Here is a 72,089-nt window from a genome sequence, read left to right on the forward strand (position 1 = left end):
TCTTGATTACATACTAAAGGTGGTCCTCGATTTATAAAGTTTTTCCTCTATCCTTTCTCTTTTCTAGAAGCCCCTCGCAATTTTTATTTCTTCACTTCACATTGTTAATTCATCTTCATTTCTCTCTTCCATAGCCTCTAAGTCTCTTCTTTAATCAAACACTAAGAATGGTCTTTTGAAGTAGTGTTTCTCATCTTTTCCTTTCTTTATTACCCTAAAACATCTCCAGTCTCTCTATTTCCCTCTATCTCCCCCTTAACATGGCTTTGCCCCACTCCTTCAAATTTTAAAATGGATTTTAAAAATTATAGGTCGCACTTACTCCCCTTTCTTTTAAGTTTTCATTTATTGGCTCAAAGTCTCACACTTTCTTTCTTTCTCCTATCCTATCCATGTTCCATCCTCTAAAAAGCTTTGAAAAATATAGGCCACACTTGCTCCTTTTTTCCTTTTTTCGTTGGCCCATTTCTCTCTCTCTCTCTCTTTTCCCCTCGGCCCCTATCTTTTTCGGCTTCACTCTATCTCCATCTTTCTTAATTATGACCTCCCTCTCTCGCTTTCTTTCTTTCATGGCCTTTCTATCTCTTCCTTTCCCCCTTTCTCTCTCTCGATCGACCCCTTTTCTTTCCTTTCTTTGATTATGATTATAATCTTAAAAAAAAAATAGTCTATTTTAAATTAAAGTGCTTTTCATCTCTTTCTCCTTTCTTGAATCCCCTCCTTGTTTTTCTTTCTTCATTTTCACATTCCTAATTTCTATCATTTATCTCCTTTGTCGCGGTTGTGTCTCTCTACAATTAGTACGCAATCCCCCAATTTGGCAATTTCTAATTTTGTTATATATTAGATGATATCATGTGTTTTGATTATTAATAATGTATTAGTGCGCAGTCCCAATTATTAGTGAAATTTAATTATAATTACATAAATTGATTATTATTACTAAATTGATGGAAAGATTTAAGTTGTTGTTTCTTATGCTCTAATTATAATAACTATATTAATAATGATAATAATAAAGTTATTTCTGTTATTATTGTTAAATTGAGTTTTAAGAGACTATTAGCATTTTAATAGTATGATGATTATATAAAAAGTGTTTAGTATTCTTTAATTTGGGCTTTTGTTGAAGAGCAATGGTTTATAAAAAAAAATGGTACAAAAAAAAAAAAAAAACTTACATAGTAAAATTTTTATAGCTATAATTATCTAAGTGTTAATATTAAGATTAAGATATCGTGTCTATTTATTTAGATACTTTGTAACTTCACTTTTTGTATAAAGAAAACGAAAGAGATTGCAAATATCTTTGAAAGGTTTAGGGGTAAAAGATATTATAAATAACCATTATCACTTTCCTTAGTTTGCTTTCTCCCACCTTCCTTATATAATGATATACGAAGTACTAAGTTTACAAAGCTTATCCATACTTGCCACCCCCCTCTTCTGAGTTCCCCTCCTTTCCCTTTTCCATCTTCCTTTACATATAACACTTGACTTGTATGGATTTATAATAATTAGAATCTTTTCGAAAAGTTACAATTTACCAAATCTTTGATTAGATACCAAATAGATGGTCTCGAACTCTAAAGAGTTATGCATCTATCGATTTCTCTTTCTTAGAAGTCCGATCCCTCATGACTTTATTTTTTCATTTCACATTCCTAATTTCTCTCCATTTCCCTCCGTCGTAGCTTTTAAGTCTCTTTCATAATTAAGCACTAAGAATGGTCTCTTGAACTACTTTCTCATGATTGATGAACACATGATCTATTCAAACCTGATCAAATTTTTGACATAATGGAAGCTAGAGAATTGAAGTATCAACTGGACAAAGTAAACATCCCTTAGCTAAAAAATCGGAGAGAACACTTTCCTGCACTTATTTAAATTATCCCACTTCATCCTGAATAAAAACTCTTCCCGTTGTTATTCTCACTGCTCATAGCACCTCAATCGATATTACAATATCAATTCGATAACTTCACATTCATTCTATTCAATATTGAATCCCTAAACGCTTCCCCCAATAATCCCCATGCCTATCACAATTCATGCTGCTCGTCAAGATATTACAGATTAACTATTCTTTATATATACTACTTGCATCACTGTAAAAGAACTCCTAATCCAAATAAGAAAATTTAATTACTGTACTAATTTATTTATCATAATGTCTTCATTATTATATAAAAAAAAATTAAAAAAAAAACTAACAAAAAAAATACAGCTCAATTATCAAAATTTCAAACAAAAACCCAATAATGACCATTACAACCAAAGCTTCAAAATTCCTTAACCTCCTCAATAATTTGATTTTCTAAAAATTAAATAACAATAATCGCAAAAACAATAATTATAATTCAGCAAACAATAATGCAACAACATTAAAATAAAATAAAAAACAATCAAATAATACAGGTTAATATGAAGGTGAGCAGTAGTGGACTGGCGATCAAAGGAGTAGAGAGGGAGAGTCGTCTTGATTGCTGATGGCATGTAAAGCACGTAATTGATCCGATTGTATACAATATAACTGTAATTGAACAAAATATTTACAATTTTTTTAAAGAGGAAATATACAAAGTTCACAAATGAGTGATTATTAGAATATTTGATTTTAACTGATCAAATAGTAGCCAAACCTTAAAATATACAAAATAAATCATTTCCACTTGGAATAATCTAAAAACCACGTTCAATGGTAGAAGATAAAGGAATCTGCAGTATCACACTATCACATGCTCATATTCTCAAGTCTTAATAGTCACTTAGATGAGAACTCTATAATATCAATTGACCACCAGAGATAAAACAGACAATCAGAATCTATATTCAGAACAATGCACCTAAGGTTCCAATGTAGCTAAATATAAAAAACTAACATCTCATTCAAATCAAGACATCAATCAAGTAAATGTTTTAGCAAAGGCAAAAAGAGGATTCGTCTAGCTTGAGTATATTATTAACTAATTACCAAGATAGAGAAGTCATGCCTTGATAGAGCTCGCCAAGGGGAGAATGGCTAACATTGCTTTTGACAAAGGTCTTCCTGTGTGCATCCAAAGACTGATGCTAGGTGATCCTCACTCTCAGACCAGATTCGTGTTCATGCTAGGTGATCCTCACTGCATATATCTGTTGGGTGGTTCAGTCATTCGGATTGATCTCCTCCATGAATTTCTACTTCAGACGAAGCAGCTTGTCTGTGAGGTTAATAACCTTAAATAAATGACACCAAAGAATACAACTTATAGTGTTAAATGCTAATTATCATGTAACTATTGTCGAGATCAATTGGGATAGCCGTACATGGTTCTGTTTTGGGATATTCCGACTCAAAGTGATAGCCGTTTAAATAAAATCATATCCAATAATTCATCATCCAAGTTCAATGCAACATGCATGTCAATGGCCACATGAGAATCTAATTGATTAGTTTGCTAATAGAATTGACGAACAATATAACAGGTTAGAAATAGAAATATAGAGAATGAAACATGTAAGAAGAAAAATATCAAATATTAACCTAGACAGAAATTCCCTTGGCTCTCCCTCTGCAAATCTGCAATGGCAAACTTGAGTTCGCATTGTAATAGAACTATGTTGTGCCTTGATTTTCCTTAATAAAAATAACCCTCCAATTTTCCATGGGAACTTAAAAGCTCACTAAGGTCCTTCTTAATGCCATTCTTAAGATCAAACTTGGTGACTTGGGCATCTTCTTTTTTTCCCACAAAGTTAGACTCCTATCAAAAACCAACATTGTACTGTATCCTAGTGTATATTGACTCAAAACTGGAGTAGCTACTGGAGAATTAGTTAGATAAAATACTTAATAGATGTAAAGTAAGCATAGCTAAAAGAGAAGAAAAATACATTTTTGGATGGCAACCGATTTTTTTTGCCAGAATAGATAGCTAATGCAAAATAGTTCTTTTCTCAAATTCTTTCTCCCTCGCTAATTCACTCTCCAAGCGCCTCAATTTCATGAATTCTGCAATGTATCAATGATAAAGAAGTGAAAATCACAAGCTCCTTTACCACCATTACGTCCATTCATCACCTCATTAAAGAAAGAATAAAAAGATAAAATATGTTTGGGCAGCTTCCAAGAACATTTCTTCTTGAGACATTCATTTCCCTTTATACAGGCTGATAATTTATGTTTCAATTGTTAATGACTTCATTCGAATTATAAGTGGATCAGAAAAAGAGTAGTAGGGATAGTTACCGGTAGTCTTATAGTAAATCTTATTGCGGCAAGGCTACATGTAAGGGCAAGACATGATGTACCCTAGTCTAAAGTAAAGGAAACTTTACGCTAATCCAATGGTTCTTCTGTTGGACTTACAGCTTCAGAGTATGAAGCTAAGACACTTACATTTGGTGCTATGATATCAGACTGCAGAGCCACAAGAACAATTACTTCTTTGACTCTTTGATATGGGTATGAATATTGAATGCTCAACACTTCCATTTATATCAAAAAACATGGAATATTCATTCATATCAAGTGTAGTATGATACTAAAAACTCGTGTCATGGTTAGACATTATACCCGAGTCCAAGTAAAATAAAAACTTAGGACAAATTATTATTCATATGTCCAACTTCAATCAGACTAAAGTTTTTCAACAATGATGAGATGAAAGAAAGACAATAAGTTACATGACTATTTTTGTTTTTTGATGGATTTTCTTCAAAGGTATCAAACAGAGCCTCAAAGCCCTAGGAATCATGCACCAGCAAGTACAATTAGATCATTCATCAATGAGCACAAAAGACCATTCCTTCTATCAACTTAAATATAATTGGGTTAATCCTACTTACAATGCCTTTCATGTTAGTGCATTTTTCCAAATCCCTGACAAGTCTCCTAGTATCACATGGGCGAGAAATTGACCACTTCCCAGCGCTCTATCTTTAATGGTTGAAAAGTTGCTGCAAAAAAACAAGATATTAAACCGCAAAAGTACAGACAAACGTAAGTTATCAAACGAACTTTGCATAATATGTACCTAATGATCCTTTATTCAACCCTATTTTGAGCAAGTTATACTTGCTCAGTGTTACTTTTGCAAAAGAAACATACGCACTGCACTATCAGGATCAGCAAGCATGGCAAATATTACATCACAAGGCACAACTACTTCTTCTAGAGAGGCTTTAAACCTGCATTAGTGAACTTTTCAAGGAAGTTACCGAGGATAGAGGAGCTTCTTAAACACTTCAATTTCAATTTTGTTTGTTATATATATATTCAATATTATGATGTAAAGGCCCATGGTCATCGTTAGAGTTTAGACTACAACATGAATCTCAGATCAATCGATCATCTAGTTCTGTATGTAACAAAAAGTATATCAAATAGACCATCTAGGCATCTATGTTCTGCCAGTTTGAAGGTTAATAAGCACGAGGGAATATTGAAGTTATAGTATAAGCATACAGGAACTTATGTAGCACCTAGGCTGACTTGTATCCTTGAGGACCTCGATCTTTCTATATCATCTTAGCCATCACCTAGTAACCCCTCCCTCTCCCTCTCCCTCTCCCTCTCCCTCTCTCCTCCTTATACCCCTCTCATTCATTCATTCTCTCCGCTTTCCTCTTTCTCTTGCTTATTATGCTTCTCTACACGGCACCCCCTCTCTCTCTTTAATGGTTTTAATAATTTTAGTAATCGTAATCTTACGTCCCCCCCCCCCTCCCTCTCCCCCTCAATGAAATGGAAACCCCTATTATGATATGGAAATTGAGCTGAATTCACGTTAAATATTAAGAAATTAAAAGAAAACCTTGGACATAGATATGGAGTATGGAGTATGTTATAGACTTATAGTATGAAATATCAAAACATGGGAAATCAGTTGTATTAATGCTCACATTTACTGCATTAAAGCTGAATTGTTTTGATATTATATTTCATACTATGAGTCTATAACATACTGCAACGTAAAAGGGCACCTTTCACAGTGATAAGCTTGTGGGTGATCACATCACTATAGCACAAGGAAGACAAAACTAAGAAAATTTTCCTAATTAATAGAAATTTAGCCTCCAAATTTATACCTCCAGGTGTTCTATAAAGAACATCAAACACAACTAACAAAATGAAATTTATCAACACAAATATGAAATTATAAGGATTGTAGATGCAAGCACAATCTCATGTTCATGTACTCGAAAAGACAATAAAGTGTTTGATTATCAAATCAAATATTTTCACAATATTCTGACAATTGTATGTTATTACTATGTACATTGTTTAATATAAGTATATTTTCATTCGTATCAAATCTAAAAAAGATTACATAGTAATTAAGGTTGCGTCACGACTCTACCTCCTCCATGTAACAGGCTACATATCTACATTTTGTATAGGAAAGAAACAGCAGCCTGATCACAACTCTCAGCCACCTACTAATATAGGAAAGAAGATAAAGGCCATAAAGCTCAACTATCTTTCGTACTCCTCTATCCATTCTAATACAAGACTTATAAGGCATTTTTACTCACTTCAAGCTAGCATTTGTTACAAGAACGTTCCATACAGCAAGCTTTTCCTTAGATAAAGATACAAGATATATAGTGTCGATAATTCCAGCAATATCAATTCATGGATAAGCCCTATCTTACAAATTATAATGTAGCAGAATGCAAAAACCCATTAAAATTATCGTAAAAACAAAATGAAACTCCATATACTATTTCCACACGCAAACAACTTTTCTCCTCGTCCATGTAAACCTATGAAAAATAAAGAGGTATTACTACAATGGGAGCAAGAGCTTATTACCCAAAACAAATGCCCCCTTCCCCTACCTTTTCAATTGTGTTATTAAGTTCATAGAATCACCAATTAGCCAAGAACTTTCCTTTATATCAGCTAAAATGCCTGGTGTTACTCCATAGTATATATCAATATGAAGTACTCCATAGTATATATATTCCTACAAAAAACCAAAAACAATTAATCTATACTCTCTATCTCTATCAGCCTATCTATCTTAGCCAAATTACTTTAATTTAATAAATCATATATTTTACGTTACATTTCTCATACCAATCACATTGGCTTCATTTCCAAAGGAAGCTAAAGATCAATCTGATATAACAATCTTTAAAGAAAGAACAAATCTCATATTTCCTCAAAAATTACAAAAGGAATCATTCACCAAACACTTACTATTTCTTCTACTTCCCTAAACTCACTCTCATAATGTTGCACTCAAAATCTCAAAAATATCAATCAAATTCAAACACCTTCATCACTAATTTTCCCATTATTAACAACACAAGGTCCACTAAGTATGATTGCAAATAAATGTTCAAACACCCAAAAGCACTACCGCCTCATTCCCCTTCTAAAAGCTCAAGCTAAACCAACCCACATTAAAAAATAAAAAAAAAAATCCATCAAATCACCCAACTTAAACAATGAACAACCACATTTCACAAAAACAACAAGCACCCAAAAACAAAAATCACACAAAAAAAACGAATTAATACAAAGTACTTTTTTATAATTTAATAAAAATTAAGAACAGAAATTACCTTGAAAAAAAAAAGCAATCGCAAAAATAGCCGCATCAACACAAACAAGGGCAACATAAACAACAACAACAACAACTAAAGGTGGTGGGGGTAGGTTGGGGAGGGAGTATGGGTTTGTTGGTCAGTTGGTTGTGAACGCAATTGAGCATTCAAAGAAGGCAAATCCTTTATCCCTTTTGTAGAACTATGTACTGTCACAAAAGAACTAAATATAATTAAAGAAAATTCTAACGTTTGTCTAACTCTATCCCGCAACTATCTGAAAAGTTCTATAGTATCAAACTACTACAAGTATACTGATAATTTAGTACTCACTTGTTTTAAAATAGGAAACAAAATGACCCAACAAATTATCATGAAAATCAAAGCAAAACCATCATAATTATAAAAATAAAAAAAAAAAAAACAAACAAAATGACCCAGAAATTTAAAATGTCAGATCAATATAATAATAATAATAAAAAAAAAATAAAAATAAAAACAATCATACCCACATAAACCCCAATTAAATCCAAAAATCCCACCAAAATCAGCAAAGAAAAAGCATAAAATTCAACCTAACAGTAAATGTGAGCATTAATACATCTGATTCCCAATTTTATTTTCTTATATAAACTCCAAACATTGTTTTCAGAATTCAAAATGACCCATTCAGGCTTGATCTCAAAACGACAAGCTCCAATTAACTACACACACAGATCATCAACACACAATCAACCTCAAATCTGAGAATTCATCTACCAAATGTCAGATCATTTCCTACTAACTCAACAGAAAAACAGACATTTTTTAACAATAAAAAAATCAAAATAAAAAAGGTAATAGAATTCATACGATCGTGTAAAGATGGCCATAGATCGCCACCAAGAGGTGAGATAAGAAGACTTATTTCTGGAAGCTTGTTCAACAATGGCGGAAGTAGATGAGGTAGGAGAAAGAAAAGCTCGACAGGCGTTGGAGTATCAATGGATTTGCTGAGAAGAAGAAGAAGGAAGTAGTCGTGTGTAATTAAGGTCTTGCATAGTTATTGATGCCATTTTTGGCGATTTGAGGAAGAAGATAGGGAATTAAATTGAGATAAGCATGAGAGAGAAAATGGGGCAAAGAGGCAAATGACGGTGGAAAGCAGGAACAAGCCACAACGATGGAAAAAAAAGACAATACTACCCCTGGAATTTTGGTGCTTTAGCAAGAGAGGCAAAGGGCAGGGGCGGTATTTCCTTGTTCCTAATGAACAGTAAATTTGGAGCATTTTTGGTGCAACTGTAAGTTGCTTCGGGACTTTTATAAGAGCTAAGGATTGGCATTTGGCAATATGTTATTCTTTACAAGATAATCATAATAGAAACATCGATTATCACGCTGGCACATACCAAGCCAAACTAGTAGGCATTGAGTCAAATTCAAATCAAATTACTATTTTAAGTACGTAAAGTTTAAAATTTAAATCAACTAATCAGGAATTGATCAATTTTGTTGAGCTCAACTGTTCAAGAATACTTGGTCTTTGTTGACCTCAGTCCCCTTATTTCATGTTGTCATATTTTATTTGCTACTAGCCACACTCCTACAAATACATCATACATGTTCAACTCTTTTCCAAAAAGAAAAACACAATAGAATTAATTGAGATTAAGATGGGCTCTTCAAAAGCAATTAATCTTCTTTGCATCGTTTTCGCCTTGACTCTTCTCGTCTCCTCTGAGGTCTCAGCAGCTCGACTGCTGCTTGAGTCCGACTCAACTCAACAGACCGATTAGTTCTCAACCTTGTAAATATTCATGCTTTAAAGTTTAAACCCTTCTATACTTATTTTTTAACTATGCACACAGTACGTATTCTACGTAACATAAATCAAACTAACCTTTAAGAGGTTTGTTCACTTGACACATAATCATTACACAAACCTCTTCCCAAACAAACCTTTCATCAACAATTGAAAAACCTATTTACAGGTTTATGTAGGGTACCCATTATCAATACAACTCATTAAATTCATCCAAACCAAAAGTAAAGAAAAATAATATTTAAAAATAATAATTATTATTTTGATAAAAAAAAAAAAGGTTTGTTCAAACCAGTTTGTGTAGACAAACTTTTAGAAAACAAACTTCAACCCACAACAAAATTGTTCCCACAAACCTCTTCACAAACCTCTTATTGCTGTTTTCAAAAAAAAAAAAAAAAAAAAAAAAAAAAAAAAAAAAAAAACCTCTTATTGCTATTGCCCTTAGTAGTAGTTGTTGTTAGGGGTGTACATAAACAGGACCGGACCTGAAAACCGACCTGATCCGGACTTGTTGGGACCGGACCTGACCCGGACCTGTAGATTCAAGTCCGGTCCCGGTCCTTGGAATTCAAGGTTTCCGGTTCCGGTCCGGATCAGGTCCAAAACCGGGGTTTTCAAGTCTGGACCTGAAACCCGGTAAAATCGAGTTTTTTTAAAAAAAATAATTTTTTTTTTTCAAAATTCAAAACAAATATCAGTTTCATTTCTAACCCTACGTCGTCACTCTCTAACTCTCTCAGCCGACACCCTCAAGGCCTTAATCCCGCATGTTGCACACCCTGCCTCGGCTGCACGCTTCCCTCAGGCGACCACCAGACACTAGGCCACCGCAAAAAACCCCCTTGCATATTGCATCAGCCACCGCGCCGAACTCCTTGGCAATCAGATCGCGCGATTGCAGAAACCTTGGCCACCGCGGCTCCACGCAACCACCAGATCGAATGCGTGGCTCTAGCGAATAGCGATTGCGAGATTCGCGACCACGAGATGCGTGATTTTGGCGACCCAACGATACCATATCTGGGCTTAAAGTCTGGTGCGGTAATTCTTGCTGCGATGCTGCCTGCTAAGAGTGCTTCATATTGTTTTTTTCCTTTTATTTTTAATTTGTTTTAATTTTCAGGTTGAATTTGAATTTTTTTTTTTTTTAAGAAGAATCTGAAACTGTAATTATTATTAAACATCAATATAAAGCTGTTGAATTTGGTTAACATGTATTTTTTTTATTTTCAAATTGATTTTTTAAAGTTAAAAAAAAAAAAACAGGTCCAATCAAGTCCAAAACCGGACCGGACCTGTTTTTTCAGGTCTGGTCCGGAACCGGACCTGTTGATTCAGGTCAGGTCCCCGGTCCTCGAAAAATAGAGATTCAGGTCCCGGTCCCAACAGGTCCGGTCCAGGTCCGGTCCGGTTTTGGACCGGTGTACAGCCCTAGTTGTTGTATCGTTTAGTATAAAAAAAAGTTTTGCAATAATAAAAAAAAAAAAAATATAGCAAATGTCTTAAACTATGTTAATAAATTCTATATTTTGTTCAGCAGAGTCCAAGGAAGGGTCTGAATCTACAAGACGTCCCCACTTAGTTCCTACAGAATCTCCTCCGTACTATTTTCCATCTCAGTCAAAATTTCCACCTGGTGTAAAAACGGCTCCATGAGAAATGGTCAATCATTTTTACTGTATGAATTAGTTAGCAATAATTGAAATTTGAAAGTAAAATATTCAAATTTATCTCTTTGTAAATTAAGAGGTGGATACATAATTGTATGGGATGATATCTGGGTATGACCGATATCTTGTGAAAGCACGTGACCAAACTCTGAACAATTGTGAGAGGATGCCGATATGTTCCAGAAAGAAGACATGTTGGCTTGTCAGAATTCAGCACGTGGCAACAAAAGCTCGACACTTGGCACAGGAGGCTCTGCATGGATGAGAGCCACCTGTCAAGGTAGATCATTATAAATAGTAGGTAAGACCTCATTAATGAGGGCATTAATTACACACACACACACACACTCTCTCTCTCTCTCTCTCTCTCTACTTTCTCTCTCTTACTTATCTATTTCTCTTAAACACTTTCTGACTTTGTCATCGGAGTGGTTATCCCCGGACCACCCCGGGGTTAGCTAACTTCTTCTCATTGTGTAGGTTCTCAGCTTGCCGATAGGAGTATCAGAATCTCAGGTCCGAATTCTTGGGGAAGTCAGGTTCAGACAGAAACAATTTGGCGCTAGAAGGAGGGGAGTTTGATCACTTCTGTCGCCTAAGAACCTCACATAAAACATACATACAACAACGATAATCATGGTCGGAAACAATGGAATACCAGTAGAACAACCACGGGTGGAAATAGTGGATAAAACCCATACCCTAGAAGGTAATCAGTTTCATATGCCGATAACTCCCCCTGCAGGAGGAGGGGAGGCAGAGGATCCTATGGCAGCATTCACTCCAGATGAATTGGAAACGGGCGCAAGGGTGATGAGTGCAATGAGTAGGAAGAGAAAGGAGGCTGAGGCGGCACAGGCTAAAAGGGGGGCCGCTCAGGCCGATAGAGGAACACCGCACCATAACCAGGAGGAGCAACATAATCAGTTGATGAACTCGCCGAGGAGACCCCGACATGAGTCGCCGATAAGATCGCATACAACGTCACGGCGGGATGAACAATCCTCAAGTCGCACTGTGAGTACCAGAACTCGGCAGCAGAGAAGTTCGTAGGTAGAGGGGCAGGCAGTGCGAACAATGGTGTAGTTAAGGGCGTCCCCATTTGCCCAGCATATCTTGGATCAACCAATGGAAAAGATGAAAATGCCGACTTGTAGGTATGATGGAAGAGGGGATCCGGCAAGATACATAACGTCCTATGAGGGGCACATGATGTTGTACACCAACTCGGACGCAGTCTGGTGTAAAGTCTTCCCGACTACTTTGATTGGGGCTGCAGCCGATTGGTTTAACAACCTTGAAGTTGGGTCAGTAGATAGCTTTGAAAGATTGACCGAGATGTTTGTGGGTCAGTATGTCAGTAACAGTGTGAGGCAGAGAACCTCTGGAGAATTGATGGCCGTGGAGCAGAAACCGGATGAATTTTTGAGGGATTATATCAGGCGATTTAACAATGAGGCAAACACCATTCCAAAACTGCAACAAGAAATAGCTGTGATGGCTTCAATGAATGGATTGGTTGATTCTGACTTTAAACGGTACCTTACAAGGAAAAACCTGCCGACATTGGCAGCGGCGTTTAGCAAAACTCATGACTACATAAAGAGTAAAGAATTAATGAAGACAAGTAGCAGACATGTCATTGCCGGAAAGGGGCAAAGTCAGTATGAAGGGACATCGTCTGGAGGAAGTAGGCCGAGAGCTCCTGCCCCAGGAAGGGGAGGAGGAAGCCGGCAAGATACCAGGCCGACAAGGCTGCCAATGAGATATAGCACCTACACTCCCTTGAATACACCAAGGGCAGCAATTCACTCAGTAAACCAAAACAGAGAAGATTGGTCAAGGCCGATTCCCATGAAGGCAAGGCCAAGGGATGTGAAGAAGTATTGTATGTTCCATAGGGATGTAGGACATTATACGGAGGAGTGTACACAATTGAAGGACAACATTGAGGAATTGATCAGAAAAGGGCACTTAACACAGTACCGGTTGAATGCAGGCAAGAATCAGCAGCCGGCACAAGCAGTTGAGAGGCAACGGATAGAAACAAGACCTGAAAGGACACAAGGAAGAATAGTCCGACAAGGGGATGCAGGAATACCACCATTATCTACTGGAAGGGTAGATGTGATAACGGGAGGACCAATTCATGGAGGGACAATTAGTGGGGTAAAAAAGCATTTGGCGGAGCACCGTCATCTAGTTTGTGCTTTGGACGTAGACAACCGTCCTCGGCCAGCGTCAATACCCCAAGTAGTGTTCGCGGAAGAAGATGCACGGGGTGTAGTGTTCCCGCACGATGATCCGTTAGTCCTGATAACCAAGATAAATGGGGCTGACATCAAAAGAGTGCTGGTGGATGGAGGAAGTTCAGCAAATGTGTTGTTTTTGCAAGCTTTTCAATGAGATGAATATAGGAAGGCAATACCTGAAGCCGGTATCGTATCCTCTAATCGGGTTTAATGGGTCGACTGTAAGGCCAGAAGGGAGTATTGTGTTACCGGTAAGGATGGGTGATGGGCCACAGGCAAGAGATGTGATGGCAGAGTTTCTGGTGGTGGATGTTAAATCGGCTTACAACGCAATTATCGGCAGACCGATAATACATGATATGCAGGCTGTTGTATCAACTTACCATCTGGCAATAGCCTATGTATCGAATTTGGGAGCTGTAGAGAAGGTATATGGGGGTCAGGTTATGTCAAAATCCTGCTATGTAACAGCCTTGAAGAATCCAGTTGGTAATGTTACGGTACCATGTAATCCAATAAGGGAAGGTGAGCCGACAGTTCAGGATTTAACCATGACAAACTTTGATGCAAGGCCTGAGGAAACGTTAAGGCCGTTACTAGGGGGAGAAACTGTCCAAATTGAATTCAACCAGGTGACCCGAGTAGAACAGTGAAGGTTGGGGCTGATATGGATGTGGATACGAGGTGTAATCTAATAAGCTTGTTGCGTGAGAACGCAGACGTCTTTGTGTTCTCAGCAAGTGAGATGCCGGGAATACATCCAGAGGTGATGGAGCATAAGTTGAATGTTGACAGAAAATTCAGACCGATAAGGCAAAAGAAACGCAATTTCTCAACTGAGAAAATAGAAGCAATTCAGGCTGAGGTAAATAAGCTCTTAGCGGCAGGGTTCATTGAGCCTTGCACATATCCAGAGTGGTTGGCGAATGTAGTAATGGTGAGAAAGCCGACAGGGAAGTGGCGAATGTGTGTGGAATTTATAGATCTCAATAAGGCTTGCCCTAAGGATTGCTACCCATTACCCCGGATAGACAGGCTGGTAGACTCAACCTCTGGTCATGCTATGCTTAGTTTTCTGGATGCGTTTTCAGGATATCATCAAGTCAGCATGCATAAGGCTAATAGGAATAAAAAGGCTTTTTATAACAGATGTTGGTGTATATTGTTATAAGGCAATGTCGTTTGGGTTGAAAAATGCCGGGGCAACCTATCAGAAGTTAGTGGACAAGATTTTTGAGAAGCAGAAAGGACGGAATGTTGAGGTGTATGTGGATGATACGATAGTGAAGAGTAAGGAAAAAGGAGACCATATAGCAGATCTGAGAGAAACATTTGAGACTTTAAGGAAATATCAAATGAAGTTAAATCCAAAGAAGTGCATGTTTGGGGTTAGATCAGGGAAGTTTTTAGGCTTCATGGTCAGTGAACGGGGAATAGATGCGAATCCAGATAAGGTGAATGCGGTACTTCAAATGAAACAACCAAAAACCATTCGTGATATACAGAGAATGACTGGCAAGATGGCAGGGTTAACCAGATTTATCAGCAAGTCAGCTGATAAGGCACTTTCGTTTTTTATGGTATTAAGAAAGAATAAGGCATTCGAGTGGGGAAAGGAGCAAAGTGATGCCCTGGAAGTAGTAAGGAATCACCTAAGATCTCTTCCCACAATTGCCAGGCCCGAGAAGGGAGAAGTGTTGCAATTATATATCTCGGCATCGCCTAAAACGGTGGCAGCCGTTTTGTTAGTAGAAAGGAAGAAGCGACAGCAGCCGATATACTTTGTCAGTCATGTATTGAATGCGGCACAGCGCAGATACCCAGTAATAGATAAAATGGCATTAGCAGTAGTAGTGACAGCTAGGAAGTTGAGGCCTTACTTCGATGCACATCCAATAGAGGTGCTGACCAACCACCCCTTAGAGAAATCACTGCATAAAATGGATACATCTGGTAGATTGCTAGCATGGGCAGTTGAGTTATCGGAGTATGAAATAAGCTACAAACCTAGAACATCAAATAAGGCACAAGCATTATCGGATTTCATTGTTGAAACCACATACACTGATGAAGAGGAAGAATTGGGAACATGGCAGGTATCAGTTGATGGATCAGCTACAACAACGGGGGCAGGGGCTGGAATTGTGATAACGGCTCCAGATGGGAAAATGTTTGAATATGCCATGAAGTTTAAGTTCAAGGAAACAAATAATGAAGCCGAGTACGAAGCAGCAGTGGCTGGGATGCAGTTGTCAATAGCAGCAAAGGCAAAACGGCTAGTTTTAACAACTAACTCTCAGCTGGTATCAAGTCAATTCAGTGGGGAGTATGAAACCCGAGAGCCGGCAATGGTGAAATATTTGGAGAAGATGAAGCAGTTAGCAGCTCAGTTGCAATACTTTGAGATCAAATTAGTTTCGAGATTGAAAAATGCTCAAGCAGATGCGCTGGCAAGATTGGCAAGTTCAAGTTTTAACGACTTGGAAAGGACAGTCATGGTGGAGGTTCTAAAGCAGAGAAGCATAGATGAGATGTCGGCAGAGGTATTGTGTGTTGATATTGGGAATCAGTGGTATGATAAAATACTGGCATACATCGTTCATGGTGTAGGGCCGACAGATAAGGGGGAGTTGAAAAGATTGCGGAAGGATAGTGTATGGTTCGTCATGTACCAAGGCCAGCTATACAAAAGGGGGTTTTCACTACCGTTGCAAAGATGTATAACGGATTTTGAGTCAGCAAGATTGATAGAAGAATTGCATGAGGGAAGTTGTGGCAACCATCTCGGAGCAAGAGCCCTGTCCAGAGAAGCAATGAGAAGGGGGTATTACTGGCCTACGATGAATGCAGATGCAATGGCTTACGTTAAAAAATGTGAGAAGTGTCAAAAGTTTGCCCCAGTTATCAACTTGCCCCCTAATGACCTGACTCCGATATTAAATCCAATCCCTTTCGCCCAATGGGGAATGGATATAGTAGGCCCGTTCCCATCGGCCACGGGTGGAAGAAAATTTCTGATAGTGGGGATTGACTACTTCACAAAGTGGATTGAGGCAGAACCGGTAGTGAAGATAACGACATCGGAAGTGAAGAAGTTTATATGGAAAAACATCTTCACAAGGTTTGGGCTGCCAATGGCGATGGTTTTTGACCATGGAACCCAATTTGATTGTAAGCTAGTCAAAGATCTCTTAACAATGTACAAGGTGAAATTTGCTTATGCAGCAATATGCCATCCACAGTCTAACGGCCAGGCAGAAGCAGTAAATAAGCAAATAGTAACGGCAATTAAGAAGAAGATCGAAGATGCAAAGGGTTTGTGGGCAGATTTGATACCAGAGATATTCTGGGCAAACAGGACAACAGTAAGAGAAGCCACAGGTGAATCACCTTATACTCTAGTTTTTGGAACAGAGGCAGTCATACCAGCAGAAGTCGGGTTGCCGACATTTAGGATTCAGCATTACTGTGAAGACCAAAATGATTTACTCCTACGACAACAGTTAGATTTTTTGCCAGAGCTAAGAGAAAAAGCAGCAGTTAAGTCAGCTGCATTTAAGGAAAGAATGTCAAGAGCCTACAATAGAAGAGTATCTCATCGGCCGTTAAGTGTGGGAGATCTGGTACTACGAAGAACAGCAGCAACCGGTAAGGGAAATGCCGATGGAAAGCTGACTGCAAGTTGGGAAGGGCCTTATCGGATTAGAGATGTCGTCATCCAAGGGTCGTTTTATCTGGAAACTTTGGATGGGACACCCCTAAAAAATATATGGAACTCAGCTGTATTGAAGAAATACTATGTGTAATGTACAATTTTTATGTGAAGCTGATATCAAGAAGGATATCAGTGATGAATGAAGAAGTATTCAGACAACGTGTGTTGGAATAGGCATCCTCCATTTAACAGAACATCGTTAAATGGGACGGACAGCTCAAAACCGCTTCCGTGAAGTTAATAGATATACAATTTGATCAGTTGTATACGTTAACTCACGAGGTTGCTGGTTCAAAATATAATACCGGCCAAATCAATTCGAGTATACGCCGATATGAGGCATAGCTCAGAAAGTGATCGCCGAGAGGGTACCTAACTGGCTGAAACAGCAAAGCAGTAGGTGACCGATGTTATAATCTGAACCAACAACGAACGATTACTGCTCAGTGTACATAGCTCTAACACGAATTATGTACAATGGGGGGAGTAAGGAATGATATGATATTTATGATATCCATAGTACATTGATTTGTGATATCCATAGTACATTGGTAATTTTTAAATGTAATTTTTTATGTCATCAGGTAATGATCTGATATCTTCAAAAGATCTTCGAAAGTTGACGATTGTTGAAAGTTGTCGGATATCAGACAAATCATCAGGTAAATCTTTATTTTTTGCAAATTGTCTTTTATATGTTGAAATTTGCAAGGCAATATAGTTATCATAACGTTGTTAAAACAAGCACATTAGAAAGTGATAAGCAAAGACAACACAGTTACGATAAGGGGTGCAAAAATATGCAGACAGTTAGCAAACAACGAAAATAAAAATAAGTTTACACAACAGGTAAAGTTGACAATTGACAGGAATCACAACAAAAAAGGGGTATATGCCGATAGAACAGCATGGTCAAAATAAGTGTTTAACACATACAAAATACAAATAAAAGAGAGTCACAGCTGATAAGGCCCAATAATACAAGACCCACAAGAAGATGTCGGTGATGACTGCCCGCCCCTTCAGGCTTGTGCATTATCAGGTACTGGGGAGTTTAAAATGCTGGGATCTCGAGGGCCGTCATCAGCACTGGGCGCCAAATTATACAAGTCCTCTTCAGAGAATTGCTGTGTCTCTAAGCCGGAAGGGATCTTGTAAGCCTCCTCATTGAAAGCTTTTTCAACTTTTTCCCAGTCTTCCTTCTTCCAACCGGCAGCTTGAGCCACACATCTCTGAGCAGCAGTCCAACCTCCATCGAAACGATCTTGGAGCTTGGAGCAGAACTCATTTGAAGTTAAATAACGGCCCACGGCTCTCTGACGAATCCCAGGCTTATCGGCTTCCATTTGCATAACCTTCTCCTCAAGGTTTTTTATTTTAGCCCTGGCATCGCTGAGATCCTTCTCAACTGAAGGAAGGCACTCAATGGCTTTATCTTTTTCAACAATCTGAGTCTTCAGACTCTGCAATTCCAACTCCAAGCCAGCAACCTTCTCAGCCTTAATCCTCAACTCCGACATCTCCTTGTCATCTTTTTCTTTTATCTTCTTTAAGTCGTCCAAGGCCCTCTCAGCATTGCTGATGATTTCTTGCATAGCGTTCTGACTGGAGGAGGCTTGATGGTGCTTCTCTTGATAATAGCGGTACATCTCCATAAGCTCCGTACCAGACATGACAGCCTGTGAACAGGAAAAATATTCTCGAATAAGGATAAACAAAAACCAAGAAATAAGCAATAAAAGTGCATAAAATGCATAACGGTATGCAAAAAATAAAACAGAACAGTTAAGGAAAAATAGTAGAGTAAACATACCTTCATTATGTTGTGCATATGAGTAGCGGCGAGGGGACCGATTGGACCAGCAGGTCTGTCCATTAGAAGAGTAAGGTTACTTAGAAGCCGGTAACCAAGGGTCCCACCCTGCATTGGATCGTCGGTAATCATTGACTCATTCCGACCGACATCCATGTTGGGCTGCCAACGGTCCCCAGAATGGCCGGCAGGAACAGCAAAGCCTTTTAGGACTTCATCCGGAAACTGGCCGGAAACCCTTTCTATCCACTGGTTGGACCGGTAGGTTAAAGCCGGAATGCTTGAAGCAGACCCAACAGTGGTAGGGGCGATTATGGTGGTTGGTTGAGGCTGACGAGGAGACTCAACGGCAGTGAGGTCCTCGATTTCGATCCCTTGAATAACCTTCTTAACAATGGCTTCAGGGCTTTTTGTTGTTTTGGTGAGAGGAGACTTCTCGGTCTCCGGTTTGTCCTTCTTCTTCTCACCACGCCCTTCAACTTGCCTAGGGCTCGAAATCACCACACCACCGCCGCGCCAATTGGCGAGAGATGTCAGCTTTCTCTTCTTGGCGTTGTCGTCAGCCATTAATTCAGCTCTCCTCTTAGCGCTAACAGCCGGTGCACGACCACAAATTGAAGCTAAGGTGTCGTAAGAGGCTGTAGCTTTGGGACAACGCCTGAGAACTCTCTTTCCATCAGCTGATAGGCCCAACAACTTGTTGTCCAACTTGTCAGTACCTAAAAAACAAAGGATAGGAAAAAAATAGTAAGTTACGAGTAAACAACATCAGAAGTAAGATGAAAAACACACAAAAAAAAAAAAAAAAAAAAAAAAAAAAAAAAAAAACTTAGTAAGATAAGTAATACCGTGTTGGTCAGTCCAACATAGACCGACACGAGATAACGGTGCGTTGCCTAGAATGTAACTCACATTCGGCACCCACACCGCAGGAACTAGACGGACCTTGCCGTCACCTTCATCAAATTCAGAGATTTCAAAGTGATTGACAGCCCTTTCTTCATGTTTACCGAGATCTCTCTCGGGAATTGAGTCGAAATGGGGATGAGGCCTGAAAAAAGTTCTCTTCAAAAGAAAGTCCTCTGGGACCGACATAAAGAAAAACCTATCTTTCCAACCCTTGCAGCTGGATAGTTTAGGATGAACGGTGTACTTGTGGGGTTGAGTGTATAACGACCACCACCCATCTGACTGACCATCCCTATTCAGGGTAATTAACCGTCTAAATACGTTAAGGGTTAGAGGGAAATTCCGATATAGCATGACCCAGACCGTAGCAATAACGGCACGGATTGTTTGTGGAGTTAACTGAACCAGGCAAACATTCCAAGCCTTCAAAATTTTAGCAACGAAAGGATGTAGAGGAAAACGGAGGCCAAAATCAAAATGCTTCATATAAACGGCCACAGAACCAACCGGGAAATCCAACACTGAAGCCCCAGACGGAGGAAGAGATAACTCATACCCATCAGGTAAGTTAAAGAACCTTTTTGCGCGACGGCAGTAATCTTTTTCAATTGTCGTTTTCCTAAAGGCCTCACTTATTTTTGCCTTCGCGACTTTCCCATCGTTAGCAAGGACAATGGGTTGTCGGAACTCAGCTCTATCAGTCTCGGAGTTATAACCCTCATCCAGACTTTCTTCCTGGATAACTTCTGCCGTCATATCAACAATATCTTCCCTACTCTCATTATTGATACTATCTTCTTGAGTATCTTCATCTCCTAAAACCGAGTTAACTGCTGATTCGTGAACAGGAGATGACGGGCCTTCCTGGGTATTTACAGGGATCTCAGCTCTTTGTTCTTCTTCGGAAGAACTCACAACTTGTCCTTGACCGGGCCTTTTACTGGACTCAGCCGCCTTTGCGGCTTCGGCAGCCCTAGCAGCTTTTGCAACCTCAGCGGCTTCACGGGCAGCGGCTCGAGGCTGATAACTGGTACTCTTTACCCTTGGCATGGTGTTTATACCTATATTGCCAACGTTAGTGCCGTATTGATTAAAATACCGTCTCCCAGCAAAGCTGCGTAAGTGATAACGGACACTAACAGGCTCAACGTCAAGAATTTCGGTATCAGCAGGGATATCAGGGTTAGTAGGATGATAAGCACTTTCACAATGAGCAATGGTCCTATGTATCATAAAAGCGCGTTTTTCTTCTTCAGAAGATAACGTCTCAAACGGGTAATCTATATTATCAGAAAAGGAGGATGAATTACCCTAATTACTACCGGTTTCTTTGCCTAAGGACTGCCTAATTAAACGACGCCTAGCAGTACTAAGGTTAGGAAAGTTCTCTTCAACACTATCTTCAGACATTTAATTAAAAATAAGAAAATAAAAACAGCATGCAAAATCAGGGGTTAGGATACGACAATACCTTCGACGAAAATCGCTGATTTAGTGTCTTTAAATGATAAGAAACGATGAAGAAGGAGAGCACGCTTGAAGTACTGAAGTGCGCAGACCGAAAACAAAGAAGGGAAGAAAGGCAGGAACTTTGGTCGAAAAATATAGCTCTGGGAGAAAACTTAGAAAAAATGCGAAGTAAGAGAAAATGGCGTTATTTTGATCTAAAAAGGGGAAACTACATGGCCAGTTGAAGTGAAAGGCGGTTCAGAGATCCGACGGTTCTCGATCGATAAGTAATTTCAAAAAGCAGCGGCGGGATTTATGACACGTGTAAAATTTTCCCGCTCACAAAAAAAAACGATTACGCTACCATAACGTGCACATTATAACAAGTAGACCTTGTCTGCTATCGGCATACAAGGTCACTTGGGGGGGAAAACGGAGTTTTTCGCTCCCAGGTATTTAGTAACAAGTAGACCTTGTCTGCTATCGGCATACAAGGTCACTTGGAGGGGAAAACGGAGTTTTTCGCTCCCAGGTATTTAGTAACAAGTAGACCTTGTCTGCTATCGGCATACAAGGTCACTTAGGGGGGGGGGGGGAAACGGAGTTTTTCGCTCCCATGTATTTTGTAACAAGTAGACCTTGTCTGTTATCAGCATACAAGGTCACTTGGGGGGGAAAACGGAGTTTTTCGCTCCCAGGTATTTTGTAACAAGTAGACCTTGTCTGCTATCGGCATACAAGGTCACTTGGGGGGGAAAACGGAGTTTTTTGCTCCCAGGTATTTTGTAACAAGTAGACCTTGTCTGCTATCGGCATACAAGGTCACTTGGGGGGGGAAACGGAGTTTTTCGCTCCCAGGTATTTTGTAACAAGTAGACCTTGTCTGCTATCGGCATACAAGGTCACTTGGGGGGGAAGAACGGTTAAAAGCCAATAATAATGCAAATGGATACAGTACGAGATTATAGTACAAAAATTGTCCTCTTACAAAAATAATAATAATAAAATAGTAATAAAAATAATAAATAGGAATAAGTCTTCTCAGCAAAAGAATATAGAGCTTAAAAGAATATAGAAGCAAATCTTCTCAGCAAAAGATGTGAGTTTCTGAGGTATTCTCAAGCTTCGTCCGATAATGTGTCTGAGTATAAGCCAAGCGAGTATAATGACCTGCGAAAACGGCAAGGTCAGTAATAAAGTTTTGTTAACGCACAGTGCTTGATAGAGTACAAGAAACGTTGTCACATGAAATTTCCAACATAAGGTAAAATTTGAGGAATGAGAACTGGAACCCAAAGTTTGTCTAGTTAGGTTAAGTTTGTTGCCTACATTAACTGGGAACGATGATGTATGATCATGCGTCCTCACTTGGGGGGCTAATTGTATGGGATGATATCTGGGTATGACCGATATCTTGTGAAAGCACGTGACCAAACTCTGAACAATTGTGAGAGGATGCCGATATGTTCCAGAAAGAAGACATGTCGGCTTGTCAGAATTCAGCACGTGGCAACAGAAGCTCGACACTTGGCACAGGAGGCTCTGCATGGATGAGAGCCACCTGTCAAGGTAGATCATTATAAATAGTAGGTAAGACCTCATTAATGAGGGCATTAATTACACACACTCTCTCTCTCTCTACTTTCTCTCTCTTACTTATCTATTTCTCTTAAACACTTTCTGACTTTGTCATCGGACTGGTTATCCCCGGACCACCCCGGGGTTAGCTAACTTCTTCTCATTGTGTAGGTTCTCAGCTTGCCGATAGGAGTATCAGAATCTCAGGTCCGAGTTCTTGGGGAAGTCAGGTTCAGACAGAAACAATAATTAAATTAATTGCTTCACATATTTGAGTTGCCATGTAATGGATTTTTCATTCCTTATATACTGTCTTTCAAGTTGTATGGATCATTAATGTAATACAAATACGTAGTAAATAAAATTATATTTTTTTTTTTGAAGGGTAGTAAATAAAATTATATGGAAAAGGTTATCTATTTTATTTAATAATAACCTCCGTTTTTTTAGTTAAAACATAGTCCTTTATAGGAAGTTTATTTTTAATTAATACATTTATTTTTTTTGGATAAGTTTTATACATTGTATTTACTAATGTATCCCACTTGCTTTATCATGCTCACTCATTCTCTCTCATTTCCTTAATATGTATCTAAATTGAACGTGTCAACTACTCCCTCCGTCCCCTTTTGATAGTCCCTTATGGGCAAAAATCACGGGAATTAAGAAACTTAAATAAAATAGTAAAATTACATTGGAAAGATAAATTTACATTGGGTATCTAAAATAATAGAGAGAGAAAGTAATAAAAGTACATTGAAAAACAAAATTTATATGGAAAAGATAAATTTGCACAAATATTGTTGCAATTAGAGAGAATTTTGATAAAAAATTGATACTAATGGTACTTGAAAAAAGCAAATGGGACTATCAATTTGGGACTAAAAATAGGTCATAAGGGACTATCATTTGGGGACGGAGGGAGTAAATAGAAATGAAGTAAATATGAGACTACTACTTCTTCAGTTCTTCCAATACATTATTTTGATCATAAATATATGAGAAATTCGAAGGACACCCCAATTTATCTTATTGATAAGCGAATTATGTTTATCTAATGGCAAGCTTGTAAACAAGTAGTGTTTGGTGGGCTCCAGCTATAAGTAATAAGTTGGTGAATTGATGTCGTTAACTCAATTGTTAAAGCTTTCTTCTTCTTCTTCTTCATCCCACACATCACCATTTCCTCCATTTCTGTCGAGTTAACTCCATTGAAGGAGCTTAAGTTTCGATCTTAGACAAACTTTTAAATAAATCGAATATACAATAAAATAGTGTACATCCGTTATAATGTTAATGCTTTATTGTACTCCCTCCTTTTTTTTTATATGCATCACTTTTACACTATTCACATACCATGTTTGACTTAATTTATTTACCTCTAAAAATTAAATAAATAAATGTTATTATATAATATATCATTAGATTTGTCATAATGTCTAGTTTCATAATATAATTTTGTTATAGTTTTTAATAATGCACAATTAAAGATATTAATGGTCAAAGTAACGTCTCGGCATTCGATGTACAGTAAATTATTGTACATTAGATGTATACAAAAGTTACTCTAAACAGCTAAAGTTTACCTGAAGATAAATTTGTACTTTATCGAGAAAATCTACATGATGGTCCATATTGGTCCTCTATTTTTTGGATTTTCTCTCTGATAGATTTATTTATGGGTTTTTCTATACAGTGCCCCTGAGGTATTGATTTTTCCAAGCTGTGCCCACCTATTTTCAAAATTCTACACTGTACTCTCAAGTTACCTTTAGCGTCTACGATGTAACCCTATCTTAATCCCTCCGTTAAATTTCCATTAACTTTAAAATAAATAAATTAAAAAAAATACAAACACCTCTCTCTCCTCTTTCACAACTACCCACCACTACACCTCCAGCCGCACCACCACCGCACCACCAAGCCGCGCGCGCTCCTCTCTCCTCGACCCAATCATTTATAATGGGAGGAGTGAATTGTGACATATACTACCTCCGTTAACTATTATTTGCAACAAAGGGGTATTATTTGTGAGATATAAAATATTCCTTTGTTGCAAATAATAGCTAACGGAGGTAGTATATAACATTTAAAAAGAGCATTAAGAGCTCTATCTTCTCTCTACTTTCTCTCTCTAGCTTTTTCGTTTTCAATCACTAACTTTATCGTCGGAATATTCGTTGTTTTGCATTTGTCCGCGTCCATCCGGTCGAGAATGTGACCAGTATCCCGAGGGAATCACAAAAAACCCCAAAACACATTATAAATTTTACAATTACAGTTTCTTTTTCAATTTTCATTTTTTTTGAATTTACTCAGTTCAAGAAAAATTTATATCAGGTTTCAAATAAGCATTAACCATTTAATTTCTATAATTTTTCATATTTATCGTTAAAAAAAATTATAAAATAAAATTCTAGTCGCTTTGATCGAAATATAAGCTATGACCTCTTTTTTTCAGTCATGCCTGTTAATAGATAAGCAAATTAAACGAAAGTACTTATCTCAATGTTGTGTAAACTAATTGACAATAGCCGCGTCGTGGTAAACCACTGACCTAAAAGACAATTCCGTGCTACCCCAGTGCAGTAGACATCAAGCAGTCGCCCTTCAGGATAAACACGGCGTCGGAATTTGTGTGCACTCACAAACCCGACTGGAATTCAGATACTTGCCCAAAAACTGCAGGGATATATTTTAAGAGAAGGTAAGAAGTTAAAGATGGATGGTTTTGTTGTCATATCTTTCGAAGGTGAATAAGGTTGATTTATAAGGCAATGGAGGGAGTAAAAACAACCAACAATTAAGGGGAAGATGGTCATCAATCAAGTGGTGTAACATCCACCCATTAATCCCCAATAAGAGCTAGCTTTAATCAACATTAAAAGGATAACGGCTAGTCTTTAGAGCAACTTCAATGGTTGTAGCTAGGGACTTGTTTGCAATATTAAATAATCCCTAGCTACTAGCTTGATCATTGGAGCTAGAAAATGCAATTAGCTTGGTAAAGCAAATTAGCTTTGCCAAGCTAATTTGCTTGGGGAAAAACTTGCTAAAATAAAACAAATTAGAATAAATAAAATGTAAGTAAAAAACATAAATTAAGGAGGTGTGGTTAATTTAAATATTAAGCTAATAGCTAGCCATCGAAGCTCAAATTAGCTAAAATGACAATTAGCTTAAAATAACAACATTAATCAGCAATAATGGCCATTAAATTAGCAATAAGAGGAAGCTAAAATTAAGGGATTCCAATAGCCATTAAATCCCAACAGTCAAAAGAATAAACACCGTAACTTTCTTGGTTTTACTTCAAGAACTTCGAACAATGCCCAGTTTAGTTTTGCTCTTAGCACCATTAGTATATAAACCATGATAATCGGGTTCAGATAAATTTAAGCGAAAAAAATACACTAATAAATTCTCTCTTTTGTTTATTTTTCATCACAATAAACATATCCTCCAGGTGTAATTGGCTCCATAAGAAAATTTTGTTTTGCAGGGTTGTTTATTACTGTCCGTTTAAGAGGAAAAATACCACCAAGTCAACCAAGTTTTTCTCCTGGTGTGACTAGCTGTTCCAGCCATATTCCAGGGAGCCGAAGAAAGGAAACACAGGGATAATGTGTACTAAGTTAATGGATACTAAGTTAATGGAGTACAATAAAGTTCAGCAATGTACAAATGATACGATGTACTATAAAGTTCAGCAATGTAGCGAGTTCTTCAATTAAATATCCAAGTTTAAGTACAAATGTTACATCATAGTTGGAGCATTGAGCATTTATAAATGGTGCTTCATGCATCGAAATTTCGAATGACTCATCAATGGTTGGTTACTCCAGCCTCAATTCTTTCATACCTACAATTGAAGTATCACAAATAAGGAGAGTAACATATTTACATAAGGTTTAAAGATACAAGTATAAAAGTAATTGCCATTTTTAAACTTTAATTGAGAAGATCTTACCATCCTCCATATTCTTTAATTCAAGCAAGTTTTCATCAATTATAAATTATGAGAGGAACAGGAGAAGTGAAACCAATCTTGAGCACAAACAAGCGCTTCCACCCTATGGGGCTGCAGAATATTTTGAGGTTGTTTCTGCAAGCAGAAGTGAGGAAGCACTCATTTCCAACAGGGCACAGCAAGAACACCACATTCAATTCTTCAGCCGAAGAAGGTGATACATACTAGTGTACAAACCAAACGACCCTTACATAAACACATGCATCTATGTTCAATTTTCAACATAGTCAAAGCTGTACAGATTTCAAGCTGCAGAATGTTAAACAAATTCTAAAACTTAAAAATTAGGCTTAAAGGACTGTTTTTCAACCTGATCTTACTTCTTTGAGCCTAATGAGAGACCGAGTAAAATATCAATAAACTTCATATAAAACACATCACTTCTTGGCACAACCGTTGCATTCAGTAGGAGCTCTTCAAAAATTTACCTAATATTGAAGAGTCTGTCCAGTTAAGTTGCTGTATAGCAAGCAATGGAAATGGTGCATCGGTTTCTCGAGAGTGGGTGCATATCTTCCAGTATTATACGCAGGTGATTCAAGACCCCTCTGAACACCTTCACACAGCATGATATCTTCTATCTGAAGTTTTAACAGATATAATGTTAATGGGTCATTTCTAAATCCCTTCATTACTTTTTCAAGGTTAGGGGATCCAGGCAAGGGATGATCGTGAATATACTCATAACAAAACTAGAACAGTTCTCACATACCTGTACTTCTTCGCTGTCTTTTAGGCTTTTTTCAATGAAAACATTATCATCCTACAATAAACAACAGTTATATGAGCATACCCTGCACTCTAAACAGCAAACTTTTAAATCGCATGCTTTCATCTTTTGGTAAAATTAATGATCCTCCAGAGATATACCTCAAACCCAGTGCGAATCACTGATGCATGCAAATTGCAATCTCATATGAACAGCAATCCGGCATAATACCCAAAATAGATCAATAAAATTGTTGAGAGCAACAACATACCTATATAGCCACTCTTTTTTTAAATTTTTTATTAAACATACCTATAGGCACATAAATAGTAGTTGGATTGTTGGATTGTCAAAGTTCATAGATAATTGTGGGTGGTTGTCAGCAACATACTTCTTTGAGCCACTTATTGAACAAAGGTAACATAAACTTAGTTTTCACAGGAGATTGCTGTCGTATATTTCCATTATAAACAGCATATGAATATAAAACTCTAAAGAAGATATCTCACCTTCAACGACGCGTCAAGAAAGTAGTCAAACACGACTTGGCATTTCCGTGGTCCCAATGGGACAACAAGGTTGGTGTCCATCCAAGGGCCATACCTATTAAATTAGCAGTACATGAAAAAGAGGTCCAGGTCTCAAGGAAGTTAACATGCAGAAACTAGAGTTGTAAGAAATGGAGCAACAGCAACTTCTTAAATGAAAGACATATTCACCTGTTAATCATAAAGTTAGGATAAACAAATGCATAGAGTGCTTTCGATCCAAGTCTGTCAAATTCACCTCCACTTGCACATCTTTGGATGCTAACTTTTTCAAATATCTAATGCAATAAACTAGATGTCAGATCAGATTTTGAAATTATTATAGAATTCAGTTTCCCTTAATATCTTGCTTTGAAACAAATATATAGGAGACTAAAAAAATATTTTAGTATCTACTTACATCAATATATGTTATATATCTTTTGGGTGGCATATGTAAACCACCTAAGAATTGCAAGTAAAATCATATACTACATAAGAGAAATAATGACCATACTTCACTGCTATATGTATCCAAGTTAAGCCCAGAAGCAAGATTTTTGTGTGCATATGGAACATGATAGCCACCATCCAAATAATTGTCACAAAATACCTGAAATAGGACAAACGAAGCAAGCACAAAATACTAACACAAGTCAATTAATGCAAAATGTAGTTGACCTGTAAAAGATATTTTCCTTGCATTCAGCAGAATAAGAAACAAGCTTTGTGTCTCAAAGAGAAACTTAATTCAATTAAACCAAAATTAGGAGAGTGTTACGGTATCTAACTGCAAGCTCAGACCTTCCAGTTACACTCTAAGGTGTACTCACGTCTACAAATGTAACTCAAAGAGGTGTCAACTCCATTGGAACTAAGCAAGCCAGCTGAACTGCCGAGCCAGTCATTCTCCATACTTCCAAAATCAACTTCCTTCTCGGAAACACCTAGGTTGATAGCAATAAATGGCCCCCATGCAGCAACACTTATGGGTACAAGTCCATACTTCTAAAAACAAAGTTGAAAATCATTATAGGAAAGAAAATCAGGATGGCAAACATCGGTAAGAAATATTGCATACCTTAGGGTCAAAATTCCGCAATCCTGTAATTCTTTGAGCCTTCAGGAGATTTCCCTCTAAGCCATATGTCCATCCCTACAAAATGATGCAACAAATCTTTGAATAAATAGGGGTCATTATACCATTTAAATAAGAAACTTTTTGTTAGTTGAACAAACTAAATTAATCTTGGAAAAAAAATTGCCAACAAAAAACTTAAAAAAATTAAAAACAAATTTGACAGATAGATAAACAAAGAAAAAGAGTCATTAGGATATGTAGGTCAAAGTAACTAACTCTGATCCGCTAGAAAAGTAAAATTTGTTAAAAAAAAGATATTCACTACAATCAAAAAGAAATATGCATTTGATCCATATACTGTGGCAAGTTTCATGTCTGCCAACCTGAATTAACGTCTACAAAGACATGCAAGCATTTATTAAAGTTGCATGCTCTGGATAATTGATTTGTAACAGATTTTACAAGGTTTTCAAGAAGTTATGATGCATCTCCTGTGGTGGAACCATCAGTACATCATTGAACCAGAGTGAAGCTCAGTGAGAAGGGAAGGGATAGAGAAACAGCAGGGATGGAAAGTGGCTAAAAGTAGGCATATTAGCGGGAAAAAGGTCTAGGAGTCAATTTCTGAGAAGAAATTTTGATCAAGTTTCCTGCCTTGCATAGTTGCATTGGTGTCTGAGGCGCTATTGACTGAGAGTGAAACATAATATGATGACTTCATGGTAGTTCCTATTACGCCATATTTTAAAAATAAAATCAAACTAGCATCTTGAAACATTAGCAGCCAAAATGACTTGATGAAGAATATTAAGGAATTTACCTAGGTATCTTATATACCTCAGTTTTATACTAGAGTGTTAAAGTTAGATTACACTATACAGCTACAGAAATCAAAGTCAAGCACAGATAAGTATATAACAGAAATTTTCCGTATGGGAGGACTCAATGATTTCTGATGGAGCCCAAATCAATAACAAGCCAACCGATTCGGCGATTCGTCATGTAGAAGATAATTTACCTCACTCTTACTGATATCTATGCAGAAAAACCCAGTTAAGGGAGGTTTCAAGGTCAGCATAAAAAAACAACTGGCAGATGGTAGAAAGTCATGTTACAGACACTGAAGCTGTCATGGACAGAGACATTATGTTTATGTTAGCTAGTTGTGCATATAAACATGTCTAGGAACATATGTAACAGAGCACTTTCAATCAGATATCTAAAAAAGCAGAGCACATCAAATAGATATAAGATTGAGGCAGATAGCTAACTTTTGCAGCTAAATGTTTACTCTGGCAAATTGCCTAACATTCCGTAATTCATGGTTCTGAGTTTCCATGGTCAAATGTATAAGGATTCTATGTTTGTTTCTATTGTTAAAAGATTTAAGTACTTGCATTTTACAAGGCCTTAGGCCCTCCCCGAGGAAACTGAAAACAATGAAAAGTTATACTATAGGAAACTGGGATGGGAGTGAAACTCACATGATAAGGGCAAACAAAGCAGGTTTTTCTACCACTTCCATAAGCAAGAACGGAAGCATGATGGCGACAAACATTATGAAATGCATGAATCTCACCATCAGCATCTCGACATATCACATATTCCACGTTCCCCAATCTGCCATGGTTAATAATAAATTTTAAGGAGTTTGTTTCCAGGGTGATAGTCAGAAAATCAGTAACCGTAGAATGCTCCCCCACCCCCAACCATTACACACACATACACACATGAAAGTAAAGAAAATCGAACCTGCCAGTGAAATAATCATGAGGGTTCTTTATCTGATCAATGCAACCTATAAGGTCAAGATAAAGATTGCGACATCATTACCATTAATTTATAAATAAATAATGATAGTCATACTTCTATACAGAATAAATTCACATGCATTTGAAGGATGATAAGAAGAGTCAATCAATCAATCAATCAAAGCCTTAATCCCAAAAGTGAGGTCGGCTAACATGCATTTTTAGGATGATAAGAAGAGTAAACACTTAAAACCTATTTAACCTAAACCCTCTATATAGTACTTTCAATTTTCGGCTTGAAACACAGAGTCCTTTATTCATGCCTTTTGCTCATTTATCTCTGTATTGCTTTTAAATCCACACTATATGACATTTTTTCTACTACCTCCGTTTCATGTTTTTTGCAACTTTGGCCATTATTTGTGAGATATAAAATATTCCAAAGTTGCAAAAATCATGAAACGGAGGTAGTATAAAAGATAAATCATGAAGTTATAAAACTTAAGCTGATTAAGGGTCTAGCTCAAGCTGTTTTAGTAGCTTTTACTGATTCAATATTGACTGTCAAGGGTTAGTTATCAAAAGAGCTATATAAAGAATAAGTAATAAGCAAAAGTAGCCAAATTCCTACTCTGAATTTAATTACTGGAAAGACCAAAATGGATATCTGTATGATTTGTTATGAAACTTAAATTACATCAATTCAGTTGCATTCCTTCATTGGAAAGAAAGTATTGTTGACAAACATCGTGTGCAATATACAATATATAATTCTACACCGCAAACTTTTGCTCCATAGACAACTCCTAATAATATTACAATTCTTACCAAACAAACTGAACAGCAAAGACAAAACCAGAGACAGATACTACAGAGTATCATCCAAAATAGATGGTTGCCTACTGACTTCCTCAAAGACTAATAAGATCTAAGAAAATGGCATCATCCCCAAGTTTAGAAGCAGCAGCAATTTGGGAGTTCTGAAATTCCTCCTCCTGTACATGAATTCTCTTTTGCTTTTAAGGATTTTGGTCCACACACATGCTTTGGCTAACCTGGCAACGGAAAGCTACATAAGCTTCCATTGCCTGAAAAAGCCCTAAATAACATAGGAATATATCTACTTATTAGATATCTTTTATGCTATCTTTGTCCTTTGGGACCAAGGAATCAAGAATACATCCTTCCTTTTTAGACTTTCAGTAGAAACTAATAATTCCAGTATAGCTCGTCAAAGAGACAACTTCTCATACTTAGATATCCCTGATACTCCAAAGTTAATAATTCATTAATCCTAGAAGCCCTTACAAGCAAAGAGAGCATACCAACATCTCAGAAATAATCATATATTACTAATCTACAAGTACATTTTAACAACGCAAAATTCCTTTACTATATCGCGAACACAGACAAGATCAGTCTTCTTCCCTCTACTACATTAATTTTGCTTTTACTTATTGTGTTTAAGTCTAACTTGGGCTTATAATGAGGCCTTCTTACTATGCTTTGGTAAAGTAATTCTTGCTTACTCCGCCAATGGGTTTTCCGCTGCCAGTTCCAAGCCTGAATAAAGGAGGAGGGTTGTGGTAGGCCAGAGCCATAATGATTGAGAGTAGTACTAGGATGGGTGACCTCTTGGGAAGTTCTCATGTTTGTTCATGTAGCCGACCCCACTAATGGGATTAAGGCGTTCAAGGCGAAGAACACGAAATATACAAGGGATCAGCCCAAGCCTGGTATCCGTTTCACTTAGGCAAGAAGGCCCAAGAATACTAACAATTGATGAGAGGGAAGTTGTTAAGAAATCAGTTTTGGGGGAGAAGGTAAAGTAGTAATTCATGAATAAGTTAGTTATTGAGTTTTATTTTGATTCCCTTTGCTAGCAGCTTCTAGAGTTTGCTGGTTAATTTTTTGGGTATTAATAGGAGTTGGGGGGTGAGGGGGAAGGTATGCAGAAATTTGTCAAGGAAAGTTGTTTTGGAGAGCACCTTCCTATCGAAAGAAGGCCCCTGTATTATTGAATACTCTGTTTGATACTACAATCTATCCCTTGGCTGCCATTTTCTACCTCTTCCTAGCTTATTATCTAACTGTTCTCAAGCTAATTCCTAGCAAAATACAGAGAACGAGAGCAAGGGTTTTTGAGCTTATTCATTATCAAGTTTTCAAAGACAACTTCCAGAAAACTGTCTGTTTCTGAAAATTCAACCATCAGATCATGCTGAAATTTTGTCAGCTTTAGTTGAAGACACATAGGGCCTCCTTATGGGCGGTTGGATCGTCACATGAAGCTCTGGTTTGTCTACTGGACAGACACCTACGTTTTGGTGATTTCTACAACTTTAACCTCTCAATGTGGTTTTTACTCTTCACATTGAATGGGATTTCCATGTATAATTCGTGTGTTTTCTTTGCAATTTAATTTACTTTATATTGTCGTTCTTATACTGCATTTGTAGCTGATTTTTGTTAATGATTAGTTGTTTTGATTACCGGGGTCGATTGGATTGAATTGTTGGTTGGTTGTCTAGAGTGTGTGACATTGTAGGTGTTGTGGTGACACCCTAAGCAAAAATAAGGTTTCTAACATTATATTCCACAATCTCTTTGTTCTAAAAGTTCAATTTCAGCCTAGTTATCATCAAAATAACATTCATGATCTGCTACACATTCCACAAACCCTCTACAAACTTAAGCTGGGCAATTCATCTTAGTACCCATGTAAAAATACCCTTTATTTTAGACTAAAATTTTCTTATTAATGTTTCAATAATAGCAAATATTTGATTTTACCATCATCATTTTGGCATAAGTTTAAAATTATTTAGTTGTTTATGTTAATTTGCCAATAAAATACGAAATTTGCAGAAAATAATACAAGAATTCAACAACTTAAAAGAAAAATAAAAAATAAAAAATAAAATAAAATTTATTAAAAAGAGGGTAAGGAATTACCTACTACACGCCATCCATTGTAAAAGACACGATCAATTTCAAGGGAATAAAAAGAAGAATCAAAATACCATGAACTGGGTGGAGTTTCAGCTTCTTCAACAGGAATAGTGGGATCAAATTCATGAACAATTTTGTGGGTTGATTGAATTGAATTAGAGAGACTATTTGTGAGTTTAATGGCTGTTTGATTTTTACGAAATGAAAATATCGAATAAATTCCTCCTATTTTGGGAATAAAATTGGGATTATTTCCAAAGGATTGCAAGATGACATGATTAAGTGGGTTCTTAGTAGCAGTTGACATCTGAAGTGAGAGAGTTTGCTTGATTAATTGATCACTCTCTTTAGTTTTTTTCTTTAGATGGATACTACAAATGTTGTCAATAGACCACACTCATCAGTCATCAACTCATCACTCTTACAACGAGCGGTGCCCACTTAATATTGAAATACAAGTACGTTTTTTTTCTGTGTTCCACCCGGTTTGTTGTTGCGGGGAATCTAATATAGATTCTCCCTATCCAGGTCCTCCCTATCAAGTGTGGTCCCAATCACTATTACACCAACATTCAATTAGTACGAAATATGTTAATATAGAGAAAATATTGCAATTTTGAGAGGTTGCTGCTATTATTTTATTGTTAATCTATTTTGCTACTGAGTTGGCAGATAACTTGACGTTAGCAAAAAAAAGTTGACGATTCTTTTTAATTCTGTTTGATCTGCCTGATATTTCGTATTCACAAACTCAATTGAACCTCGTTGTTGAATACACCATCTCCTTCCTCTCGTACCCCACCATCTTCTTCGTCGCCTTCTGCTCAAACCCTAACAAATATGGAGAAAAAAAGGGTATGATTAACCCCAAATGGTAGGATTTGTCTTCCTTCTCCACCCACCATGGGAGTAAGGGCTTGTTAAATAAGTTGCTGTTGACCTTAAGTTTTGATGATGACTTAAGGAACCTAAGCAAACCCGTAGGTGCTTTAACTTTTGTCTATTAGCTTTGATGCTGTATTGACAGGTTTATGTATGCAACGAAGTTCTAGAGTCAGAATGGAGCATGAAACAAGGTCTAAGGATGAGCTATGGATGAGCATAGAAGACAATCAGAAGCCAAGTTCCTTAAGTGAGGAACTGAAGCTCCAGAGTCGAAGCTTCATAGTGTGTCAAGGAGTGTAATGTATCTTTATTTTTATTTTAGGCTTCTTGTATCTATGTTAAGTACATTGTTAATTGATAGGGTTTAAGTGGATTTGATTTTATTTGTTAAAGATTTTATTTTCCATATTTTAACTTAGTTATTTTCGAAAAATATCTTTTTGAGTTAAAATATCTTTTTTTTGTGTTAAAAAGATTTTCTGTTTTAAATTCTATCTTATTATTTGGAAAATCTGACTTGGAGAATAATCTTTCAAACGTGTGGTTTACTTTGTCAAAGGTAGTTGAGAAAAGTTAGGAAGGCAGTAAAAACACTTCCTGATAATTCGTTTGACTTGCTGCCCAAGCTCCCACGAACTGCACTTCCTAGTTTCATGGAGGTTGTGGTTTAGTGGAAGTTGAGGCAAACGAAAATGTTTTTAACTTCCCTTTTCTCCTATAAATAGAATCAGTTTTCTGTTGAAAAAAACACACTTGAGCATTACAATCTTTAGTTTTTCGAAAAGAGTCAAAACTCCACTTAAGTACTTGAGTGTCTTTGTACTTAGCATTTTTAGAGTTTAATCTTGAGTTGTATTGGGGTAGAGTTTGGGTAAACTCTAGAGTGTTTAATCGCTTTGAGTGAAGCAAGGAGAAAGAGAGAGTCTTGAGAGTTCAACTGATTGAGGGATCAGTTGAAGGGGAACTTAGGTTCGTTGAGGAGCTTGAGATTAGAGTCTTAATTTGTAATAGGTTGTTTGTCCTATTATTATTAAGAATTTGAGTTTAAAATCCCTTGTGGTCGTGGTTTTTCTTCTTGATTAGGGCCAAGAACTTTTCCACGTAAAATCTCTCTTGCACTTTAAAGTTTTTGTTTAAGTTTCTTTAAGAATTTCGCAAAAATACCCTAGTTCCTCTACAATACAATTCACCCCCCCCCCCCCACTTGTATTGTTCATTAGAGTTAACAGTTGCTAACTTGGGATGTTTGGAATAAATTGATATGGTTTATAGTTTTCTCTATAGACTATGCTCTATTCTTGTACTATTATTTGATTTTTTTTTTTTTACGATGGAATCTTACAATCTCCAAATGGCTTAGAACCACGAAAATCTGAAGCGGTTTCAATGTTTGAAATTAAGTGTGAGGTGCTTGGTTAATTTGTATAAATTGGATAAGACCCATAGTAAGCAGACAAATGTTAACTAAGCAAAAACTAGTTGCTAAAGGATTCAACGAATTCATCATATTGACTATGAATCTAGAATGATACCTTTTCATTAGTAATGTTGCTTAAATCTATTCGGACACTGTATTTCTAGTGAAATCTACCTTATGTAATTTGTTATATAAAGTGAGTTGAAGATACCTTTCTTGAAGTTGTTCAATAAAGGGAATGTGCATGTGGTACAAATAAAAGGTTTTAAAGGTCTAATAAAACCTAGAGATGCATGTAAACTTCAAAGGTAAGGTCCATCATTCATGGAATGAAGTAAGCATCACGGAGTGAAAATCTTTCATTTAGTTAGTTGAACAAATCGATTGATATATATCCTCAGAAATAAGAAAAATCTTGTGTATACAAGAGGCTTAGTGGGAGCTATATAGTCTTCTTGGTTTACTATGTGGATCATATACTTCTTAAAAGATACGACGCTCTCATACTTGCTTAAATTGGTTGATCAGATGCCTAATGAATAATTTTGTATTAAAAACTCCGAAGCACTGGCGGATCCACGTAGTGACCCCGGGGGGGCACGTGCTACCCCCGAAAAAAAAACTGTTTACAAAAAGGTCTTCTGTAAAATAGCATATAAACATTAAACAATGCTAGCTTGATAACATAACTAAGGGTGCTTCAGTTTTAACTATGCAAGTGGTTAAAACTTTCCTTTACCAATTGTTTCCTTGCTTTTATACTTGTTTGTTGTTAGACCTTTATACATATTGTGTCTTACTTGCATATTACCTCTCCCTCCAACCCAACTTTTTGCGCTAAGGACTCGCGATCCGAACCCGCTTGTGCTCGCTTTGAAGTATCGGTCGTCACAAGCCCCTACCACCCGCACTCCATCGCCCAAATAGGCGCAAGTGCTCTCGAGATTCTATTGCCCGCTTGTGTTGCTTCGTTCTCACAAGCCCCTCTTCTGCACGAGGCTAGCTTTCTTGCCGCAAAAAAGGCTAAAACGTGCCGTACGTTTCGGGGCCCAAACTCCTGGACCGTGACAGTCTAGTGTAGTTGGAGCCTAATGTTCGAATCTCTTCCCCCCCAAACCCATAATGTTTTTTTCAGTTCATTTATATGTCTTTTTTTGAAAACCATCAATGTTTTATTTTTTTTAATCTCCAAATTACTTTCCTATTTCTTGACATTTATATTCAAATAGATCAAATCATCAAATTAGATAAATATGACTTCCATCATAAATTCATTCTTCCCTAAATCACATTTCACTTTTTTTGACATTTATGTTAAATTCAAATAATTTACATAGAATAACTCTCATAAATAATTAGTTAAAAACAATTAATAGTATTGTAGGGAATATTTCAAGCATCATAACCCCAAGCTTGAACCCCACTGTGATCATACACTAAAGTATGGTGGCGTCCAAAGGGAAAGAAAAGAGAGCAAAAGAGTCGCCAACAAGTTTTAGGAACTTGTAAACCGTTCACGAGGTGAAGGTTACACCCCTTAACGATCCATGAGATCGTCAACTCCAAAAGGTCTTGAACGAAATAGGGTTCGGGGATGATGGTACGAATCCCAATCTACAAAAGAGAGAACCCGCCCTATAAAATAGGTCTCTACTTTATTCTACTCGTATTCATGTGCGCTTTTTGACTAACATGCAATCATTAGATTAATTCTAAACCTGTTTATCTATGTTGGTTGAATATTAATGCACAAACAAAACTATTATTGGCGATCACTTGATTTAAAATCATATTAGCCTAAACCAAATTATTAATTATCTTATTAAGCGTGATTTCAATTACATCCCTTTAATAAGCATAAAAGGCGTGATCAAGCAATAACAATAATATAAATCATTAAGCAACATAATATTAATCATCATAATAATCATACTAATTACAATCGTAATCAAAATCATAATAAGGCATAATAAAGCTTGATAATAATAGCAAGATCCTAGGCATGATACTAACAAGATTAATAACAAATCCTAGCATAAAACTAAGCATTAAAGATCAAAGCTTTAAACATAACATGGTACTAACATGATGTTAGAAAGAATAAAAGGCACCCTAAACATGATTCTAGAAAGCATAAATAACATCATCCTAACATGATACTAGGAATTAAACAATATAAGCATGCTTTCTACATTGAAATAAAATAGAGAGTAAGCTAATTAATTACTCACTTTGAAGCCTCGTACCTCTTTCTAATAACAAAATACACGAATTAGTAAACTTCAATAAAATAATAAAACCAAAGAATAAAATTAAATAAGTGAAATAAAGAGTTAAAAAGTTTGGACTGGATTTGGGACCAAACCCTCAGAAAAGTATAAACCTTTCACGTCTAGGGCGAAGGCAACTTTGAACTTGGCTAGGTGTTTCAAGATCTCGTGAGTGCGGAATTGTGTTTGTAAAAAGCTAATTTAGAAAACAAGAGGGAAAAAATAAGCTATATTGCTTAAAGAGAGAATAGAGAGAATTGACGATTGTTGATGAATAAAAAGGAAGGTTTAGGACCCTATTTATAGGAAAACAGTCCAAAAATTGATAGAATACTGATCAAAATTTGAAAAGGAATAAAACTCCACGCTGTGGCCGCAAAACAACCTTGTCGCGTGGCGACAAGCCTGTCGTTTGGCGACAGCTTGGATTTTCACGCGCTTTCAACACGGAGTCCACTTGTCAATCAAAATTGATCCGTAAAGTCCGTATGAAAACTGAAATCGTATTTTTACATAAAATAATATTTTATTCCAAGTAAAACTTATCAATCCATAATTATCAATTTTAATTCTATTAGGATTTAAGAGAACCTTCTAGAGAATTCTAGAAGACTATAGTCAATCCTAATAGCTTTGGGAATAATAATTGACATTAGGCCATTTTCTAGATCATTGGGCCGCATGTAAGGATCAAATCGGGCCTAGTTTAATTAGTATTTTGGCCATAACTTCCTCATTATTCATCGGAATTGGGCTTATAATATACTCCCTCCGTTTTTAAATACTTGCTCCATTTCTCTTGGGCACGAATGCCGATGCTAATCTTTGATCAATAATATCTTTAATTATCAATAAGTATAAATTCTAACAATTGAAAATTAATAATCTATTCACCGAGATGACTCCAACAAGTACCCACAAGACTATATTTTTTTTCTTATGTATAAATCACAAACAATAGTCAAAGTAGGATGAATGAATAGTGTAAAAAATAGAAATGGAGCAAGTATTTAAAAACGGAGGGAGTATCGTCGGAAAGCTCTTTGCAAGCCCCATCCAACTACACTATTATCGGACCCTTATCATGGACCAAACTAAACTGGATTGGCTATTTTCATAAACAGAAAGAAAGATTTTTAATAAAAACTAACCGCAACACTTGACCTTTCACACTTTCACTTCATTCGATTATGGTTCGACGCGAAAGGTATTCATCACGGGGTTTGGTTTTGGGGAGACACATATGGGTGTCTACAAGTATGGAATAAAATTTGTTCATAAAGAAAATTAGTTATTTCTTATTGAATAACTAATTTTATTTGATTGTAATACAAACTATTTTGATATATTGTACATAATTTTATCCGTAATAATAACTTGGTGCAAAATCTATAGTTATTTAAAAAAATTGATGGTAACTTTTTATACAAAATTCCATTACTTTATGCAAAAAATTTAACTTGCCGTGTTATTACCAGCTTAAATTTAGCTTTTTTTTTAAGTCTCAAGTTAGTAGCTGTATATTATTTTTCCCTATCGTTTAATGCTACCTCTACTTTGGAATCCTGGATCCGCCACTGCCCCGAAGAGGAAGATGATGAGTGCATCTTATTAGGAGTCAATATTTTTAAAGATGAAAGATGATTGATGAACTTATTTAAGAAACTTAAATTGATATGGCTCTCACAATTAAGGATGGCAATATTAAGTGGATATCCACTAACCCGCTCCACCCGCAATAAATAAATGGACGAAAACCCGAATTAAATGGATGAGAAGCGGGTGACGGATGAAGCGGATGATGGATCGGATCGGATGTGGATGATACTTTTTTCACCCGCTAACCATCCACCCACCCGTTTAACATATATTAATTTTTTAATCTAAGAAATTTAATAATAAAATATGAAATGTGCAAGAAAATTATATGTATTATTTGTTGCAAATTAATTTTTTAAACAATATAATGTTATTGTTTCCTTTTTTATTAATAAAATTATTGTACAAATAACCGAAAATTAAAGTTTATGTGAGTTTTTTTCAACTTTAATACTCATCCATTAGTCATCCGCTCCACCCATTTCATCCGCGGATGATGGACGGACGGATATGGATGATGAGTGAAGCGGATGACGGATGGATGTGGATGAAGCTATTAGAGTAATGGATGGATGCGGGTGAAGCTCCACCCGATCCGAATCCGATCCATTGCCATCCCTACTCACAATTCAAGGTTTAAACATTAAAATTCCAAAAGATGTTTCGTTGCTATGTAACATGGAGGAAATACAAGTATATCAGCTTGATTCGCAAATAATGTCAATCAGGGGTAGTAATGTCATTTTGCTAGTAAAGGTAAGGGTAAACACGTAAAAAGAGCGCAACGTTAATGTTTGCTGATAAATGTTGACTAACGTCTTCCATAGTCAAAGCGTTAACATCACTTTCCCAATATTGAAGAACCCTTATTTTTCTTTCCTGGAGAAACATCTTCCCCGAGACCAAGAACATGCTTGTTGTAGTTCCCTCAAGCAACTGAGACCTTGTCCAAGCCAAAATAGACAACAATTCTGTAATTTCCGGCGTGTTTTAATTCATACCAACCACCATATGTGCGAAGAACTCATACCTTGCGAATCGCTGGCGAATTTTATTCAAACCATCTACTGGGCGTACTGATTTGGCTTAGTGGTATCACTGTAAGTTAACAGTTCTTGCGTTTTATGTATTACGATGGGCTATTTGTTATTACTAGTAGAATTTGACGAATTCGTATTACTGGGTTGGCTGGATTGCATTTGGTTGGCATTTTTGAACCCCCAATTATGGTTTTACTTGTACTGTTAAAGCATTGGGTAATGGCAGAATTTTAATTTTCCATTTCAATATTGATTGGTCATTTTTTATTTAAATGTATGTTGATCAACTAGGATCTGAAAGATAGCAACTTGGATAACAATGGCGATTAGAGGGTCAAACTTTAAAAATTAATTCTTTCCTGTATGAGTTTGATGGTAACGACGTTACCCTCTCCGTTAAAGGACCCCACTAACGTCTTAAATCCGTCCTTAACGACAAAAACCACAGAAGAATATAAAAATATTATGAAGTACTAATGGGGCCCACGAAAAGCGTTGATTTACAAAATTTTGTAAATCAGGCTGATTGACTGGGTGCTCCTCATATAACATGTATGACACATTGCTTAGCAAGACTTGGTACATACACATCAAAGATTGATGAGATTGAGTGAATGGATGACATTCTTTGTGCACCGGCAAAGGATGTATGCTATGGTTTGTATTTTTCATGTGTGCTTTAGACATGTGTATCTTTCATTCGAATATATTTTTCCATTTCGTTATATTGTATCGCACATGCATCACCTCATATTATTACAAGGAGGCCAATTTGTACGTTAAAGTATGTTACACAATTGAAGGAAAAAGGATTAACAACGAACCCTTGAAATGTATCAGAGATTTAGAGTGTATAATGTCACATGTATATAGTATATAATTGTCGGCGTCGCTCGAAGTGCACCTACGTTAAAGCATGTGTGAATATGCTTGGCACTCATATATAGGAAATGGGAATTGACATTACGATTATGGACAAGGAAAGTAGGGAGTTGCCAACAAGTTTTTTAAGGAACTTGTAAACCGTTCACAGATCATAAAAGACAACCACGAATGAGGGACAACGATAGGCAACAACGATTGACCCGTGAAGGTTACAGCCCATTCATAATCCATAAGATTACTAACTCCATATGGTTCGGAACCAAGAAAGAAGGATCGGAGATGATGGTACGAAGTGAGTCATGGAGTCACATTCGCCCGTATTGGCATCTACTCGATTCTTATTGTGAAAAGTGATTCCTACGATCTCAAAGGCATGCAACAAAATATTCAATTTGCTCCAAACTATTATTATGCTAAATTGGTTGGATATTAATGCAACATATAATTCTATAATATTGTGATCACTTCGATTTAATAACAAGATTAATCAATAAATATAATATAATCGAATAAACATTAATATTGGAAGCAATCTAACAATAATAGCGTTAGTCAAATCAAATATAAATTAAACTAATCATGATACTAGCAATATTAAAATAAAATAAGTAATTTAATTAATTAATTACACACATTACGCGAGTTCTTTAAAATTGTTACATCATGAAGAAATTGTTATTTCATTAAAAATATAAATCAAATAGAAATAACTAAATTAACTAAAAAGTAGAGTTGATTTGGTCCAAACCCTCAGTTAATAATATCTTTCACACCTTGGTTTAAGGACGGAACCTCGGGATAAGTATGGACTCCTTAGAGTGCTTAGGGGAAGTATTATGGAGAAGAGAATAGTTTTCGGTGTAGGGAGAGAGAGAATGATTGTTGGTGCCCTGAGCTGCAGAAATGAGGGTCTTATAGATAGGGAAAATGAGCAGAGGGAACACACACGGAACCCTAAAAAGATAAAAACCCTAATTATAAAAAAGGCTATTGCGACAAGACAGATTCTATCGCGACACGACAGTTTCTACCGTGACATGGGAATATTTGTGTGACGCGGGATATTCTGGAGTGACACGGGACATATTTGACCTATGGGAAGTGAAAACGTGTGAAAGGTTTACGCGGAGCAAACACGGAACAACCCCAAGTCATAGAATGGGCACCGAGACATGGCATGTGTCTACCGCGATGCGGGAAATGAAGTACACCGTGTCACAGTGAAAAAGAACACATAGAAATGACAAGGAAAAGCACCGTTTCACGGTGTGTGTACCGCGACACGTCAAAAAACACCGCGACGCGGCAAGGTCCACCGTGGCACGGTACAGTACACCGTGTCACGGTGAAAAAATCACGTGGGAATGACGCGGAAAAGCATCGTGTCACGATATGTGTACCGTGACATGGTACAGACTTCCGTGACACGATACCAGATGCCGCGCCATGTCAGCATCCTCCGCGACGCGGCAGTTTTACACTGTGCGCGGTAGTTCCAGTGTTTTACGCGTTTTTGTAACTACGATAACTTTTGATCCGTAACATGGATTAAGACATATAATATATCATTGGAAATCTTATCAAGTCTAATTTCCAACCCAATTAGAATCAGGTCAAAATAATTTGTAGATTTTAAGATATGACCGTTTTAGTAGAAGGGTTTCGGGTTTGGGCCGAGTTTAGTGTTTTGCTCATATCTTCTTCGTTTTAAATCGGAATTGGGCTTATGATATATTGTTGTAAAGCTTATTGAAAATCCTATATAACCAAATAATAATTGGATCAAAATTATAGGGCCACAAGATCAGTTTCTCTCGGTTTCATGATGTGAATACGAAAAGTGGAAAGTAAGTTATGGTTTAGAGAAATGAGCTAGAAATTGGATTGGTTTATGAAATGTATTGGATAGAACATGGATTTGAGCACTCCAAAGATTAAATATTCAACTCGACCGATAATGGCAGTGAAAGGTTGTTCATCATCGGGTTTGGTTTTGGGGAGACATTTTTAGGTGTCTACAATAATAAAACGCACACATCTAACAATTTCATTCTAGCACACTACACACGTGCACACAAATTAAGTATTTTTTTATTAGTTTGCTCCCATAGCTTACCAGTAGTATAGTTTTACAAGACAAAGTAATAAGGGTCACAAATACCCCAACTTGTACTACATTATCATGTGCCAATAAACCACAAAATCTTGCATACATATATAAGAAATCCAAACCCCTATAATGTATATACATTATAATCCACCTTTGGAATGTTTTTTCCTTTCTTCTTATCGGGAGCCACAAAAGGTAGTGATATGATACGTTATCATATAGTGGACCTTTAATTTGGCATGCGATCATATACATAACCAAATTTATGAAACCACTAGAATCATACTACGTATATATCCCTTTTATCGAAACTTAGAGAAGTAGTTGGTGAAACTCTTGCGAGGTGATGAAGAGAAAAACCTTTTTGGAGAGAACATACCAAAGTTATATCTTGGTGAAGCAAGAGCATCAATGGGGCGATACTCTGGCAACATAAACCCTCGCTCGATTTCATACGACCTTCTACCGGGAGTTGCATTGCCATTACCATAAAAGTTCCCATACTTCTTAAGGTTCTTAAACCATGACTTCTTCTTAGGAGAATCTTGATGATAACCATTAATTTTTTCGGTCATGTATTGCCTAACCGCGTGCAATCCTTGCTCCATTACTTCCAAGGGAGGTGAAACCAAAGGGTTTCCTTCAACATGAAGCTTCTGAAGCTTCCGAAGACACCCTAATGAAGTTGGAAGTTCCGATATCTTGTTGTAGCTCACGTCGAGCTCTACAAGTGACATTAGAAGGCCTATGGAGTAGGGTAATTCGACAAGGTATTGGAAGTTTTGGCTTACATTGAGAACTTCTAAGTTGATGAGGTTTTCTAGGTCTTCTGGTAGCGAACGAAGGCAATTGAGACGTACGTCTAGCACACGTAACGCCGTTGCATGGCATATTGAAAATGGTAGGAAGGCAATTTTGTTTGAGTTTACTGAGAGTTTCTTGAGATTTAAGAGCTCAAATCCAATTGTGTCTGGTAAAAATGTAAGTTTGTTGAAGTTGGCGTTTAGTTCTTCTAGTAATCTGTTCATGCAAAAGGAAAGAAAACGTTAATTTATAAAAAAAACATGCATCTAACTATCATATACTATGCACAACTATACCCTAGAGATGTTAATAAATAATTGATGAAATGTTACATACACAATTAGTAACTTCATATTGGACTTAATAAATAAAATTCCAATTCTTATATGTGGCTAGCCACACCATATAGCCAGCCATCATGGAGATACTGAGTTTCTTTATAAGTGGTCAAATGTTGTGGTCAGTCGCACACAAAATGTGTTGACTCTGAATCATTATATCATGATTTTATAGGCAATACTTTCGTTGCAGCTGATGATACCCCCAAGTTTTTAAACAATGCTTTAGAAATTTATTAATCAGCCGACCTACCTAATGACTGCTTAATCACAATTCCATTATAATTATTAAACTTTAATTGTACTAATTTTATTGCTTTAGAACCATGTGGCCACGTTAAGCACGAACATAGTCAAGAACACCAACATGTTATAATAGAGGAACAAAACAATCAACATGACAAACTATACGTCGTTTTCTAATTTTTTGATTATTTTCCAAATTTTCAAATATACAAAAAATGACAAAGGGAAGAAATTGAGGAAATATAATGACTAGATATAATTGGATTGATAATGCAAGACCAAATGAATATAGAAGTATCTATGTAACGTGATTGACCCACCTAATTACATACGTATCTATCTTTGTAAATGTAATACAGATTCTTTTATGTAATGAAAATGTTTATCCAATCTATTTTAATAGCTACTAAGCTTATCTGTTAAAAATATAAAATATAATTAAAAATAAATAAATTATTTATCAGTTTTATTCCTCTCTTCTTATTCATTCATATTTTGGGTAATGATTGAACTAGTCAAAAGAATTTCGCAAGTCTTTCATATACTTTGAACATCAATCTAAGAGAAATGGGGGGAAAAAATTCTAGCTATATGATTTATGAATTTTATGGTATCCCTTCTATATAATTAAACATTTTTGAAATTTCAATAGTCTTTTCTTTTTTCTTAAAAGGGTTGGAACTTTATTATTCCCATAATAATATAAATATAATGGTATTGAATAATAAGGTATAAGTATATTTCTAATATATAGTTCATGTTTATCAACTAAAATGGTTGATGTATCCCTATTTGATCATGGACAGTTAATTATGTCCAATTTGAAGTAATTGTTTTATTAACCTAATATGAACTTATTTGAACTTATTTGAATTTACAAGAACTTATATAAACGTATCACACCTTATTTAATTGTAATTTGAATATGGATAATATAATTAAGTATATAACCTTTATCAAAACTTAATTATTAGAACTCATCATCTAATCTGAATGACAGAATATATCAGAATTGAGATGAGTTTATTGTTCTTGAAATAAGTGAAAACAAAGTGAATAGAATACAACATTAAAGATTGAAATAAGTGAAAACAAAGTGAATAGAAATGAGTTTATTTTCACTTTTAGCATTTATTCATCACATAATAGAGAGAAATATGAATCTAATTACGCAACGGAGGGAGTACTAAACTATTCAAAACTTATTTGAATTTTATATTCCACGAAATAAGTAGAAAATTTCAAAGGATATCAAATGAAGAATATTACTATAAACAGTCATGGTCGATGCTTAACACTAATTACACCTTAATGAAAGAGATTTAATCAAAATGAAGCATTAATCGTGCAAGCCAGTTTTTAATTACTTCATATATTAAAATATGTTTCAGCAATAGTTAGATTTTTTTTTTTTTTTTATTTATTTACATCTAGTAGGCTATTTTAAATAAACGTACTTGTACCATTGTACGTCATATACAGAGTACAATGAAGCCACAAAAGGTTGATGTGGACATTTTCAATCACACCCTAGATTTATTCTAGTCGATCCAACTCAATTTCTTGTATAATTGGTAAGATTTTCAACAATAGTTTTCTTGGTCAACCCTAATTAAAGGATATGTATAATATAAGAATACACAAAAATACAAAATGAGGTGTAGAAGATAAAATGTCATGTATACTACCAGCAATGAGCCTGTCACAAACCTTGAAGTAATAATTTAATTAAGAAAATGGCTCAACGAAATCTTAAGGGCTAGGAATAGATACTAAGTAAGTGAAAAAAAAAAAAAAAAAAAAAAGTGAGTTTGGACACACGGTGAGATAGACATTGATTATTGGATGTTTTATACATGTTTTTGAACCTCTTAACTTTTAAAACTTAAAGTTTTAGACAATTTATATAAATTTTTGAAAATTTCATACAGGTCATTGAACAATAAACATATATACCTAGTATTAGATTTTGGGTAAACTCATTGCAAAACGGCCTCACTTAATATTTTGTGAAATAGAAAATTTAAGTCTATCTTATGAGAGACTATTATATACACCCAGATGCAAGATGCATCCAATAGTAATTTAAGCTTAATACACCTTATACCTGAATGTATATAAAAATAAAAATAAAAAAAAAAAAATCAATTTTATGAAATCTTATTACTTTTTATTTCATTTCGTTTTATAATTTGTTTGAATTTTTTAGCTACAAGCTAAGTAATTTGGTTGATATAGAAGAGTACTTATTAAGTTTAGAAAATTAATGAATCTTATCGTTTTCGATGATTGATGATTGATTATTGTCTCAATTATTTGTTAATTATAATCATACAAAGTGTAGACAATTCTCTTACAACTAACGAAAGTAAAGAAAGTTCTTGTTGGATAATTTGATTTGCTGGCTCCTATCAAATGGAATCAATTGCATAAAGAAATAAGAAATACGAAATTAAAAATTCTTGATAACTACCCTTTTCATTATTGGGATTCAGATAGAGATGTTAAAATTTGATTTTAGAAGATCATGATTACCACGGAAACTCGATCTCATGTAAGATTTTTGAACTTCTTATGAATCCTACTATTACATCTCAATTATATAATTGAATTACTTAATCAAGCAATTAGTTTTAAGACTATAAAAGTTTTAGCGATTTTTAATATAATAATACTTGTTTTTCTATTTTTAATGTCTGATAAGATCCAATAAATTTTTACTAAAGAATAATCAATAATCCGTACATCTATCTCTAATATTACTATCCCTAATATTACTATGTATACAACCTTAGAAAAAAGTATGTCAAAAGAATTTTGGGGCAACATATGTGTGACATGCGCTTCTATGATTCAAAGTGTCACACATTGACCCAAGAGCATATACAAGACGTACAAGTGTACATTTAATAATTTCTACGGAATACAACAACCGTAATAATGCATTAATTTCTTTCTAAAAAGGAGTCCCATCAAATTTTGGTCAATATTATGCTACTCCAACATAGAAGTTTTTTCCTTACATAATAAATTACCTGATATGATTAACATGATCCGATTATTATTAGGATCTTTCTAACAAACGTTCCCGGGATGTCAGATTAACCTTTAAAATAGTTCATATAATGGTTTTAACTTGTAAATACATCCCAAAATCACGCTTCGACCGGTGTAATTAACTTTATGTTAAGTTAAAATATTTCTACTTTTATTTATCTTATCCAACGTTTTTGGACATTTTTTAGCTTTTGCCCTGTTATTATACAAATACCTTACGATGGAGTATTGAGCTAAAATAATCGTAACTTTTATGTTGTGAAACTTGTGATGCTTGCATTAATTATAAGTTTAATATCAAAGCAAAGAAATTGAAGAGAAAAATGGAAAAGTAGGTGAAGAAATTAACCTGCAATTTTCTATGGTTCTTGGAATGCAACTTAAAAGGTTACCAGAAACATTTAAGATCTTGAGTTTCGATAAACAACCAATTGAATTGGGAAGAGAAGTCAATTGATTTGAGTGCACATCCAATACTACCACATTCAGCAACCTTGCTATCATTGACTCTGGGATATTCTGTCAATATTAATTAAATAATTTAAATTCACAAAAAACAAAACAATTAAATCAATAAATTCTTCCCTTTTAATTCATTACTTTGAATTGAGAAACACAAAACAAATCAATCAATTAATTATACTATCAAAAGTTAACTTGACAATTAGCCAATTAACTAAACCTAAGGATACAATACCATTGTTTCAAAATTTTAAATAAGGGCTATAAAGACAATGTTGACGTCTTATTGTATGCAAATATTGGAATAAATATAAATAGCAATCGTCATTAATTCAAAATTTAGCGGTCATCATATAAAAACAGAAAATGATACCTTCAATATCTAGATAGTAACAAGTTTTATCTAGTGTTACACTAAAAAGTTTAGACTTTTATGATTAAAGGTGGAAAATTGCTAAAATTGCTTAACCTTTTCATTTGAGTGAACATTTAATGCGAGTAACTTCGTTTTGGTAGGCACAAGAAGCCTCTTGAAGTGTGAAATCTTCACTAGTAATACGATATAGTGTCGTTTACGTACACCACTGCCTATCGTATCTATCTATCACATTTGCATTTACAAAGTTTTCACTATCTTTAATTTTATTACTCCGTAATAAGTAAAAAAAATATAAAAGATTAATATTTTAATAATATATACAAATTTAATAAATATACATATTACTCTTATAAACATTTATAGAGGTGAGTAGCTTGTTACATAGTGCAAAGTTGTTAGTTCAAAAAAGGTGTACTTGTAATTTGCACTAAGAAGCAATTTTCCTCGACTTAAAATAAAATTAATTAACATATCTTCAATAATTTTAAAATACTCATAAAAGCCAATATGAAACAAAAGTATGAAGTCCTATAATTTTGTCTCTATCCCATAAAAATATCATGATCTTTAAAAACCAAAAAAGTCTTAGGTAAGCAAATGGTTAAAATAAGTGAAAAGGAGGAGGGGTTTGATAAGCTTATCATGATCTGCTATTGGTCTTTTTCTATTTATTGCCAATTTAACGATATTTTTATTACAATTAAGTTGGTCCTGGCCCGGCCCGGCCCTGACCCTTTTATTAATTAAATTTTTTTTAAGGAAATTATTTCGATATTTTTTTTTGAAACATTATTTCGATTTTTTTTTGTTCTTCCTATTTTGATTTTCTTCGTCTTTAGTGTATATAAATAAAATTTTAAAAAAAATTATCTAATTTGTTACTAAAGCAATTTAAATGTACTTTTTTTTTTTTAAAAAAAAAAAACAATCTAATGTACTTATTTTGAAGTATGGTGTTCAATAATAATTATTTTTTTTAAAAAAAAAAGTTTATGCACATTTTGCAAATTTTTGAAAATCATTAACTACTGATAGATATTATACTTAGGATAATATTTGTCACAGATTATGATATATTATTTGTATATTTGTATGTTTATCGTATCTAGGATTCCTAACGTGATTAGGCCTAGCGTTGCGTTGTAAACTCTATATATTTGATCAATGGTACACACTCCAGATTGAGGAGTTTTCCCGAATATCTAACATGGTATCACAGCTTTAGGTTACGATCCTAGAAATTTTTTAATTTTTTAATTGCTTCCGCTAATTCCGTACAGCCGCCCCTTCTTTTTCACTCACTGTCTTCTTCTTCTAGCCTCCATCTATGGCTAAAGATAGCGACACCCCTCCTCCACGCCGCCGCCACCAGTGAATGAATTCCACCCGGCACAGATTAGGATATATTATTTGTATATTTGTATGTTTATCGTATCTAGGATTCCTAACGTGATTAGGCCTAGCGTTGTAAACTCTATATATTTGATCAATGGTACACACTCCAGATTGAGGAGTTTTCCCGAATATCTAACAACTACAATAAGTGAAAATTGTAAACATGCAAAGAAATAATGTCGTTTTTTAAAAACTAAATTGTCAAAAAATAGAGCCGAAAAACATGAATCGTTTTCCGGGTGAATAACAAGAGACTCTCGATGACAATGTCAAAAAAAAAAAAAAAAAAAAAAAAAACACTCATTCATTCTAGAGTCGGAGTTCTACTTCTACCAATATAATCATGAATCAAATTATAATATTATAGGAGTAAAATATATATAAAAATCATAAACTAAACTTCAACCCAAATCAAAAAAAAAAAAATATTAATAATACTTATAATAACAAATTAAAACTAAACAAAACAATAGGAAAAAAAAAAAATGAAGGAGAAGAAAAGTACCTCAAGATTATTGTTGGAAAGATCGAGTTTGCAGATTGCAGCAAGATTAATAGAAGGATTAGGGAGAGAATCAAGAGACCTTCCACTTAAATCAACAATCTCAAGCCTTTCATCATTTTGATGATCATTCTTCTTATTCGTATTCGTTTTATTGTTATTGTTATTATTAGTCGTTGCTAACGACGATCTTGATCTTCTGAAATCCTTGACACTTTTACCATGATTAGTATTACTAATAGTATCACTATTAACAGTAAAACTATTCATTAAGTGATTCTTCCTCACATCTAATCGCGCTTGTTGATGATGTCTTTCGTACATCATTTCTTTTTGTTCTAATAATATTCACACTATTGAAAAATTCTTCGCAAGACTACAACTTTGAGAGTTTGAACGTAGAGAAAATGGAAAGAACTTTTTTTTTTTTTTTTTTTTTTGGTAAGAAAAATAATGGGTGTTTTAGAAATAATGATGGTTATTATGTTAAGAGTAGAAAGAGGAGAGATGGCTATTTATGGAACAATGTACGGAGAAAGTGGAAGAGTACAAAAAAAGGATAGATTTATAGACACGTGTTGTTGACGTTTGAGCCGTATGGGAAAAAGCAAAATTAAAGTACAAAAGGCTAGTACACATTTATCGTTTTATTGCTTTTAGGTTTTCATTAAAATAAAATCATTTGTCTACATTTATAGTTTTCATACATGAGTAGAAATACTATTAGCCCAAATGATGAATCGGGTGAGAACACCAAAAATAAAATAAAGTAAATCTTGTGTCTAAAAGTTATCCTGACTGAAGTAGTTGTTGACAAAAAAAAAGTCAAAACAAGAATTTTTTAGAGATGAAGGGATGTAATCACATTCTGATTTGATTTATTTAATTAAGAGTTGAGTGTATCTATATTTAATATTATAATATAATTTATTCATTTGGTGATTTGCACTCCATATTTATTTGAAGATTTGATGTAAATGAGAAAATCCATCGAATTTGGTAAAATTTGATATGGTTTGATATGGATAAGAACAAGTAATAAGTTAATGTGATAAGGTGAAAGGAACTTGATATGAAACCATAGGAAATAATGACTCTAATAATTCCATATTTGACCGATTCACGATTAATAATCTCACCTTTACATTTTTATTTAATAACCCCACCTCTATAGGGGATCTTCATCTGTTGGTCCCTTATGACCATTAACCTGAACATTGGGTAGACCCGAGTTAACCCGAGTATTTGAGACCCGAACATGAACCGACCTGGAGATGACCCAACCCGAATACAACCCGTAAATTAATGACTTGAACCGAACTCGACCTGGGTCGAAATTAACCCAAATCCGTTTTAACTCGTCAAAACCCGAATTTAACCCGACTTGAATTCAACCAGACCTGCTCCTAGCCCGAACCGTTTTTAACCCAACTTGTTATTGACTGGACTCGAAATTCAACTCGATCTATTATAGACCCGACCCTAAATCAACACGACTTGTTATTGACCCGACCCTAAATCAACTCGACTTATTATTTTATACATCTTTATTACTGTAGATATTGACTAGCTAAATAAAGATATATGCTATATATATTGTAATCTACTTGTAAAGTCATAACTTCATAAGGCTAAAACTACTTTATATTAATATGGAAAGTATTTTGTCTTTACCTGAACTGAACCCGCGAATTATTGAGTTGAACTGAACCCAACTTGAACCCAAGAATGACCCAACTTGGAAATGATCCGACTTGAATATAACCCGTAACTTATTAACTTGAACCAAACCCGACTTAAACCCAAGAATGACCCGTCCTGAATTATAACTCACAAATTATTGACTTGAACGAACCGACCCGACTCAAACCCAAGAATGACCCTAACCCGTTTTAACCCGTGAAAACCCGAATTAAACCTAATCTATTATTCATCCGACCCAAATGTAACCCGACCTAAACCCGACACAAACCCAATAAGATGTATGACCTGACGTGACCCGACTCAAGCATGACCCAACCCGAACCCGACCCGCATAGGGTAGGACATTAACCCGAATTGACCTGACTCAAGTTGACCCGACCTACACTTACTCGACTCAAACCCGACCCATTTATCTGAATTGACAGTGCTAGCACCAACAATCACCCCAACCTCTGGCAGCCTCTCCTTCATCGCCAAACCCCCATTCCTACCCCTACCTAGCAAAAACTGACCCGATTCCAACCCCCACACCCACGAAAACCATTCGAAGCCCTTAATTTCAATGAATAGACAAAAATAAAAAAAAATTAAAAAAAATAAAAAATCAATGAACTAATTCCAAGGGATGGCTTGAGGTTGAATTTTTGTAGGAGATTCAAGGTTTTTTGTCGGTTAGAGGGGGTTTTCAGCGGCTGGGTAGTATTTTAAGGGTGGAGGATGTGGTGGTTATGGTTGTTTCGGGGGTGGGATTTGGGTTAGGGGGTGATTTCGTGGGTTGCTTTTGGTTGGCGGGTTGATTTTCAGTAATGGCGGGTTCCGACCGGCCTATCCAGGAGTTTAGGGTGGCGGCCGGCCGGTTTTTGGTGGGGATAGGGTAAGGGTTATTGTTTTCACGGTGGATAGGGGTGGCTGGTGGGTTTGTTTTTAAGTTTTTAATTTTTTTTTATTTTAAAGTTATATTTTTCAACTAATTACAAAATGACAAGTGACATATTAACCTATCATAACCGGTTACCAATAGGATAGGGACCTGATGCGTGAGCAATAGACCAATATGGGTATTCTTGAAAATTCATGGAATTTTAAGAAAACCTACACTATCTTTTAGTTATTATTAATTATTAGGATGATTTTTCCTATCTTTAGGCTTTAAGAGTTTTAGCCATTAGAATATTTATTTATTTAATTTATTTATGTTAGGATAGATTTAGTAGTTGATTAAAATATGATTAGTAGATAAATTAGGATTAGGATTCTTAATATTTTATCTTATTTTAGGATATAATTATTAGTTTCCTATCTTATCTTTGTACGATTTGTCACCCTATAAATATGGGTGTATATCAATAATAGTTGAAGAAGAAGAGTAATTTGTTGTGGGAATTAATCCTTTGAGCGTTGCGTGTTTGATTGTTAATCAAAAACATCACTTGTTAGTTGCGACTCGTGATAATCTTCTAGTTGCGACTAGGAAGAGACCCTCTATTCCTGTGAGAATTAGAGTACTATCCTTTTCGTGTAATTTCTTTAGTTCTTATTAAAATCCGAAAATCCAATGTTATTATAGCTTGCGAGCCTTGTGAGAGTCTTGAGAGATCCACATCATAATGGTATCATATTTTCGGGTTTTGTGAGTCCTTTTGGCACTTACACGATCTTGGTGTGTTGGTTTCGTTATCATGTCTCAAGATTTGACAAAATATGAGGCGAATTTTTTTCGAAGAAGGAGAGTATGATGCGTGAGCAATAAACGAATAATATGGGTATTCTTGAAAATTCATGGAATTTTAAGAAAGCCTACACTATCTTTTAGTTATTATTAATTATTAGGATTTTTGCCTATGGATTTTTACCTTTCACTTGAAAGGATTTTTCCTATTTTTAGGCTTTAAGAGTTTTAGCCATTAGGATATTTATTTATTTAATTTATTTATGTTAGGATAGATTTAGTAGTTGATTAAAATATAATTAGTAGATATATTAGGATTAGGATTCTTAGTATTTTATCTTATTTTAGGATATAATTATTAGTTTCCTATCTTATCTTTGTACGATTTGTCATCCTATAAATATGGGTGTATATCAATAATAGTTGAAGAAGAAGAGAAATTTGTTATGGGAATTAATCCTTTGAGCATTGCTCGTTTGATTGTTAATCAAAAACATCACTTGTTGCGACTCGTGATCATCTTGTAGTTGCGACTAGGAAGAGACCCTCTATTCCTGCGAGAATTAGAGCACTATCCTTTTCGTGTAATTTCTTTAGTTCTTATTAAAATCCGATCCAATGTTATTATAGCTTGCGAGCCTTGTGAGAGTCTTGAGAGATCCACATCAGGACCAATAGAAGAAGATCTCATATAAAGGAGGGATTATTAAATAATAATAATCTAAAGGTAGGATTAATAACAGCGAACTGGCCAAGTGTGGGATTGCATTGTTAGAATCAATTTTTCCTAAACAATAAGACAGATTTAAATTCAGTTGAGTATGATGAAATGAAATAATAGAGTAAAAAATCAATCATTAGACTATAATTATCGTCTTTTTTTTTTTTTATTGATGTGTTCCAGACTTCCAGTCCTCAATTTTTTAAACTTAAGTATATGGTTAGAATCTCATATGATTGATTTTATACTCTATTATATCATACCTAGACTCCTTTTACGAAAGTCCAACCCTTTGGGCTTATGTATCAATCGGATGCACTACAGGTTTATAGCCTCCTCATACCGAACCTTGGGTGTGGCCCAAATTTAATAGGCTCATGTTTAGTGGATTGTGCATATTATAGAAGCTTTCAGAAAGATCTAGCAAGGTAAGGTTAGTTTTTGCTCATGTTTTCTCTAGAATTATCAAAGTGAACATGTTTTGAGATTTAATGAACTTAGAAGCTACTAACAGATATGGTTCGTGAACTTTCTAGAATATTATGGCTATAAGAATAATGAAGGATGTTTTGGAATCTTTCAACCAATCCAAGCTTCATTTTCAAATATAAATATAAGTTATGGGCATTCAATCAATACATACACAAGAGAAACCACTACTAGCCTTATCTTCCTATATACACAAAGATGATTTGGGTGGATGGGACTGATGAAATCTATGATTATCTTGCCACGTTGGCCCTAATAATATTATGTTAAGGTACAACTATATAAAAAAAAAAAAAAACTTAAACTTTTGGTTCATATTTGAGCTGGGAATTGATATTATACACTCACAAATTAAAATAAAACCTTCATGAATAATCATGAACTGGTACTATATATATGGTGATATAAATAGTGGTTTATCGGAATTGCTGTGATATTTAGGTTTATATCAAAGGGACAATAGATAAATATAATGAATCCTTATGTTTGATAATTCAATGAAAAATGAAATGATGAGTAATTCAGCTTAAAACACTCTCCAAATCTAAAAAGTTTTATGCATTTTTCAGTTTATTGGAGAAATAATGCATGATGACTAAACAGAGTAGACAAACACAATTGTTTATTAGAATAATAATTTTTTATTCATATCAATAGTATCAATAATTCATAATGTATTGACATTTAAAATCAAGAGCCATGCAAAAAGAACACTTCTGAAAAAGAAAGAAAAAAAACCCTGTGATCTCTTCCTCCTCCATACTTAACCAACCCATACAATTTTAAGAGTTTTTACCGGATTCCGCCTGCATTCAAGCTCAGTGTCCGGCCCTGTCCGCCTTCATTGTTAGGGAGCATAGTTTTAAGGTCTAGTAGGTCTTTCCTATCTCATCATCGACTCATCAGTGGTTGTCACCTCGGGTTTGTGGAAAGCGATCAGAAGGGTGGTCATTTAATTTTAGTGGGTTTAGTAGTTCAAAACTTCTTATCAATTTCTTTTGACATCTTGTTGCTTGATTATTGATATTGATTAAAAATAATCTCCCTTATTTTCGCCGAGAGAATAACATGTGTACTTTAATTTATTCTCCTTTCACTATCCCTCACTTTATTTTAATAATAAACCTTGTCCCAAATAAATAATATTAATATTTCGTAAGATATAATGTTATACTAAAATTTTTTTTTAAAAAAAACTATCCGTGTTCATATTTTAATCTCCAAGTGTATATTATAAAAACAATATGATAATAAAATTTATCCCATTTCTTTCAATTACTAATTCATAATTTATATAGGTTATCTTCACTGCCAAAAAAAATAAATTATATTGGTTATAGATATTTTACATATTTAACGAAAAAATGCATTATAATTTTATACTTCGTATGTTTTTTCCTTTTTTAACGCAAAATATGTTTATTGTGAAGGATTTTCTTATGAAAACTGAAGAATTAAAATCCCTATAAAAAATAAAATAATCCAATACAAAGTATAAAATTTAGATTACTACACATTGAATATTGAATTTTAATGCTTAATACTATTTACAAAAACAAACAAATGATATTCTTTTTAAAGAAAAACTACTAATATATTTCACTTTATTTTATTATAATATAAACAATGACTTGGGACATTGTTCATGCCAAAAACTAGTATTTAGATGAAATAAGACTTTTTTTTTTTAAAAAAAAAGATGAAATAAGACTTTTATCGCAAAGTAATTTATTGAGATATATTTAGGATATTAGGAAATATTATCGTGTATCATATAAGATATATTTATGCTAGTTTTGCTAGTTTTGCTAACTATTGTTGATTGATCTTACTAGGGTTGTATTATAAATTAAATATAGGTTTGTTGTTCAATGAGAAGCTAAAGCCATTATTCATCTTCTATTCTTCTTCTTCACATGGTATCAAGCCTATCTTAGTGATTGTTTTAAGATGAAAGATTTTGGGAGTCTAAAACAATTTTTGGGCATAGAGGTTGCTCGTAGTTCATCCGGTTTATTCTTGTGTCAACGCAAGCACACTTTGGATATCATTGCTAAAACAGGTTTGTTAGGAGCAAAGCCCGCAGTGTAACACCCTAGAAATTCCTTTCCTTTAAATACACACTTTACTCTTTTAAAAATACGATTTAGGAATATCTAAGACATTACCGCCACCGTGAAAACGGCTAAGGCAATTATCAAAAACACACAGCGGAAGATTTAAATTAAAACCATTCAAAATGAGTCAACTTAAAAGTCAACCAAACAAAAATAAAGTTAAAACCAAAGTCAAACGAAGTCAAATAAAATCAACTTACAACTTGGAACCATTGAAGGCCCTTATCCAAAACCGATTAAATTACGAAAAACCTTTGCGTTAGTCTCATAAGCATAACATAATATAATATAATATTTGAATGCAATAAACCACATCTCAACTAATAGAAACTAGCATGATTCGCTCTTCACTCATGCCCCGTCATGAATATGTTTCAACACCTGAAAAGATTATCTCCACTTGCCCCCACTACTCTCCATTAAAATGGATCATCGTAGGGCCAAGATAAAGACATAGCCAGACACAAACAACACACACAATCAGCAAAGCTGAGTACATAAGCGTATTTAAACACACTAACATGCAACTCCAAGCATCACACATACTTACCTCATTGCACCTGTTTACAAGCACACACAACAAACAACAAGACTCTTTAACTGGACACTAAATAATTTACTTAGCGTTGATTACGCATCGAACGGGTTTCTAACTTAACCAAAACTTCCTTAATGAATTGAGGACCACTGACACGGGAGCTAACCGTGCCAGCATCACCTATGCCACATCCATTGGTGGCGGAATTCCAGCGCATAATAATAATAATAATAATAATAAAAGGAATGTACAGCGTCCTGTACTCCATTAGAAGTTATGATCAAATATAAAGTCACATAACTCCCCCCATATGTTTATACTCAAGGTATATACGTTCCAAGAGTTTTGGTGCGTAATCTCTTTCACTTTACGTTATTTACATATTATTAGACTTGGTGATGACTCTCAAAGCATAACAATTCAATCATCAATAATAATTCAACCATTCAAACATACCAATTTAATTCTTGAATATTTAGTGACCACATAATATTTAATGTTGAACCCTTTTTAATTCTACCTCAGTGTCATAGACACCGTAAACGCATAAAGCGCCAACAATCCTATCCCTCGGTGTTAAAAACACCTTAAGTGCACAAAGGCACCAACATACAATTTATTCCTTGTGTACATAGACACTTATATAGCTCCTTCCTCATGCTTAAAGCATCAATAAAAATTATATGAACCATAATAAAATTCCTTTTCAATGATCCAAACATAATTAAACAATTAGTTTGATTAAACATGCTCTTTATCATGCCATAAATAAATATGTAGTCCATATAATCATACCAAAATATAATTTTCTAATCCATAGATCATCACAAATAATTCATGCTCCACAATTCAATCATCAACACCAATAATTCACAATTCTATACATGAACCTTAGCATGATACTACTTGTATTTGATTGAATTTAAGCCTAGCATGATTCAACATCATCAAAATATGCTAAGTACGCGAACGTACCTCAATTAAGCCCATAAAGTGGCCGAGAATACTACAACAATTCCCGAATCAAGTCTCCTACAATAAGGGACAATAATACTAAATTAATTACTCTTGTATACACAATTTCCAGCAACTTAAACTCACTTTAAACTATTTAGAATAATCTGAAAATTATTTAAAAACCCCTAATTAAACTCCTTTTTAATAGGTTATCACACCCTTTTATTAAAATCACAATTATACTACTTTAAATAAAATTCCAGCATTTTAAACTAATCAAAAACCCCTTTAAAACTTCATCAAAATATATTTTCATACTTAAATTATCCATAGAAAAATTAAATTATCTCTTACCCTTTAAACTCAAGGATAAAAATTAAAAAAAACTTCGTTAAAAATCAAAAACTGCCCGAAAATCATACTTAGAGGCTGAATTTGGCCACGAGAGGGTGGTGCTCTGTCTTTCTTAAAACGTTGTTTCCACATGGAAAACACTACTTTTTTGTCAAAATCGGATGAGTTTAGAACCTGATCGGGATTAAAACGGGATTAATATTAACGAACGGGAATCTATAAATTAAAACACGAATTTATGTGTTCAAAATAATCTGGAATTAAGTTAAACTAATTAGTAGTTATAATCACCAAAATTTCCAAAATATCATTACTATAAAAGCCCTAAATCAATTGTTCATAAAAACCCTAAAAATCAAGTCTTTAATAATTTTAAAACCCTAACTTATAATACTTTATAAAATCTGAAATTAAAATACTTTATACTCTAAAATTTACAATCTTTAATCATCAAAACATAATTATGATACTAATCAAACATACTTTGAATAATTAAAACCAAAACCCATAAATAAAATCATCAAAATAGCTAGAATGAAAAGAGGAGAGAAAAAGGAAGAAAATAAGACTAACCTTTTTGTGTGGGAAATTTTTGGGGATAAATGGAGTATTTATAGTGTGGAGTAGGTTAGGGTAGATTTTGGGCTTCATAAAAATTATGGAGTTGGATAATAAAATAGTTGGCCCAAATTATAAAAATAGGATAGTTGGGTATGGGTTATATTTGGATTAAATACTTGTTGACCCAAAATATAAATACTTGATTAATCTATAATCCAATAATTAAAATAGTTTTACCCAAAATATATTTTATAAATAAATAAATAAAATATAAAATACGTTAAAAATACGGGGTATTACACGCAGGGTTCCCCATAGAACAAAATCACCAACTTGGTTAAGCAACTAGAGCTCTTTTACATGATCCCAAATCCTATCGACGACTAGTAGGTCGTTTGATTTATCTTGCAGTCACTAGGCCGCTAGAGCTGGCATATTCAGCGCATATTTAGTTTCAATCTATGCATGAATCTCGAATTGATCATTCACGTTGTGCATTCGGGTTGGGGCATTTTGTTGCTGCTGACAGTGAGTTTAGAACACCATAGAAATTCCTTTCCTTTGAAATACTTGTTTTGCTCTTTTTAAAACACAAATAGGAAAATCTAAAATTTTACCGCCACCGTGAAAACGGCTAAGGCAACTATCAAAGACACACAGCGGAAGACTAATTTTAAAAACATTCAAAACAAGTCAACTTAAAAAGTCAAACAAACAAAAGTAAAGTCAAACCAAAGTAAAAAAAAAAAGTCAACCTACAACTTGGAATCATTGCAGGCCCTTATTAAAATACCAAACCAACTTAAAAACTTTTGCGTTAGTCTCACAAACATAATAATAAAATAATTAAAGCAATAAACACATTATAACCTTATGGAAACTAAGCATAATTCGCTCTTCACTCATGCCTATCATGAATATGTTTTATAACCTGAAAAGCTTCACTCTACTTATCCCCACTACTCTCCATTAGAAATAGGTCATCATAGGGCCTAAGTAAAGATAAGATCAAACAAACACACAATCAGCAAAGTTGAGTACATAAGCGTAAATAAATCACACTAATATGCTTTCATCCTATCATCACATAACTTACCTTGTTACACTTGTTTACAAGCATACAACATATAACACAACTTTCTAAATTAATAACTAATTTATTTATTTAGCTTGATTACGCATCGAACGGGTTTCCCCTCTAACCTGCCCCAATAAAGGGTATTAACACGGCAGCTAACCGTGCCAGTATAAAAGAACCATTCGTAAGTGGCGGAATTCCTGCGCATAATAATAAAAAGGAATATACAATACTCCCAGTAGAAGTTATGGTTAAATCCCATAACTCCCCCCCATACGTCACACTCAAGGTAGATGCGTTCCAAGAGTTTTGGTGCGTAATCTCTTTTACTTTCCGTTATTTACATATTATTAGACTTGGTGATGACTCTCAAACCATAACACAATCAATCATTATAATTATTCAAACAATTAAACATACTAATTTAATTTTTGAATAATTAATGACCACATAATATTTAATGTTGAACCCTTTTTAAATCTACCTCCGTGTCAAAGAACCTTAAACGCATAATGCGCCACAATTCCTATACTTGGTGTTGAAAACACCTTAAGTGCACTAAGGCACTAAAATATAATTTATTCCTCGTGTTCAAAAACACTTAAATAGCTCATTTCTCATGCTTATAGCATCAATAAAAATTATATTAAACCATAATAACATTCTTTTTTAATATTCCAAACCAAATTAAACATTTGGTTTAATTATACATGCTCTCTATCATGCCAATAATAAAAGTGTGGTTCATATCCAATATGCCAAATTAATTATTTCCAATCATCAATCCATCACAAATAATCCATGCTTCATAATTCAATCACCAATATCAACCACATCACAAATTCCAATCAAAAGCGAGCATGATACTACTTGGAATTAATTAGTCATGGCCTAGCATGTTCCTACGCAATAATTGAAGGTTTAATTTCTCCGGCTCATGTCTCTACTTCTTCTCAGTTAATCGATATTTTCTCTAAAGTTCTTTGCAAGACACAATTTGATTTTCTACTTTCCAAATTGGACATTCTTGATCTCCATGCTCCAACTTGAGGCGGTATTAAGATATATTTAGGATGTATATTTATTGGAAATATATATTATCTTCTACGAAGTATTATATAGGTATATTTTTGGCTTTGCTAGCTGTTGTTGATTGATCTTCCTAGGGTTGTATTTTAAATATGGGTTTGCTATTCAATGAGAAACTAAGCCGTTATTTACCTTCTATTGTTTTTCTTGACATAATTTCAAATTTTGTTGTCATTTTGTTTATTTTTATTTCCCTTTGTTTTATTAAGTGCATCACTTTTCTAAATCGATTGACTTTTTTTTTTTTTTTAAAAAAAAGTCCAATTTCATTTTGGATTATTATTATTATTATTATTATTATTATCATTATTATTATCATTATCATTATCATTATCATTATCACTATTTATTTATTTATTTATTTATTAATTCATTTTTAACTGAATATTATATGTGGATTATCTCTCATGTCTCATCATCACATTATCTTATCCTCACTAGTACATTATGTAATTTTCTTTTTCTCTTACATTCCTTCCTTTCTATGTTTTTAAATGACACATCTTTTACCTTTATAATAGACCATCTCCAATGGTGAGACTTGAGTGAGTTTTTTTAGGAGATATTGAGTATTTTTTGCAAAGAATACCAATAAGTTGAGTATCTAAACTTAACAAAAAGTTGTTAAGTTTAGATACTCAACTTTGAGTCTCATTTGACAAAAAGTGTGGGCCCTTATCAATATTATAATATATTTTGTAATTTATTTAAGTTTTTATTATTATTTTTTATATTATTATAATATAACAATATGGATTTGGTGGGCCATAAATTCAAAGTGATATTAGTATATTTTAGAGAGTTTCACTATTGGGAAATTAGACTTCACATGAGTTGCTAAATTGATAAGTGGGTTGAGTATCACCATTGGAGGTAAAAAACAACTCATTTTTTATTTCAATACTCAAAGTTGAGTCTCACCATTGGAGATGGTCTTGGAGTATCCCACAATCTCATTTCAATTAACAAACATTACTTATACAGTATTTTACTTCATTCAACTAACATTCTTAAACCTGTTGAAGATTAGACCTCCTAAATTTCACCACATGAAAAGATTAGTCCTATCTGGTCTTAAGATTTTAACTTATTGCCACATCATATTTTATATTAAATTTAATTATTTTTTTAATTATGTTGAGACTTATTAAGACTCTATTAGGTATATCTCTTAATTCCTTAGACTTATTTTAGATTTCCTTAAAATATTTATAATTTTTTTTTTCCTTTTCACATGTACTCATGATAGGTACATATTTTTTTAATTTTTTTTCGAAACAAGATAGGTACATAATTAAGATAAAATAAAACAAACAATATGATATATATATATATATATATATATATATATATATATATATATATATATATATATATATATATATATATATATATATATATATATATATATACCGAAATTAAAAATAATTTTGTATATTAAAAAATTAAAAAAACAACGGACATATCTATAATTTTTTGGAAAATTTGTTAAAAATAATACAAAATTTCACGTATTCACTTTGAATAATCCCAATTTTGGGGTATATTTGCTCAAAACAAGCTCTAAACGGTTGCTAGCTTGTTATAATAGGTTAAGGTGACACGTGTAATTATGTGATTAGTAGAAAATTTTTAAAAATTAAAATAAAGAAAATCTTACAAAAATAAAAATAAAGAAAAAAACTTTTCTGAAAATATCCCAGCCTTCACCCTCGAACAACCACCTTCCCCACCCACCCCACAAACAACCTTCTCCACCACCAGTGCGACGGCCAAAACCCTCTTCAATTCCCCACCCATGCGCCGGCATAGCTCCTTTGAAAATAGTATAGTGCACCCGGGTGCAACATGCGCATGGTGCACCCGGAAAGAACATTAGGCTTATTTTAAAGAACATGAGGAAAAAAAAAAGAACATACGACTGTTTGAAAAAGAACATGCTAGTATTTGAAAAAGAACATGCATAATAGTGTTCAACACAAGAACATGTTTGTGTTTGACAAAGAACATGGACTCCGAAAAGAACATTAGACATATTTTAAAGAACATGGAATAAAAAGAACATGTTAGTGTTTGAAAAAGAACAAGCCAGTGTTTGAAAAAGAACATGCTAGTATTTGAAAAAGAACATACATAATAGTGTTGAACAAAAGAACATGTTTTTGTTTGACAAAGAACATGACTTCCGAAAAGAACATTAGACATATTTTAAAGAACATGGAATTAAAAGAATATGTTAGTGTTTGAAAAAGAACAAGCTAGTGTTTCAAAAATTAACCTTGTTTGGTTATCTTCCAGTTGACTTCAATTCATTACTATTCTTCTTTCTCCTCTAATTGTTCTTTTTTGAACAACTTGTACTTTATAGCTTTAATTATTTTTTTTTTTTAAAAAAAAAACCCAAATTGACAAAATTAAACACTTTGACTTTAAAATTATTGATGAAAAACAATTTGCATGTACAAAATTTGTACTTACATTTTACTTGAATCCACCATTTGCTTAAGGTTGAAGGTTGAATTGTTGAAATAAGTTCAATTTTTTTTTCTTGGGTTTCACTTTGAAGATGAACAATTTTGCTATTTTGAATTTTTTTTGAAAAATAGAAAAAGATAAAGAGAAAAGTTATGGAGAGAGAAAATGAGTACTTTGGAAATTATTTTACCCAAATTCATTGAAATTCTTAAATGAAAATGATGGTGTAAAGGAGAGTAAAAATTGGCAGCAAGAAAGAGAGTGATAGGAAGGGAAAGAGGAGTGAGAAATTGCAGGAGAAGAGAGTGATGGATTTTCAGTTGCAAGAAAATAAAAACATGTTCATTTTTTACCCATGTTCTTTTAAATACACTAAATGTTCTTTTGGGTGCACCATGCACATGGTGCACCCGGGTGCACCAACCACAAATTATAGCTCCTTCGCCCGTCAGATCTACTGCGCTGCCTTTAATTTTCCGGCGCCGCTTCCCCCAAAACTGCCAATCCCGAAACCTAAAACCCCCTCGAATTCTCTAAACAACCTCCTCACCGCACATAAACCCCAAACAACCTTCCCCCCACCATTGGAACCTTAGCGCTAGGGTTTTGATAGTGGGGGGAAGGCCGAATGAGGTTTTTATTTTTTTATTTTTTTTTATTTTTTTGCGGCGGGGAGGCGTTTCAGGGGTTACAAGCAGGGTTTAATGGTAGGCGTGTTTGGTGGTTATTAGGGAAGGGGTGCCGGAAGGCAGTGCCGACGCGGAAGAGGGGATCTGGTGGTGGCCGAAAAGGCGGTGCCCGACACTAGGACACTAGGTGGTTGTGTGGTTGTCGTGGGTTGGGGGCTTGGGGTTGGGTTTTTTGTTTTTATTTTTTATTTGTTGTTTTTTTTAAAAAAAAAATATTATCAACCATTAACGCGATGACACATGTTAATAATTTTTTTTTGTTTAAAATTTTTTTACCTGTTTAACAGGTTACTGGTCACATGGGCCTGTTTTGAGCGAATACACCCCAAAGTTGGGATTATTTAAAGCGAATACGTAAAATTTGGGATTATTTTTAGCAATTTATCCTAATTTTTTTTTGACGACTATCTATAATTTTTTTTTGAAACAACGTACATACATTTTTTTTAATAAAAAAAAAAATAACAACGTACATAGATTTTTTTTTTTGAGGAAATGTACATAGATAAATAGATTTTAATGTATTTAACTTATATACTTTGTGTTTTGATGTATATAAAGGAAAACACTTTGTATAGAGTGCAGAGTTGAGTCTTGAATTTTCAAGACTCCACTTTAGATTTTGTTAAGACTCAGCTTTTTAAATATATATTTTTTTTTTAAAAAAAAAAAAAAAACAAAGTCTTGTCTCAAGACCAAAAACTTTAAAATTGATGATGTCATCCTAAATCTTAAGACTAGTAATTTTATAAAGTTTAGCGACTAGTTCTCCTATTGCCATATGATTTTGGAATGAAACCTCATTTAGTCTAATAAAATGGACTATTTCTCTCTTAGGTTGCGGTGTAATCTAGACCCGTATAGGCCATATTCAACTAAAACTAAATACCGATCAAAGCGATTAACGATACACATTAAAAAAAACCAAAGGGATTGCATGTTTTGGGGGCGGACTGGGGAGGGTGGTGGGCTAGCTTAGGCTAAGGGTATTAATTTCCTCGTGGTTCAGTTGTCTGTGTTGCTGCTTATCAACATTTGTACAAAGTCAACTGTTATTATACTCTTATATTTTGAGTCGTTGAATATAAACAACCCATTTATTATCATTTTTTTCACCGCACATAGTTTGGACGGTTACGGTTGCTCGCGAATCTTAATTGGTACTGTACCTCATAGGCTAAAAATAAAATATTGCACTTTTCATATATTGTGTTAATAAATGTCAACCAGATTTTACATATTATCACGAGTTCATGATGATGTTTTTTCTTCTGATTTCTGATCATGACAATCCTGTGTTTTTTTTAGCTTGTTGGGATTCGATCTTCTTACATACTTCTTCAAGTGTCGGAACACGATATAAATACAATAATTAATGTATTTGCTTGATCAAAGATCGGTTAAAATTATACTTATTGATCTTTTTCATAAGAAATTCTAAGGATTGTTAATTAAATGAGCCGAGCTCAAAAAAATTTGTTTGGCTCGTTTGAAAATTTGATATACAGTACGTTTAATTTGCTCATGTCTAGTTATTTAGTTTAAATTTCTTTCAAACTTAATAATATTATTACTAGCATTTTAAAAAATATTTTAACATCTTTGTGTATTTTTGATAGGAAATTAAATTTTAAATAACATAAGTTTTGAATAATTAAATTAAAATAGTTTCCGATGAACCACACATAGTCTTGTAAAATATTAAACTAATTTTGTAAATGCAAGACAATTTTTCCATAACTTAAATCATAGATTGATGAAAATTTCAAATGCAACAATAACATTGTCTGTAAAATATAAAACTGATTCTGTAAATGCAAGACAATAGTTTCCATAACTTAGGACTTGTTTGTTTAGCAAAGCGTGATTTAAGTTTGTACGAGTAGTATTTATATGACAATTCAACTTAGGGCTTGTTTGTATCATCATATCTTAACTTATTTTATTTAATTTAAGACAAATAAGTTCTAAAAAAAAAAATAAGTTTAGACAAAATAATACAAGTTCAGATTAATTCAAACAAAGAAATTATTCAAACACTTGTATAATTTTAGATAAAATAGTATAATCAGATACATACTGTATATATTATATATAATCTCATAGACAAAATTAGATGAAGCGAACATAATCTTAATTTTTTATATTTTGTTGTTAATGTTAAGCCATCAAACTAATTTAAATTAGAAGTCAAAATATAACGCCCAAGGATTTTGCATGTAACTAGCTGGTACTACTTATTGTGGGCTGCTAACTGAAACTAACTTCTCATTATTATTTTAAAGTCAATCGGCACTTCGGCAGTTAGCTAGTTATGATCAATATTATATAATCATGCATATTTCTAGCCTTTATATCCCCTTTTTATTTTTATTATTATTATTTTCCCGCCTCTTATTAATTACCAATATCTTTAACTCTTCCAGCAACTTTTTGCTTCTTTTTATTGCAAGTATATAAGTGCATATATTTTTTAATAAATTAATTTCCTCGTGTTCATTTCATGTAAATCAATAAGTTTATAATACGTAGTAATTAAAACTCAGATAATTGAGCCATCAAATTAGACAAATTGCTAAACCCACCTAAATAATTCCCTACTTCAATAAAGTAGTATATATATGAAAAGGGTTTTAAAATATAAAGGTCGGCTAATATGAATAATATATAATTACGGCTAATGATATATTATAGGAATAAAGTACAAGAAGTACAATGGATTTAATTAATCATGAAATTTTTAGGATAATTAATTTAATAAGTTTCGAGTTTTACCAACTTGCATTTAATTAAATGAAGGTAAGTTTAGTACGGCCGGTTCATATATATTATCAAAGTCTTATTCAATATTCATACATCACATAGTATCAGTCAAGTCTAAGTAATTATGTAAGTAAGGATTTTGCTAATCAGGTTGATGTTGCTTAGTTGTAGCACCAATGAATTTATATCAGATTTATCTTAGTTGTTGTCATGATCTCAAATGAATGTCATACCTGGTTACCGTACACTAAAGTCTTATTCGTGCTTTGTTTTCATTCTAGTCTAACGCCCTCATATCACACATGTAATTATAGCACGGAATACTAATATAATACTGTAGGAATTTATGGATGTCAGCTAAATATTATTAACAATAATGGTTACACAAAATTATATGGTAGAAGGACTATTAAATTAATTAAATCATTAATTAATAACATCAATACAAACTTCGAAATTGAATTTTTGGTGTCTCACCTTATTTCACCATAACAATTGGTTTGATCATACCCTAATTTTGGTCGTCTCTCCCCTATGTACCCACACTATTAACCTGTACTGTTGTTACATCTTCATAACCTACTTTATGATACAAATTCAAACATTATGTAATGTATATAACAAAATTTTGGGTTGTGGTTTTCATGGAATATAATTCTATATGATACAACTCAACCTAATATTTGTTCATGGAATATAATACTATTTACCTTGAATAGCCACCTACCAAAAAATTCAACATAACAACCTTGTTAATGTAATACAAATGGCCGAGCAATATCTAATCATGGAGTAAGGTGACAACAACAAATTGGAAAAAAAAATAAACTAAGCATGAACATTAATTGATTGAAATGAATTATTGAGCATAATACTTGTACCACACAATTCGAACACTTCTAGTGAGAACCTCCACGTTCTTAAGTTTGTACCATATCTTACATTCCCCTAATTTATGACTATTTATCAAACATGTGATGGAATACAACTTGGAAAAATATTGTGTAGAACGGACTCACGTGAGTCTAATCATACACAAAAATATAATTAATTATTAGAGATTAGATAATAATGGTCAGGAATTAGATAATAAGTATCAGAAATTAGATAATAAGTGTTAGAAATTAGATATTACTGGTCAGGTATTAGATAATAAGTATCAGAAATTAGATAATATTAACCAGATATTAGATACTAAGTGTCAGATTTTAGATAATATTAGTCAGATATTAGATAATAAGTATCAGAAATTAGATAATATTGATCATGTATTAGATAATATTGGTCAGAAATTAGATGTTTTTCTCTACCCCATGATCAACTGAATGTCCCTGACATTCTAAAGTGTAACAAAAGCCTATTGAAATTGGATTTAACTGGATGCTATCTTGTGAAAGATTACGAAGATGACTTGGAGTCAGAGTTATTGGTCTTAGAGAAGTTGATCTTGAGATATTCGGATATAAACGATCAGATGCTTCCTAAGTTAGGGAGGATTTGCCCCAGATTGAGCTACCTGAATCCCCAGAAACCAAGAACGTGACAGAAGCAGGGGTAAAGGAAGTGATGAAATACGACTGAGATATACTTGTCCTTATGTTGTAAGAATACGAATATCAATATATTAGCATGGAGGGAGGAGGGGGAGGGTCGCTGGTCGCCGGCAGGGGAGGGGAGGGTCGCCGGTCGCCGAGGGGAGACTAGGCAGTGGCATTGGGAGGGGGACGAATGTGTGTATTATAAACCGGACTCAAGTGAGTCCGTTCTATGCAAAACCTTCTCATATAACTTTACCTTTTTACTTTATTCAAATATTATATACTTGTATGTTTCATTGCTATAGGAATTTTCATACATATTTTATGAAATTTCACCCACATATAGGAAGCTTGTAGATCTAGTATTATTGTAAAATATAATGTCAAGCTTATCGATCTAGTGGTATAAATAAATATCCTACGAGATTTTTTTTAAGTGCTTCATTTTGACTTTTACATTCTACACATACTTTTATTAATTTAATGCTGATATATAAGTTTAAATGTGGTTATGTGAGCACTTGTTAGAATCATTTGAATATATAATTTTTAATATAATAGCAGCTTTTTATAATTAATAATTGTATATAAATAGAGATATTATTATTAATTGGTCAAAATTCCGCATGGCATGCAAACATAGCGGCTAAAGTGTGACAATTAAAAACAATTTGAGGGAGAGTAATAAAGTAAAGTAAATACGTAATTCGTGAGACTTTGCATAAAATATATGCTATGAAATAATACTTGATTTTCATATAAATTATTAATTATTTGAAAGACTATTATTATGTGTTATGAAGTATGAGTAGTTTATTGCTATATTAAATGAAAAATGTTTGCCTTAAAAAAAAAAAAAAGAAGAATGTTCTTCAATTCACAATAAACAGATAAATCTTAGAAGTCATTGGAATCTAATAATCGATCATGTAATTACTTGACTTTGTCTACCGTTGAACCTGGGATTGGATAATAATTGGACGTCATCTGCAACGACTACTTAAACTCAAGTCATATGCCGTACATTAAGCCTTCTAATAGCTGGCATCAAAATCTTCGTTCAATTTTCAAACTACTCGTACAGTCGTACATAGATAACATCTGATAAAAAAACAATACAAGTAAGTTTTAATTATACCCTTAAATTACCCGTATTTAAGAGTCAACCCTTATTTTTAGCAAGCTTGTTGAGTGGAAAAGAGTATACAAAGTATATTTTTCTTGGTTTTTTGTGTTCCACCCGGTTCACCGTTAAAGCTAATTTGGATTCGGGAATCAGTTATGGATGGTTAGGTTTCAGTCCCCTCCCAATTGTTTTGCGGGAGATCGAACACAGGTCCTTCATATCAAGTGTAGTCCCAATCACCACTACACCAACATTCAATTGATGGGAAAGAGTATATATGGTATTGATGTTATTGTTGTACCATACGTAGGAAATAAGGAGAAGACACTCTAGCAAATTGAATTCTCACATAATTTCATCTAATTTGAATTAGCAGCAGAAAGAAATCTCTATTCTTAAAGTGCCTATAGTAGAATTTAAACCTATATATATTAGCCGCAATACAATTCTTACCATTACACTGAGTACTATTCGGTACAATAAAGCACTATACATGTATAGTATAGGCTATAGATCTTGTATAGTTTCTAACTATTGTTGAGCTAATAAGCAACCCACATGTGAGTGAAAGTGTTGTCCCAAATTTAAAGAGTATAAAAGTGTATGTCAAAAAAAAAAGTATAAAAGTCTTGGGAAGTATATCCACATTGAAAAAACAAGAAAGTGTTTACGTAAGGTTGAGGGGCTAATCCCCTCATTGTCGTATGGTTTTGAGGTGAAATCTCCTTGGTCGTGCAAAGTGTACCATCGTGACGGATGTGGCTTAGGCCCGTTTATCAACTATATTAGATTTCTTAGTTTTGGTGTGTATCTTCAATTCTTCATCAAATCGTAAGACTATGGGAAAAAAAAAAAAAAGAAAAAGAAAAACTAAGAGCTAATTTGTGAGAAACTAAACAAGAGGTTTGAAGTTAACGTAAACAACTGAAAACCCGAATATGATCATAAGAATAGTGAAGATACTTTGGTTGGGGCTTTGTTGTATTGAGAGTAGCAAAGTAGCAAAGTAGATTTCTTTGTTGTTATGGGGAGTGCAGATCAATGTGC

At 34.4% G+C, this 72,089-nt stretch overlaps 3 protein-coding genes across 4 annotated transcripts; 1 reads left to right on the forward strand and 2 right to left on the reverse strand.

The window, feature by feature from the left end:
- The first annotated feature begins 12,162 nt into the window (after nt 1-12,162).
- LOC145610545 (uncharacterized) lies at nt 12,163-13,425 on the forward strand. Its single transcript, XM_081665862.1, has 2 exons — nt 12,163-12,857; nt 12,921-13,425. Exons 1-2 carry the CDS (start codon nt 12,163-12,165, stop codon nt 13,423-13,425), a joined length of 1,200 nt encoding a protein of 399 aa, XP_081521988.1.
- Nucleotides 13,426-26,404: 12,979 nt separating this feature from the next.
- LOC145610190 (choline monooxygenase, chloroplastic-like) lies at nt 26,405-34,181 on the reverse strand. 2 transcript variants are annotated; one of them, XR_014106240.1, is made up of 12 exons: nt 33,789-34,181; nt 30,835-30,880; nt 30,567-30,702; nt 29,083-29,157; nt 28,806-29,009; nt 28,519-28,614; nt 28,194-28,300; nt 27,984-28,077; nt 27,478-27,528; nt 27,194-27,346; nt 26,706-26,840; nt 26,405-26,597 (listed from the first exon to the last, which is right to left on the reverse strand). XR_014106240.1 is itself a non-coding variant. In XM_081665474.1 (11 exons), exons 1-10 carry the CDS (start codon nt 34,090-34,092, stop codon nt 27,194-27,196), a joined length of 1,266 nt encoding a protein of 421 aa, XP_081521600.1. In that variant the 5' UTR covers nt 34,093-34,181; the 3' UTR covers nt 26,405-26,840. The 2 variants fall into 2 exon arrangements, 1 of the variants encoding a protein (XP_081521600.1); XM_081665474.1 differs by having other exon boundaries at nt 26,405-26,840.
- Nucleotides 34,182-44,246: 10,065 nt separating this feature from the next.
- On the reverse strand, nt 44,247-51,501 carry LOC145612419 (plant intracellular Ras-group-related LRR protein 6-like). The gene is made up of 3 exons (XM_081667794.1): nt 51,178-51,501; nt 48,786-48,955; nt 44,247-45,011 (listed from the first exon to the last, which is right to left on the reverse strand). Exons 1-3 carry the CDS (start codon nt 51,499-51,501, stop codon nt 44,294-44,296), a joined length of 1,212 nt encoding a protein of 403 aa, XP_081523920.1. The 3' UTR covers nt 44,247-44,293.
- Between the last annotated feature and the right edge of the window lie 20,588 nt (nt 51,502-72,089).

The sequence above is a fragment of the Chenopodium album genome, chromosome 24, assembly GCF_948465745.1.
Source record: "Chenopodium album chromosome 24, dcCheAlbu1.1, whole genome shotgun sequence".
Classification (NCBI taxonomy): domain Eukaryota; kingdom Viridiplantae; phylum Streptophyta; class Magnoliopsida; order Caryophyllales; family Amaranthaceae; genus Chenopodium; species Chenopodium album.

What these genes read in the sequence shown, in the direction of transcription:
- LOC145610545 (XM_081665862.1), top strand. Translation starts at nt 12,163, where the DNA reads ATGCCGACTTGTAGGTATGATGGAAGAGGGGATCCGGCAAGATACATA. An exon ending in AACCAAAACAGAGAAGATTG is followed by an intron (nt 12,858 to 12,920) that starts GTCAAGGCCGAT and finishes TATGTTCCATAG; the next exon opens with GGATGTAGGACATTATACGG.
- LOC145610190 (XM_081665474.1), bottom strand. Translation starts at nt 34,092, where the DNA reads ATGTCAACTGCTACTAAGAACCCACTTAATCATGTCATCTTGCAATCC. An exon ending in CCTTAGAGTGTAACTGGAAG is followed by an intron (nt 28,615 to 28,805) that starts GTCTGAGCTTGC and finishes GTCCTATTTCAG; the next exon opens with GTATTTTGTGACAATTATTT. An exon ending in TGGATACATATAGCAGTGAA is followed by an intron (nt 28,301 to 28,518) that starts GTATGGTCATTA and finishes TTATTGCATTAG; the next exon opens with ATATTTGAAAAAGTTAGCAT.
- LOC145612419 (XM_081667794.1), bottom strand. Translation starts at nt 51,501, where the DNA reads ATGATGTACGAAAGACATCATCAACAAGCGCGATTAGATGTGAGGAAG. An exon ending in TTTCCAACAATAATCTTGAG is followed by an intron (nt 48,956 to 51,177) that starts GTACTTTTCTTC and finishes TAATATTGACAG; the next exon opens with AATATCCCAGAGTCAATGAT. An exon ending in AGAACCATAGAAAATTGCAG is followed by an intron (nt 45,012 to 48,785) that starts GTTAATTTCTTC and finishes TTGCATGAACAG; the next exon opens with ATTACTAGAAGAACTAAACG.